The sequence below is a fragment of the Mesoplodon bidens genome (genome assembly GCF_964165515.1).
Source record: "Mesoplodon bidens genome assembly, chromosome: 15".
Lineage (NCBI taxonomy): Eukaryota > Metazoa > Chordata > Mammalia > Artiodactyla > Ziphiidae > Mesoplodon > Mesoplodon bidens.
This window is the reverse complement of record NC_138171.1, coordinates 64,594,005-64,662,883: the sequence shown is the minus strand read 5'-3', so window position 1 is coordinate 64,662,883 and position 68,879 is coordinate 64,594,005. Positions and strand designations below refer to the sequence as shown.

General features: G+C 52.6%; 5 protein-coding genes across 5 annotated transcripts; 3 read left to right on the top strand and 2 right to left on the bottom strand.

The window, feature by feature from the left end:
- Positions 1-15,812: 15,812 nt before the first annotated feature.
- On the top strand, positions 15,813-28,420 carry LOC308628354 (testisin-like; the record flags this gene model as incomplete). Its single annotated transcript, XM_081255178.1, is given in 8 exon segments — positions 15,813-16,151; positions 16,367-16,532; positions 17,265-17,364; positions 17,368-17,548; positions 25,905-26,059; positions 26,418-26,591; positions 27,326-27,392; positions 28,350-28,420. Coding segments are annotated over 8 exon segments (1,224 nt in total). The 5' UTR covers positions 15,813-15,841.
- A 223-nt stretch (positions 28,421-28,643) lies between these two features.
- On the top strand, positions 28,644-33,528 carry PRSS33 (serine protease 33; the record flags this gene model as incomplete). Its single annotated transcript, XM_081255177.1, is given in 10 exon segments — positions 28,644-28,723; positions 31,586-31,689; positions 32,128-32,162; positions 32,164-32,199; positions 32,203-32,291; positions 32,519-32,693; positions 32,697-32,765; positions 32,769-32,787; positions 32,979-33,148; positions 33,370-33,528. Coding segments are annotated over 10 exon segments (936 nt in total).
- Positions 33,529-39,378: 5,850 nt separating this feature from the next.
- ELOB (elongin B) lies at positions 39,379-43,689 on the top strand. The gene is made up of 4 exons (XM_081257676.1): positions 39,379-39,440; positions 39,562-39,696; positions 40,991-41,096; positions 43,529-43,689. Exons 1-4 carry the CDS (start codon positions 39,438-39,440, stop codon positions 43,639-43,641), a joined length of 357 nt encoding a protein of 118 aa, XP_081113802.1. The 5' UTR covers positions 39,379-39,437; the 3' UTR covers positions 43,642-43,689.
- A 463-nt stretch (positions 43,690-44,152) lies between these two features.
- Positions 44,153-47,415, bottom strand: LOC308629622 (serine/arginine repetitive matrix protein 2-like). The gene is made up of 6 exons (XM_081257675.1): positions 47,283-47,415; positions 46,947-47,041; positions 46,250-46,534; positions 45,059-45,172; positions 44,813-44,923; positions 44,153-44,720 (listed from the first exon to the last, which is right to left on the bottom strand). The coding sequence occupies exons 2-6, from the start codon at positions 47,021-47,023 to the stop codon at positions 44,711-44,713; spliced, it is 597 nt and encodes a 198-aa protein (XP_081113801.1). The 5' UTR covers positions 47,024-47,041; positions 47,283-47,415; the 3' UTR covers positions 44,153-44,710.
- A 7,741-nt stretch (positions 47,416-55,156) lies between these two features.
- SRRM2 (serine/arginine repetitive matrix 2) lies at positions 55,157-62,734 on the bottom strand (the record flags this gene model as incomplete). The annotated part of the gene is made up of 13 exons (XM_081255172.1): positions 55,157-55,238; positions 55,538-55,814; positions 55,900-55,992; positions 56,156-56,206; positions 56,427-56,459; positions 56,552-56,614; positions 57,060-57,137; positions 57,314-57,478; positions 57,652-57,759; positions 58,655-58,928; positions 62,140-62,399; positions 62,455-62,541; positions 62,709-62,734. The coding sequence occupies 12 exons, from the start codon at positions 62,732-62,734 to the stop codon at positions 55,772-55,774; spliced, it is 1,281 nt and encodes a 426-aa protein (XP_081111298.1). The 3' UTR covers positions 55,157-55,238; positions 55,538-55,771.
- Positions 62,735-68,879: the final 6,145 nt, after the last annotated feature.

Genomic DNA, 68,879 nt, shown 5'->3' with positions numbered 1-68,879 from the left:
ACTGTCACTGGGTTGTGGTAGTGGTTGTGGCTGCCGTTGCAGACGAGTGAGGGCGGCCCCTCAGCCCTGCTGGGCGGCGGGCGCACCCGGAGCTCGGGGCTCCATGGAGGGCATCCCCCACTGCTACTTCCCTGCTGGTCTTGCAGAGTCTCCTGGAGGGCAGGGGCGGCCGAGGCCCACCCGGGGGACACAGACCCTGGTGCCGACATAGTGGGGACACTCACCAGCGCCATCATCCCCGGAAGCTGGCATGTGGGATCATCAGCGCCTCCTGGGTGTTCGGATCCCAGCTCTACTGTGTTGAGGCAGGTGGGTCGCTCCCTCCCTTTCCCATCCCAACTTGGCCTCCGTGTCTGTGAACAGTCCCCTTGTCCACCCTCGACCACGGGCAGGGGTGGCCCAGGGGACAGATTCCTGGTGCAGTTAGACTCCCTGAGCCTTCTCACCACAGGGACCCGCATAGGACTTGGGGGCCTTGGGCCGGTGTCCTGGATTCTGCCCGTGGCGGAGCCAATGCAGTTGAGGCTGAGAGGCTGGGAGATTAGTAGGGCCCTCAGTTCCCAGGCAGATGCCTGGGGCTTGAACTTACTGCCCCAGCCCCTGCCTCCTGGCTCTGGGAGGCGGGAGGAGCTGGGTGGGCAGAGGGGCAGGAGATCCAGTCCTAGCGTGGGTCCTCCCGGCGGTGGCTGGGCCCATCTGGGTTTGGGAGACATACTAGCAGGTGAGCACCTAGGATAGCCCAGCCTCCCCAGGAAGGGCCTCATCCAGGACGACATGTTCTGTGCCTCTTTGTGATGGGAAAAAAGACTCCTGCCAGGTGACGGCGGCTTCCACCCACCCTCCAGATTCTTCGTGTCCCCACTCGGTCCCCACCCCCACACCCCAGCGTCCACAGGAAGCAGCATCCTTGCCCAGCCCCTGTGGCCTCAGCAGAGGGTGCGCAGGCCCATGGGCCCTGGGAGGCCTCGTGCTCGGCTCCTGCCCTCCCTGTCCCTGGGGTGACTGGGGGGGCCACTGCTCTGTCCCATCTATGATGCTTGGATCCAGGTTGGGACCGTAAGCTGGGAATCAGGCTGCGCTGGGCCATACCAGCCTGGTGTCTACACCCATGTGCCAACCTATACAGACTGGATGGGGAACACTGGCAAAGTCTCCCTCAAGCACCTCTGGGTTCCACGCTGTGCCCCTGCTCGAGCCGGTGGCCTTACTCTTGCTTGGGGCCCTGTGAACCCTGAGTGATGCAGTCCAGACTCACCCTTCTGGTGGGATTTGCAGTTCAGGAGGCTTAAAGGTGACAGAAAAAATGGACCTCAAACTGGGGATTTGAAGGTGACAGCCCAGGCGCTTGAGGCCCCAGAGATCAAAGTGACTCCGGTGCATCGTGACTCCTGGAATAGCTGGTCCTTCACTTAAGCAAAACACCTCATGTGTATGTGCACATTTATGTTTCTGTGTGTGTATGTTTGTGAGTGTGTCTGTATTTGTGTATGTGTCTGTGTGTGTGTGTCTGTATATGTCTCTGTGCATCTATATGTTTGTGTACATGTATGTGTGAGTGTTTATGTGTCTGTGTACGTTCTGTACGTGTCTGTTTGGGTGTATCTGTGTGTGTGTCGTGTGTATGTGATCTGTCTGTGTGTGTGTGTTCCTCAGAGCACCCCACATTTGCTGGCAAAAGACAGCAGAAAGGGTTCAGTTCCCCCAGCCAGGGGTGCCTCCTCCCCCCACCCCACCTCCCACTTGTGCTGATGGTGAGTGAGGAGGAAGGAGCCTGAACCAAGAGCAAAACCCACGGAGATCTTGCAGCCTGACCTTGGTTGTGATATACACACCAGCCCCTTTGTCATCTGTTTCCCTGGCCACTTCCAGAGGGTGTTTGCAAAGGATCTGGAAGGCTGACACTTGTGCTTATAAAACTCCACCCCAACCCTGGCTTGGTGCAACAGATAGAGAGGGTTCTCTTGGGGCCTCTTGGGGGTGGGGTGGAGTGGAGGAGCTGCCCCACCTCCAGCAGCTCCTCTCAGCATCTGGCTGCCCAACCACCCTGGCTGCACAGCTGAATGTCTCTCAAGGGCCCCCTGATGGCTGGCCGGTGGTCCCTGCACCCTGGTGGGCCTCTGGTGGGCCTGGGACTAGTGACACTGTCCAGGGACAGGTTAGGGGCTGGGAGTTCAGTGCTGTGGAGAGGAAACAATTCACAGCCCCCAAACAAATGACCCTCCATGGCTCAGCCAGGATGTGGATAAGGAAGGGGTTAGAATGTACGCAGATGTTCCAAAGGCTGACAGGCTGACTTCTGACCAAAGGCCAGATGAAGTGCAGGATCCAAGCCCAGGATAAACCGTCCCTCTGTCAGCCTGGACCCCAGGGCTCAGGTTTGACACATGCCTGGTTTCTTAACTTTTGTAGAACCACTGAGAAGGAGATCACAGGGGCCAGGCCGACTCTGCCAAAGTCCGGGTAAGTTCTGGGCCCCGAGTTCCCAGAGCAGTGGAAGGAAACCTGCAGGGAGACTGCTTGCTGTGTGAGTTTTGAAGTGTGTGGGGACACTCAGGAAAGGACATCTCTCCCCCCAGATGGCACCCAGATGGGCACTGGATGGACATCTGAACAGGGGAGCAGGGGGCAGAGAGAGAGATAGTGGGTTTAAATTCCACAACCACTGGGTAAATTACATCAATTCTCTCAGCCTGGGTTCCCTCATCTGTAAAGATAGGATGTTAACACCCACCTGAGAGGTGTTGTGAGGATTAAATGAGAGAACAATTGTGAAACCACCTGGCATTAGGCCCGGCCCCACATGGGTGCAGGATGGATGGTAGTGCTCCTTCAGTCCATCCTTCCATCCTTCCATCCATCCACCCCCGTTGCAGGAATAAATCAAATCACAGGAGAATTACTCACACACGTACACAAAACATTGCAACAGAAAGCAGTTTTCACAAGCAGCAACCAGTTCCTTTCTGTTGCGTAATTAATTCCTTGCCCCTGACTTGCTAAAAGGGAAATGTTTCCAGTACTGAGGAGACTCGACCCCTTTTCTGGGGCCCACCTTTCCTGGGGCTGGCAGCTGGGAGGGGGTCGCCTCCCAGTGCCTCCTGGTTGGCAACAATGAGGGTCAGAATGGGACAGTGTTGAGGGGAAGAGTGACAGCACTGATCCCCACAGCAGTCACTGCCTTAGACTGGGGAAGGTATGAGAAGAGGAGCATTTGGAGGAGAGCAGGAAGAGGAGCGGGTGGGGGGAGGGGAGGGAGGGGGCGGAGCAGGCGTGGCGCCAGCTCAGGGGCTGTTGTGGGGACTAATTGCGAAGCACCGTCCTGGGCACAGTTCATCCTTATTTGGGAGCCGGTTCTTGGGAATTCCTTCATCGTTCCCACTGCAAACACTGAGGTGTCCTCCGGGCCCCACGGAGTCACGCGTGGTGGAGACAGCGTCCTGAGACGCTGTTCTCAGGACCTCCGGTCATCAGGATATAAGGCCCTCGTAGTGCGCGGGGCCAGGGAGCTTGGGGGCGCCTGGAGCCAATCCCCTTGGGGGCAAGAATCAGGCGGGCTCACGTGTGTGCAGAACCTTTCTTCAACACGGGCATTCAGCATCACTCTGGCCTTGCCGATTGGTACCAGCCCGGGGTCACCTGGCCTCTGGTCCTGACCACCTGGCCGCGAGGAAGCAGCGCGTGGTGGGACCCGAGACCGGCTCAGGACCGCACTGGGCCTCGCTGGGTCCTGCTTCCCCGCGCGGGTCGTCAGCTCTCTGGTCACCGCGGCGGGCCGACTAGGCGGACGGCTTCTCGGGGCCAAATCCCCACTTGAAGCCGATTCCCGAAAGGCAGTGGAGCAGGTGCTGGCCGTTGGCGGACGGGAGTGGCCGCCGGGAGGCGGGAGGGTGGGCGCTGAACCGCAGGCCCGCGCGGTACCCGATGGTGGCCTGGCGCCCCCTGCTGGTGACTCAGCGCAGGTGCCGGATGCAGGCCGCCCGGGTGACCCTCTAGCGCGTCTACCGCAGGGACTCCTTACCGCGGGCTCCAGTGCGCCCTAAACCTCAGCCAGATGCTGGGAGGGAGGCGGACTTTCCGGCCACACACTCCCCGCTCCAGCCCCCCACCCCCACCCCACTCCAGGACTGATGTTTGCTCTGAAACACCCAAGAGGCACAGAGCCCTGGGTACGTGAGGAGGAAGAAATCAGGCAGGTTCTGCCCTAGGTGACCCCCAAGGGGTTGGAGACACAGAAGCAACTGCACGGAACAGAAGGCCGGCTGCAGAGAAAATGGGAGACAGGGCCCCACCCTCCCTCATTTAGGTGGAGTTGCTTGTGCTCTTCTAAGTAAATTAAAAGTCTAATCCCACTGCCCCGTCCAAGGACTTGTGGGATAACACTGCTGGTGGAGCATCACTCGGATCAGGCCTCCAGACTAGTGTCCTGATCCTGGTGACATCACATCACTGCTTTATTCCCACTGTGTCTGAAGAAGCAGCCTCGAAGAGGTTCCGCACCTTGCCTGAGTTCACTAGGGGAGATGGTGGCCAAGGCCAGACGGGACCCCAGTGACAAGTCCTGAGCCAGGCAATCATTGCCACACCCCATTGCCCCTGATCCACGGAGACCCCTGCTGAGCTCCAGGCACCCCTGGCTCCTCGGCCTCTTCCCAGCCAGCGTTCAGCCCCCTTCCCTGTCCCTGGTTCTTGCAAACGTCCCCCAGCTAATGGGCACATGCAGAGCTCAGCACAACCCAACCCCCCTCCCCAGGGGGCCACACAGGAGGACAGGCTGTCACCTATTCGACCCCTTGTGACAAGTGGGGAGCCCACCTGGGGAGGAGGGAATGTAGAAGAGCTGCCAGCCTGCTAAGCCCTCAGCAAAGACCATACTCAGCACAGCGCAAAGAGCTGGAGATTCCCCTTAACCAAGCCTAAGACTGGAAAATCTCCATTGTGAGTTTTACTGCCCTTTCTGGTTCCTTCCTTCTGCCTTCCCCTGACACATTCTAGAAGAAAGGAACGTCCCGCAAAGCAGCTGCAGATACACCTGTTAACACGTACCTTACAAGTGTCCTATGAACACCTGTGCTTTTATTATTGATTCAGGAAAAGGCAAATCTGGGGGTTCCCTGGTGGCCTAGTGGTTAGGATTTGGTGCTTTTACTGAGGAGGACAGGGTTCGATCCCTGGGGTCGGGGAACCATCCTGCATTGCAAATGGGGCGTGACCAAAATTTTAAAAAAAAGGAAAAAGCAAAACACAAACACCCATAATTTGGAAGCAGTGCTGAGTGTGAATTTCAAGCTATCTGGGACAACTGTGATTGATATGACGAGGGCACAGGCGCTGTTAAAGAGGGGTCCCAGGTCCCTTCTACCGATGGAAACATGAAGTTTCCAGTAGAAGACAATGAAAATATCAGTGCTTTTTTCCTGATCCGAGTTCATGGCTTCCTGAATTCCCAGACTCCAGGTTAAGAACCACTAAGTGACTCTCAACCAGCATGTAAAATTAGAATTAGAGAAGAGGAACATGTCAGTGAGTATCACAAAGAGACATGAGGATCCGTTAGGAAACTTTTGCTGGGTCTGCGGTTCTGAGCCCAGACTTTGCAGCCAGACTTCCTCAACCTGAATTCCGACTCTGCCACTTAGTGCTATGTGACAGGCTGAGCCACTGTGCTCTCTGGGCCTCCGTTTCCTCCTTTTGCAAATGGGGACAATAGACGTCCTGTCCTTCTAGGGCTGCTGGGGCAGGGAGCTGAGGTGGGACAGGGCCTGGCGCTTTGCACCATGGCTGAGTGTTTGGCTGTTGCAGTTTGATGGATACATTTGATAGAATGTGAAAGGCCTGGGGTCTGCTTTAGTTTTCCTTTAAGCTATAACAAATGACCACTCTTCAAGGAGTGCTGTGCTTGACTACCCCTGGTTCTGGCCTTTGCCCATGTTGATCTCTTGGTCTGCAATGCCCACCCCCCCTTGTCCCCACCTGGCCAGTTCTCACTCAGCCTTTAGGACTTAGCTCAGATGTTGCCTCCTTCAGAAAGGCTTCCCTGAAGCCCTTTGCACACTCAGAGAAGCCTGGAATTGAGCCTGGGCAGCACAGGCCACCTGGATGAGGTTGCAGCAGGGAGTGGGGAATGGGGCATCCTTGGAGCCAGGAATCCTCATAGATTATGGGATCAGCCTGGGGTCTGCATGGGCAGACCTAGCATCCTGGGCAAAATCACCGAGGCCTGGGGTGTCAGACCCACCTCCTGCCTCGTCCTGCAGCTCTGCTCAGTGAGCTCCACCCTGGAGGCCTCATTCTCCACAAGCTCAGAAGGCTGTGTTCTATCCCAGACTCAAGGACCATGCCTGGATGCCCTGTTGCTTCAGAAGCTTGATTTATTGATGGATTCTGATTCAGGGTCTCAACTCAGACTCCCTTGTGCATGAAGCCCACCACAAGCCAGATGGCCTCAGCAGGGTAACCCAGGTCCCAGCCCTGGAGACCCAGGAGCGCTCATTTCTTTTAGGTTGTGGTCTATTTGGTGGAACAGAGTTCAAGGCTACTAGAGGATAATCCCACTCAAAGCCGATACTGGAAATGCCCAGGAGCCCGTAATGCCCAAAGAGTCCAGTGAGCACCTCCTTACTGTTACCCGGGGAGTCAAAAAAGGTCCTGCCACCTTCCTCTCCAAATGTGGAGAGTGCTTCCTCTCCAGCACTCAAAGTTGGTGTATATGACCAGGTGCTGGAGGAAAAGCTTATAGGAGCCATAGATTCCTATAATGTGTTAACCTGGCAGCGGGAGGCATTCCTGGGTCTTCGCACCTGAGACCCCATATTTTTCCCTCCAGGAGGATCCAAACCTCACCTGGATACTGGGAAGAAGGGGGAGCTTTGAAAGCCCGGGATCCAGGTGACTCACCACCCCCAGGTCCTCTATCCCCTGGTCACCAGCAAGAAGGACAGCCCTGTCACTGCAGCATAAGTCCCTGAGCACGTGACTTTGGGTGCCTGAAACAGCCTTCCTGATCTCAATCCCCTGCTTTGCCACTTTCAAGTTCTGTGATTTTGGGCTTGTTACCTAGCATCTCCAAGCCTCAGTGTGCTCATCTGCAAAGTGGGAGTGATTGGGGGAGCAGTCACTGAGACTTTCCATCAGGAGAGCTCCACAAGGTACCCAGTCACCATGACGCTCAGGAGGTGCCAGCTACTGTCATGACTCAGAGCAGGGAGCTGTCCCTGGACCCAGGTTTCGGAGCCCCAATCACTCCAACAAGTCCAGGTGGCAGGCCTGAGAAGTAGACGACTCTTATCTGTGACCTTCCCCGACCTTGGTGCCTGTCCCAGAGCCTCCCCTCCTCATCTGGCCCCACCCACATTCTGTCCCCTTTAGTGCCTGCAGCTCTGGCCCAGTCCCTCTCCCAGGTCCCTGGGACCCAGTAAATGCAGAGCAAAGATCCACCCCAGACCTTGAGCAATGCCCCCACCCCATCATTAGTGGAGGACCCTGGGCTTGCTGCCTCTATATACTTCTTGTATTCAATCAGTGGTCCACTCTGACCCTCACTTCATTTTCTCTTTGACCCTAAACTGGGCAGACCTTTCTCCTACTTTTCCCATCAGGTATTCTCAAACTGAGAGACCACTTATGGTTGAGTTGAGTTTGAGTTGAAAGGACGAAGTAGGGAGAAGCATCATCTACCCTTCCCTTTAGATCAACCCAGGAAGCAGAGGCCGGACCTGAAGGAGGAGAGAGAAGGGAGTAGAGCTGGTGTGCAGGAGAGGAAGCAGCGGAGGAAAAGGAACAAAAAAGAAAAGGTGATGGCTGGTGGCTCCAGGACTCCAAGGACTCAGCTGAACTCATAGAGTCATCAGGAACCCAGTGAGGGTGTTGGGAGAAGGGGCCCTAAGCCCCACTACCCCTGTTCCCAAGACTGGGACAGCAGTTGGGACACAGTGAGGGGCTCCATGGCCCTGCTCCTACTCACCTCTTAAATATGCCGAGAGCACCTATAAACACTCGAATCCCAGTGATTTCATTTTCATAGTCTTTAAAGGTACTGAAATGCCATCCTCCTCCGGGCCCGTACGTCTCTATTAGATGAAGAACCAGGTGGGATAAAAGAAAAAAAACTACACAGGGACATGGTTATTTCTGCCCAGAAGAGAGTGTACCCCCTCCAGACAATGGGACACGCCTGAGACTAGAGTTAGTCTGTGAGAAGGGCTGGGCCCAGACCCCAGGTCCTGGATGGAGGGAGGTGAGGGTGGCCTCCAGGGGGATGGGCTGGAGGGGGGAGACCCAGCCAGACTTACTCCCTGCCCAGCAGGTGGAGCTCCACAGGAGGGTGAGGGTCAGCCACAGCAGCATGGCTTCTGGCTGGCGAGTCAAGGGCTCCTGGAGAGAAGAGAACAGGCCATCTGACTCTCAGATAGGGGCCCCACTCGATCTCGTTGGCCCATCCATGGCAGGGGGCACCACCTTACGTGGCCTGGAGAGTCTTGTGGTCCAGTCCTGGCACTGGGGAGTCTTGTTGTGCCTGGGCGCCCTCCACCTGGCCCTTTATACCCTCCTGGGCCCTATGGGCCCCCCTCCAGAATGAAGAAACAAAGGGGCCACCAGGGGGACAGAAAGGAGCTGGGAAGTGGGGGCTCTTCCTGGAGGAATCCCCAGAGCCATCCAGGGGGAGGATCCCGGACGTGCTGTGTTTACTGTCTTGGCCCTGTGGCCTATACAAACAAAATGAAACAGTGACAAGCATTTTGCTGTCACCTATGGGTCTCTCTCCTGGGCACCTGCACTTGACCTTGACTTTGGAGGTGGGGGAGGTTTCCTGAGATCCCTTTCCAGCTTGACCAAACGGGGTTCAACCCCACAGGGGTGCTTCAGGGTAGCTGCCCCCCGTAGCTTCATGGGGCCCAGGACTCCTACCTCGTGCAGAACCCGGTCCAGGGCCTTATTCATGCTTGGGCAGAGCCCTGGGTACCCTGGCCTTTCCCCTCTGGCCCTCAGAGAGCCGGAGTGGACAGTCCAGTTCTGAGTGCCTGGTGCCAGCTGGTAGAGACACCCCAGGCGCTGACCCTCCATGGCCTGTCACTGGAAGATGTCTGAGATCTTTCCTTTGTGCTGGGTCTGGTGTAGCTGGGGATGAACTGGGCTGAATGGGCTATGGGATGACCAGCAGCAATGACACAGGACAGGAGGCGCTGTGGGTGGGGACAGGGTGATTCTCCAGGCCAGTTCTCCCCAGAGCTCCTGGGCAAGGCCGAGGGGTCAGACTTGATCTGGGAGGGAATGGGGTGTTTCTTGAGGGCAGGGGATCTGGGGACCCTCTTGGTACAGCAAGCCCAGGCTTTCTGTGACTGGATGGAGCTCAGGCTGTCTGCACGGCCTCCCTGACCTTTGGGAAGAGCCATAGGGTCACAGTCCTCAACATAGGGGTACTGTGGGCGTGGACTGGAGCCAGATCAGGTCTGAATCTCCACTTCCCTACTTCCTAGGCATGCCCTTTGGGGAGCTCATGTCACCCTCGTGTGCTTCAATTGTCCCCTCTGTTATATGCGGGTAGCAATAGACCCCCCTCACAGGTGTTTCGAGAATTCAGTGAGATCCTTCTCCATCCAGGGGCCTGAACACCAAAAGGTTTACACCTGTGGTCAGGTATGCAGGTTATTCTTTGAGCAGCCTTTGGAATCGCCCAAGATAATACACAACAGACCTGTCCGTCTAGGTGACAGTTTCCATGAATGGTGGTGTCCTCGCTGTGGCGGTAAACTACTCAGGCCTGGAGAAGAAATGGACCCCACAGCTGTGCTGACACGTTGCCACAGGAAACAGGCTGGGCGTAGACTACAGTGTCCTGAACCAACCCCCCCCAATGTGGTTACAAGGAGAAGGGGTGCAGAGCATGGTCTGGTGTGTTCACAGCCTCACTCGGAAGTGCTGGCTGCCAGGAACTGGGGACATTGGCTTCATTGAGATGGCTGTGCTGGGTGGCCTGGGGTCAGGGTGGAGGCCCTGTCTAGCTGTCACCTTCCTTACTTACATCCCTAGGCCAGGGGTCAGTACACTATGGTCCAAAGGCCAAATCCAGTCCTCCATTGGTTTTTGCACAATCTGTGAGGTAAGAATAATTTTTATATTTTTAAATGGTTAGAAAAAATTCAGAAGAAGAATGTGACTCGTGGCCAGCTCATGAAATGCCAATGCAATTGTCCACAAACAAGTGTTATTGCCCATTCATTTGCATATCGTCTGGGGCTGCATCCAGGCTGCAAAGGCAGAGCTGGTCAGGTATGACAGAGACTTTATGGCCCAGAAAACCTGAAACTCGTGGCCCTTCACCCACAAAGTCAGGATCCCTGTCTCTACCCTGCAAAAGATGCAGCCCTGCCCATGGTTGTGGCTGCAGGGGGCTTGGGGGCTTCATTTGACAGCCAGCCTTTAGTGGGCAGAAGGGAGCAGAGAGCAGCTTTGTCCAGAAAGTGGTACCCTTCCTTCTGGCCCTGTACTGGTCTCCCTGGACAGGCTCCTAGGGCCCAGGCTGCCACTGACCACTGGACCACCAGGGAAGTCCCAGTTTTATACACGCACATACACACACACACGTGTATATATATATTCTTTTTCAGATTCTTTTCCATTATAAGTTGTTACAAGATATTAAGTATAGTTCCCTGTGCTATACAGTAGTTCCTCATTGGTTGTCTATTTTATATACAGTAGTGTGTGTATTTTAATCCCAAAGTCCTAATTTTTCCCTCCCCCCCTTCCCTCTTTGGTAGCCATAAGTTTGTTTTCTATGTCTGTGACTCTATTTCTGCTTTGCAAATAAGTTCATCTGTACCATTTTTCTAGATTCCACATATAAGTGATATCATATGGTATTTGTCTTTCTCCTTCTGACTTACTTCACTTAGTATGATAATCTCCAGGTCCATCCATGTTGCTGCAAATGGCATTACTTCATTCTTTTTTATGGCTGAATAATAGGGATGTCTTTAAATCAGATTTACTATGTAATACACTGGCTCTTACATAATTCTGATAATCTAGGAGCTCTCAAACATAATTTCTGGGACAAAAAAAACCCAATCTCAAGCAGGCAGGATGTGCCTTTATCCCCATAAGGTGTCAGTAAATCATATGAAACTTATGTTTCTTTTGCAATAACAAAAATCCATAATACTGTTAGTGGAGGTACTTTACTATTTTACAAGGATTCCAGCAAGTCTGTTCCAATAAAGGCCAAGCATAAATAGGTTGAGAAATTTAACTTCTTGTAATTTCTTTATAAATGTATTCTTTTTTTTTTTTTTTTGCGGTACACGGGCCTCTCACTGTTGTGGCCTCTCCCGTTGCGGAGCACAGGCTCCGGACGCGCAGGCTCAGCGGTCATGGCTCACGGGCCCAGCCGCTCCGCGGCATGTGGGATCTTCCCGGACCGGGGCACGAACCCGTGTCCCCTGCATCAGCAGGCGGACTCTCAACCACTGCGCCACCAGGGAAGCCCATAAATGTATTCTTTTAATTTTGTTTTGATTTAAGAATATATATTGGTGGAAAAATTGCAAAAAAGATGAAAGTGGCTGTGGAGTATCACATAGCAGATAATTGCAGATAAAATAGAACCCAGGGCTTGAAGTCTTAAGAATGAGCTATAGGAATATTTTACATTGATAAAAGTTACAAGCCACTGAAAAGATGTAAGAGGCATGAGCCTTTATGCCCCGATAACAGAGCTTTGAAATACATAAAGCAAAAAATGTTCTAAATACTCAATAAACTAATAAATCCACACTTTTAAATCAGAAATCAAGAGATTAGGTAGAGGAAAAAAGCAATAATGCAGTACTGAGTATTCGCTGAGCATGATTTTGGTTTAAACCAACCATTTGGGGCTGCTCAGAGACCCAGCGAGCCCCTTCGAGGGGAGTTGCCTGCAGGCTAGGTTGATGCAAGGGTCAACTGAGAAGAATGGGTACTTAAAACAAATTTTTTTAATTGGAGTATAGTTGCTTTACAATGTTGTGTTAGTTTCTGCTGTACAGAAAAGTGAATCAGTTATACGTACACATATGTCCCCTCTTTTTTAGATTTCCTTCCCATTTAGGTCACCACAGAGCATTGAGTAGAGTTCCCCGTGCTATACAGTAGGTTCTCATTAGTTATCTACTTTATACACAGTAATGTATCTATGTCAATCCCAATCTCCCAATTCATCCCAACCCCACTTTCCCTCCTTGGTAACCATAAGTTTATTCTCTACATTTGTGACTCTATTTCTGCTTTGCAAATAAGTTCATCTGTACCATTTTTCTAGATTCCACATATAAGTGATATTATATGATATTTGTTTTTCTCTTTCTGACTTACTTCACTCTGTATGACAATCTCTATGTCCATCCTTGTCCCTGCAAATGGCGCTATTTCGTTCCTCTTTATGGCTGAGTAATATTCCATTATATATATGTACCACATCTTTATCCATTCCTCTGTCGCTGGACATTTAGGTTGCTTCCATTTCCTGGCTATTGTAAATATTGCTGCAATGGACATTGGGGTGCATGCATCCTTTTGAATTATGGTTTTCTCCAGATTTATGCCTAGGAGTGGGATTGCTGGGTCATATGTTAGCTTTTTGAGAAGTGGAAAAAATTTAGGAATCAGAAAAGTCTCCCACATTCCTTCTCCCTGCAGTGCCCAAGGCTGGTCAGCTCTCCTTTCTTGATCATACAGCTCCCTGTTCTGTGACACTGGTCATGTCTGTCACAGGGGTTGTGAGCTGGGGATCCCACTGCGGGCTCCCTAAGAGGCTGGGTGTTTCCACCAACGTCAGCGTCTACACCACATGGGTTGTCAGCACAACCTGGAACTCAGCTCGGGATGTCAGGAACTTCTCTCCAAGCCTTGCTAGGATCTTATCTTTGCCCTGTTGTTGCTTCTGGGACCGCTTGGGGGCACCCCCGTCTCCCTGTGGCTTGCCTTGCCTATCCGGGCAGTCAGCCCGGCAACCTCAGACCCTGCATCCCAAACTCATGCCCTCTCTCTCTGCTTCCTGCCAAGAGTGTAGCAGGTGGTTCCTGCAGGGACCTACTCCCCAAACCCTCCCCAATAGTCAGCTTCAACCATCCACCTATCCTCTGTCCTCCAGGGACCTTCTCTGGTTCCGCCCCCACACCCAGCCCCATGACAAGCCCCCTTCCCAATACCCACATCTATCCCTCTTCAGACCTCACAGCCCTGGGCCCAGCATCTGTGTCTCATGTGTCCCCAGGGGGCCCCAAGATGCCCTCTCTCCCTCCTTGCCACCCTGTGGACCCCCAGGGACAGAACCTGCTTCTCACCCACCATTCAAGGCTGAGTCTCAAGGAGCACCCACGTTCAAGGATTCCTTGGGTGGTTTCTGGGACTCTTGGAACTGGGGTTTCCAGCGCCCAGTGCTGGGCTGGTGCCTTTGCACACGTGTCTGTCTGAGAGGCAGTAAAGCCTAGCTGGCGGAAGGACATTCCTCTGCCTTGGTGATCCTCCCTGTGCCTTGCATCCCCAGAGGGATGCATGAGAAAGTATCTTCCATGTGTAGGAGCTTAACCACAGGGCGTCACCAGATGCTCACAGCAGCCCTGCAAGGTGCACATTACTATTACCTCCATTTTTCAGACTGGGAATCTGAGGGCTGCAAACCCCGGGGCTTGCCCGAGCCCACTCTCCCCAGAAGCCCTGTCCCTGGCTCAGTGGCCAGCAGAGCAGTAACATATCCTGGGGTTCCTGGCAGGGCTGAGGGGGAATCCACATCACCCTGATGTGGACGGTGAGGGCTCAGGGCCAGGCTGGGCTTGCTCTTTACCTCTTTCCCTCTTTCCCCAGCCCCGGTCTTTCCAGGGGAGCCCAGGAACTGGCTGGAGAAATGTAAGCCGGCAGCTGGAGGAGGGAGCACAGGGCTGGGACCCTGTGTGTGTGAGTGGGGACCCCTGCTGGCCGCTGCGCAGGGCAGAGGAGCAGGAGTGGGGCCCTTTGGGTCCTCCATCAGCCCTTCAATTCCACATTCACTGGGTGTGTCACATGCAGTCCCTGGAGGGAGCCGACAGCTACACACACAAAGAACCGAACAAGATCATTTTGGACATTGCTAAGTTCTAGGGAGGAAATACAACAGGTCAGTGAGAAGGACAGTCAGTGGGGGCATATGGGGTTGGCTTTAGATGGGAGGGGGACAGGGAAAGCCTAGCTGAGGAGGTGACATTAGCACTGAGACTTGAAGGCCCAGAAGAAGCCTGCTGCGTGACCATCTGGACGAGGGGTCTGCAGGGAGAGGCCGGCCCGAGGCTGGAGCAGGCATGGCATTCACCAGGAAAGGAGAGTAGGGGCAGGAGACAGGCAGGTGGTCAGAGGGAGGAGAGAGCTCTCAAGAGCCGTAGGCAGCCCCGAGGATTGCACAGGACTTGCGGCTTAAGCGATCCTTCAGGCTGCAGGGGAGGAGGAGTTCCTGGGCTGTCCCCACAGCACTGGAAGTTAGGTGCTGGCACTGTGTCTCATCTTGTGCAAGGAGCAAAACTTAGCCCTGATCCAGGGAGCTCACAGTGACTGGCCAGTCACAAGCGCTGCGGTGCCAAAGGCCACAGAGGGGGACCTTCTTAGGGGAAAACTCCAGCCCTTGCTGCACGCAGTCTGTCCCTGTGTCCACCAGCCAGAGCCCATGCCCACTGTTCCCTCTGCAGTGTGTGAAGTCCAGGAGGTTTGCTGACAGGCTGGCTTCATCCTCTGCAGAAGTTTCCGTTGTCCCCAAGCATCAGGCGTCTCCCCCTTGTCTCCACCAGTGTGCCCGGGTCAAGGACACCATCTGGGAACCCTCTTTCCCGCTTGGCCAGGCAGGGAACCTGCTCTGCCTGCTCCTGCCTCCAGCGGCTCATTCCCTCGGCAGTCACCACCCAGGCCCTGCTGAGGGTGCTGCCGGGCTGGGCCCAAGACCCAGGGCTCCCGAGGGGGATACACACCTGTGGATATTCCTTCAAGTCTAGACTGGCTCCCCTGCCTGGAGGGACCCCAAGAAGCCAATGCTGGGGGACTCATCACTCCGTGAACACCTCCACATCCCGGGTAGTGTTCAGGACACACAGAGGGGCACCAAGCAGGCACAGCCTTCCCAGGTTCCCAGTTTGTAGAGTCACCGGTCACAGGGACGCTGGGATGAACAACCCAGCGACGTCTCTCTCTCCCTTTCTTTGGCAATTTCCTTCCCCCCAGGACCCAGGGCAAGAAAGTTTGTGAAAGGAAGTTTCAACTTTCAAGACTGAATCCTGAGGAGGGTGATAAAAGGGGCCGGGGCCTGCCACCAGGGGGCAGCCTGGGCCGCACGTGGGGACGAGCCTGAGGCCGCACAGGGAGGGACAAGACCCAAGATCATCATTTCCCCAAGAAAGGCTTGTGAGGGGTCTTCTCTTCCTGGCTTAGCCCAACAGTGCGAGGCCCCCAATGGGGGTCTCAGTGAGGACTTGCTAATGTGCTTTCACGGGAGTCCTGGCTGTGGGGCAGGTCCTTGGTCCTTCCTAGCGGAAGGAATGGGTAGAAAAGAGGGCAGCATGGGGGGCAGCCAGGCCCCCAGGGTCGCAGACAAGAAAGGGATCGTCTGGGTACACTGACTCCTGGGCCATAACAAGGTACGTAGTTGGGGGACCGAGCCCCAGTAGAAGCTCAAAGCCGGGGCACTGTGACGTCCCAGGTTCCCAAACAGCCCTTGGACCAGAGAGGTCAAGCTGAGGGAAGGGGGTGGCCAGGGTTCCCGTGGCTCCCTCTCCCCGAGGGGGCGCCCCAACCGGGCCTTGGAGCTGGCGGAAGCAGAGGGGGCGCCAGGCGGCGGGAAGAAGAGGCCATGGGCGCGCTGGTCGGGGCGCTGCTGCTTGCGCAACTGTTGGTGCGGGTCGAAATCGAGAGGCAGGGAGAGCTGAGGCGGGGGCTGCCGGCGCAGCTAGGGGTGATGGGGGAAAGGTGGGGCGCGTGGAGACCAAGGGGAGCTCACTTTCTCTCCTACCCGCAGCGTTGCGGAATAGGGACCTGTTGCTTCCAGGTAAGACGTCCAGGGGGCGCGCTTCCCTGCGCAGGGCACCTGAGCCTGAGCGCGAAGGGCGACTCATCTTTTCCTCTCCCCGCCCCAGGTTTCGAGAACTCTTCTATGCTCGCATGTAACTGATGGGCACCCGCCCTGGGTATGGGGGAGGGGCGGGCGCCTGTGGACCACGTGGGGCAGGTCCCCAGCGTCCCCTTCTTCCTGGGCGGCAAGACCCCTGGACGCGCGTTTCCCCGGGGCGCCCTTTCCCTTCTCCCACCCGGTGGGTGAGGGTGGACGGGGTGGGCCTGCCTCCCGCAGCTCAGCCTGGTGTCTGTCTGTCCATCCCAGGGCCATGTGGCCAACGGACTGTCCCGACACGCATAGTGGGTGGAAAGGATGCAGAGCTTGGGCACTGGCCGTGGCAGGGCAGCCTGCGCCTATGGGGCTCCCACTACTGCAGGGCAAGCCTGCTGAACCGCCGCTGGGTGCTCTCGGCCGCGCACTGCTTCCAAAAGTGAGTCTGGGAGCAGGCAGCCCGCTGACCCCGGGCCCTGGGTCTGCACCAGGACCTGCGCGCATGCCCCACGTGGACACGGCCCTCGTGTGCTCCTGAGGCCCAGTCCAGGCTGCAGCCCGTTACGCACCCACGCGAGTCCCCCAGGGCGCTCCGGGAGGAAACCCTGTGCGGTTTCTACCAGAACGTTCTCCCAGAACATTCCCACGCACATTTGTTTGTCTTGTTCTTTTCTTTCTCGCTTCACTTGTCCCCAAATGGCACCACCAACCTCCACCTTCTTCACCCCACCTCCTAGCGGAGGTGACCCCCCCACTGCCGGGGGAGGAATGGGCTGAAGTAAGTGCTGGACACAGAGCCTGGCCTGTGGTGACAGTGGCCCCGGAAGCTGTTTTGAGCCCAGCCTGCTGTGACGCCCGTGCACCTGCTCGTTGCCTTTTGAGAAGGGCTCTTGGAGGTGACAGGTGGTTGACTGACTGGCCAGATGAGGTGGCAGGGGAGGCACCCTCCTGCCAACCCCCCCAAGTCCCCAGGTGTGGGACTTTGTTTGGGGCTGTCTGGGCTCTCCCCGTTTCTACCCTGGCCTCTTTGGTCGAAGAAAGACCTGCTAATGGTGTCTGGGGTGGGCCCCGCAGCAGCCCGGGGGTCTCAGCTCAGGGAGCAGCCCCAGGTGTGCTCAGGTGGCCCACCCTCCCTCTGAGGACCCCTGACGGCTTTCTCCTCCCCTGCCAGCAACAGAGATCCCTATGAATGGTCGGTCCAGTTTGGCAAGCTGTCTGCCACACCGTCCATTTGGAACCTGCAAGCCTACTACAACCGTTACAACGTGGAGTAGATCTTTTTGAACCCCAATTATCTGGGGGCTGCATCGTATGACATCGGCCTGCTGAAGCTGTCCTCCTCCGTTACCTACACCAAGTACATCCAGCCCATCTGTCTCATGGCTTCCTCCTCTGAGTTTGAGAACCAGACTGACTGCTGGGTGACCAGCTGGGGGGACATTGAAGAAGATCAGGGTGAGGCTGGGGACAGATGGGTCTGGGGCGGGGGAGGGCAGCAATGTCATGTCCACTCATTCTAGCTGCACCAGCCTCAGTGGCCCCCACCTTGGCAGCATCACCTCTTTGGCCTGCTCAGCATCCTCTCCACACTGGCTCTCCACTCTTTTTTTTAATATAAATTTAATTATTTTTGGCTGCGTTGGGTCTTGCACGGGTTTTCTTTGGTTGTGTCCAGCGGGGGCTACTCTTTGTTACAGTGCGCGGGCTTCTCATTGCGGTGGCTTCTCCTGTTGCGGAGCATGGGCTCTAGGCACGCGGGCTTCAGTAGTTGCAGCACGCGGGCTCAGTAGTTGTGGCTCACGGGCTCCAGAGTGCAGGCTCAATAGTTGTGGCGCACGGGCTTAGTTGCTCCGTGGCATGTGGGATCTTCCCGGACTAGGGCTCAAACCCGTGTCCTCTGCATTGGAAGGTGGATTCTTAACCACTGCGTCACCAGGGAAGTCCTCTTTTTTTTTTTTTTTTAAAGTTTAGATTTTTTTTGATGTGGACCATTTTTTAAAAGTCTTTATTGAATTTGGTTACAATATTGCTTCTGTTTTTTTACGTTTTGGTTTTTTTGGCCATGAGGCATGTGGGATGTTAGCTCCCGGACCAGGGATGGAACCCACACCCCCTGCACTGGAAGGCGAAGTCTTAACCACTGGACCACCAGGGAAGTCCGTGGCTCTCCACTCTTGCTCCCCCCTAAAGAGCAGTGCTTTCTGTATACACACTCAGCTCCCCCTCCCTTCCGGATACTGTGAGCCAGAAGCCAGAGAGGGTGGCTCGCCAGAAGCCAGAGAGGGTGGCTCGCCAGAAGCCAGAGAGGGTGGCTCGCCAGAAGCCAGAGAGGGTGGCTCGCTGGCCCAGGCCCGAAGCCCCAGCCTGCAGGGGTGGGGCTGGGGAGGGCTGTTTCAGGAAGGCCGCCTTTCCACCCCAGCAGGGTGCTCACCAACACCCCCACTGCCAGCCAGCCTTCCACTCTGGCTTCTTCATCCCTTCTGCACCTGCCAGAGTGGCCTCCTGTCCTGGAGTGCCAGCTCTTTTTCTCTCCTTGAAATGTCAAGCCATGCTCCAGCCTTGGCCCCCCCACTGAATCTCTGTGGGGCTCCTTGCGCTGTCATGAGCTGCCACCTGCTTCTCTCTCACCACAATCCTCTGAAACGGCTGGACACAGGCCCCCCAGAGGGGCTCCGGGGGCTCTAGCCTGATGGACTGGACGGCGCCTCATACTGCTCCCTGGTCCAGCGTGGCCCTGCCTCACCCTTAACCACAGCAACCATATAGATAAAGCTCCTCTCATGTGCTCTGTGTCCCTGGCACTGTTCTGTGTTCCAGGGACTATCTTCCTTCTGGAGCCTACCTGCCAATGAGGCTGGGAACATTTTTATACCTACTTTACAGATGAGCAAGCTTGGAGAGGTATGGAAATTGCCCAAGGCCCCAGGGCTCAATGGAGAAGCCAGGGCTCACTGGCCCGGAGAGGGTAGCGCACCTGGAATTGGCAGGGGGCAGATAGAGGAGTCGACAGGAGACCTGCCCTGTCCTTTCCCTTCACCTGAAGGGGCTGGAGAAAGTGCCCCTGAGCAGACTGCCTGGGCCCAAAGGGCTGAACGGGTGTGAGCCAAGGAGCCTAGCCAGGCAGACTCTGCTCCCTCCCCACGGCTGACAGGTGGTAACACCCAGCCCCAGCCTGAACCCTCACTCTCACAGGTAGAAGGTGACTTCTTGTCCCCCACCCCCCAGACCTGATATACTCTGTACTAGCTGGGAAACCTTGGGCAAGGCACTTCATCTCACTGTGCCTCAGCTTCCTCATCTGTAAAATGGCATAATAATAGCTCCCACCTGAGAGGGTAGTTCTGAGGCTTGAAAGCGTTCATACATGAGGGCTTAGCAGAGCGCCCAGCAGCCAGGAAGCTCTATTTACAGACCAGCTTTCAGTGTTACTGTGGTCACCATCCTCTGCAGGATAAGGAGGTGATTCGGACCCAGACTTAGGAATTGGACAGATCTGGGTTCATATCAGGCTCTGGCAGTTCCCTGATACTTTGTTGGGGGTGGGGGAGGGCAATCTTGCTCCTGAATCTTTCTTTACCTGAGAATGGGGCTTGATGGAACTGCATCCTGGGGGGCCGGGCATGCGCAAATGCATGGGGAGAGAGTGCACCAGGGCCGCCCCACCTCCTCAGGCACCTGGGCGCTGGACTGTGTTAATCCTAAACCATCTTAGCTGCACTAGCCCTGCCCTCAGGAGTGCTACGGTCTCCCCTGTCTCTCCCCGGGGCCTCAGCCAGGGCCTGTTATCTGCAGGCTACAGAGAGGGAAACCTATAACAGCTTGTCCATCCATTGGTTCTTTTTTTTTTTTTTTTTTTTTTTTTTTTTTTTTTTCAGTACGCAGGCCTCTCACTGTTGTGGCCCCTCCCGTTGCTGAGCACAGGCTCCAGACGCGCAGGCTCAGCAGCCATGGATCACGGGCCTAGCTGCTCCACGGCATGTGGGATCTTCCCGGACTGGGGCACGAACCCGAGTCCCCTGCATCGGCAGGCAGACTCTCAACCACTGCGCCATCAGGGAAGCCCCCCAACCCATTTTTAAACTGAGTTGTCTTTGTTGTGACGTTGTAATCGTTTTTATATATTCTGAATACTAGACCCTTTTTAGATATATGATTTGCAAATATTTTTTCCTATTCTGTGGGGTTTTTTTTTTTCCTTTTTTCTTCTTTTTTTTTTTTAAACTGGTTCCTGGGTCTCACTCCATGGATTTAATTGGTCTGGGATGTGGCACAGACATTGGGATATTTGAAAGCATCCCAGGTGAATCTAATATGTAGCTAAGGGTAAGACCAGTTGGCTTAATGGGGTTCATGATGCTTAGAGAACCAAGTGATGCCAGGAAAGAGGCAATAATCTCCAGGAAAAGGATAAGAGCTAAAGGTTTGAGAGTTGAAATGAAGACCTAGCTGAAGTTCTGCAGAACAGGTAGGCTTTAGTGTCAGAAGGTTGTGTTTTGAATCCTCTTACTTAAATCTTCAGTTTCTTCGAAAGAGGCATCATAGCTCCTTCCTTCCAGGTTGTTCCATGTTGTCAGTCCCTGGTGTTGATGGGGGAAGAGCACTTCAGATGCAGGGCTGAGCCAAGACTCGTGGACCACATCTCTTTTCACGTTCATGATAGTATCTATTGATGCACAGAATATTTTAATTTTGATGAAGTTCAGATTATTTTTTCTCTGGCGCTTTTGCTTTTGGTGTCATGTCGAAGAAATCATTGCCAAATTCGAGGTCATGAAGATTTACCCTCATGTTTTCTTGAAGAGTTTTATAGTTTTAGCTGTTATATGTATATCTTTGATTCTTTTTTTTTTTTTGCGGTACGCAGGCCTCTCACTGTTGTGGCCTCTCCCGTTGCGGAGCACAGGCTCTGGACGCGCAGGCTCAGCGGCCATGGCTCAGGGGCCCAGCTGCTCCGCGGCATGTGGGATCTTCCCGGACCGGGGCACGAACCCATGTCCCCTGCATCGGCAGGCGGACTCTCAACTACTGCGCCACCAGGGAAGCCCTCTTTGATTTATTTTGACTTGATCTTTGTTTATGGTGCGAAGTAGTGGGTCCAACTTCATTTTTTGCATTTGGATATCTAGTTGTCCCAGCACCATTTGTTAAAGAGACTATTCTCTACTCCACTGAATTATCTTGGCACCCTTGTCAAAAATCAGTTGACCAAAGAAGGATGGGTTTATTTTCTAGACTCACAATTCTATTCCGTTTGTCTGTATGTTTATCCATTTGCTAGGACCCCATTGTTTGATTCCTGTAGCTTCCAAGTATGTTTTGAAATTGGGAAGTGTGTATTCTCCAACTTTGTTTACTTTTTCAAATATTGGTTTTGTTATCTGGGGTCTCTTGATAGTCCCTCTAAATGTGAGGATGAGCTTGTCAATTTCCACTAAAAAGGCCATTGGAATTTGGATAGGGATTGCATTGAATCTGTGGATTGCTTTGGGGGAGTATTGTCATCTAAATAATATTGTCTCCAGTCCATAAACAGAAGATACGTTTCCATTTATTTATGTCTTCTTTAATTTCTTTCAGCAATGTTTTGTAGTTTTTTGTGTACAGGTCCTCAATTAAATCTAACTATTTTATTCTTTTTGATGCTATCGTAAAATGAAATTTCTTTTCTAATATCCTTTTGAAATTGTTCATTGGTAGTGTATAGAAATATAACTGACTTTTATGTCTTGATTTTAGATCCTGCAAATTTGCTGAATTCATTTATTAATTCTAGTCCTTCTTTGTATACTCTTCATTATTTTCTGTACGTAAGATCATGTCATCTGTGAATAGACCTAGTTTTACTTCTTCCTTTCCAACTTGGACGTGTTTTATTTCCTTTTCTTGCCTAATTGCTCTGACTAGAACTTCCGGTAAAATGTTAGATAGAAGTGACAAAAAACTGGCATCATTGTCTTTTTCCTGATCTTAGGGGGAAAGCTTTCAGTCTTTCACAATTCTGTAGCTGTGGGTTTTTCACATATGATCTCTATCATGTTAAGGAAGTTCTCTCTATCCTTAGTTTATTTAGTGTTTTTATAATGAAAGTGTTGGATTTTCCTGCATCAATTAGGATAACCATGTGGGTTTTTTTTTTTTCCTTCATTCTATTACTGTAGTCTGTAGTATGTTATATTGATTGATTTTCGTATGTTGAACCCACCTTGCACTCTGGATAAATCTCGCTCGGTCGTGGTGTAGAATTCTTTTAATATGCTGCTGGATTCAGTTTGCTGGTATTTTGTTGACTATTTTTGCCATATATGTTGGTCTGTAGTTTCTTTTTGTGTGTGATAACTTACTTGGGCTTTGGTGTCACAGTAATGCCAGTCTCATGGAATGAGTTAGGAAGTGTTCCTTCCTCTTCTGTTTTTTGGAAGAAGGATTGATGTTAATTTCTTCCTATGTTTGATGGAAGTCACCATTTAAGCCATCTGGCCCAAGGCTTTTCTTCATTGGGAGGTTTCTGACTAGTGACTAAATCTTTTTACTTGTTATGTGTCTGTTCAGCTTTTCTATTTCTTCTTGAGTCTGTTTTAGTATTTTGTGTGTTCCTAGGAATTTGTCCATTTCCTCTAGGTTATATAATTTGTTGGAATACAATTGTTCATAGTATTCACTTATAGTCCTTAATTTTTCTTTAAGGCCAGTAATAATGTCCCCACTTTCATTGTCAATTTTGTTGATCTTTCAAAGAACCAACTTTTGGTTTTGTTGATTTTTGCTATTGTTTTTCTGTTCCCTAGTTTGATTTTTTTCCATTCCTCTCTTTATTATTTCCTTCCTTCTACCCCTGGGTTTAATTTGCTCTTTTTTTTTCTAGTTCCTTAAGTTAGATTGTTGATTTGAGATTTTTCTCATTTATTAACATAGGCATTTCCAGCTATAAATTTCCTTGTGAGAATTGCTTTAGCTGCATCCCATAAGTTTTGGTATGTTGTGTTTTTATTTCCATTCATCTCAAAGTACTTTCTAATTTTCCTTGTGATTTCTTCTTTGACCCATTGGTTAGGAGTATGTTGTTTAATTTCCACATATTTGTGAATTTTTCAGTTTTCCTTCTGTTATTGATTTCTAGCCTCAATCCACTGTTTTCTATGATGTCAATCTTTTCTAATTTATTGCAACTTATTTTGTGGCCTGACATGTCATCTATCTTGGAGAATGTTTTGCATCCACTTGAAAGGAATGTGTATTCTGCTCTTTTTTGGGTGGATTGTTCTGTATATGTCTTTTAGGTCTAGCTGCTTTATAATGCTGTTCAAGTCCTCTGTTATCTTACTGATCTTCTCTCTGGTTGTTCTATCCATTAATAAAAGTGGGGCATTGAAGTTTCCAACTGTCCTTGTAGAACTGTCTATTTCTCCCACCAGTTACATCAATTTTGCTTCATGTATTTTGGGGCTCAGTTGTTAGATGTGTAGATATTTATAATTATTATATCTTGAGGACTTGCCACTTTTATCAACATATAATGTCCTTCTTTGACTCTTTTTAAAAATATTTATTTATTATTTATTTTGGCTGCGCTGGGTCTTAGTTGCGGCATGCAGGATCTTCATTGCGGCATGCGGGATACTTAGTTGCGGCATGTGGGATTTCTTAGTTGTGGCATGCAGACTTCTTAGTTGCAACATGCAGACTCTTAAGTTGCAGCATGCATGTGGGACCTAGTTCCCTGACCAGGGATCAAACCCAGGCCCCCTGTATTGGGAGCACAGAGTTTTACCTGCTGGACCACCAGGGAAGTCCCCCTCCTTTGACTCTTGTAACATGTTTTGACTGAAAATCCATTTTCTCTGACATTAGTATACCAACCTCAGCTCTTTTTGGTTACTATTTGCATGGAATCTCTTTTTCCAATCTTTCACTTTAAACCTATATTTACCTTTGGATCTAAAATTATTGTCGGGCTTCACTGGTGGTGCAGTGGTTAAGAATCTGCCTGCCAATGCACGGGACACAGGTTCGAGCCCCAGTCTGGGAAGATCCCACATGCCGCGGAGCAACTAAGCCCATGCGCCACGACTACTGAGCCTGCACTCTAGAGCCCACGAGCCACAACTGCTGAGCCCATGTGCCACAACTACTGAAGACCGCGCACCTAGAGCCTGTGCTCCGCAGCAAGAGAAAGCACCGCAGTGAGAAGCCTGTGCATCGCAATAGAGTGGCCCCTACTTGCCACAACTAGAGAAAGCTCGCATGCAACAAAGAAGACCCAATGCAGCCAAAAATAATAAATAAATAAATTTTAAAAAATAAAAAAATTTAAAAATAATAAAATTATTGTCTTGTAGACAGGATATAGTTGGATCTGTTTTTAATCCATTCTGCCAATCTCTGCCTTTTAATTGGAGTGTTTAATAGTTACATTAAAATTAATTACTGATAGGGAAGGATTTAATTCTACCATTATTCAATTTGTTTTCTATATTTTGTCAGATGTAGAAGATACAGATATCTTATATCTATATCATATCTATATCTATACCTAAGTCTTATATCTTTTTTGTTCCTTATTTCCTCCTTTTTGTGTTTGATTTTTATTAGTGTACTGTATTGATTTCCTTCTCATTTCCTGTTCTGTATATTTTTTAGTTATTTTCTCAGCAGTTTCCCTGGAGATTACAGTTAATAACTTAAACTTATAACAGTCTATTTTGAATTAATATCAACTTAGGTTCAATAGCATACAAAAGTTCTGTTCCTATACAACTCTATTCTTCTCAAGTTGTTATTGTCACAGTTTACATCTTTATATATTGTGTAACCATATCTTTATATATTGTGTAACCAATCTCTGTGTAACAGATTTACAATTATTGTCTTTTAAATTGCATTTGTCTTTTAAATTGTATAGCAAAAAAGGTATGAACCAAAACTATAATACTGGCTTGTATGTTTACCTGTGTAGTTACGTTTACCAGTGTTTTCTATTTCTTCCTATGGGTTTAAGTTACTGGCTACTGCCCTTTCATTTCATCCTGAAGGGCTCCCTTTTCCATTTCTTGTAGGGCAGGCCTACTAATGATGAGCACTCTCAGCATTTGCTTATCTGGGAATATCTTAATCTCACCTTCATTTTTTTTTGAAGGATAGTTTTGCCTGATCTAGAATTCTTGGTTGACTGTTTTAGTCTCTTAGCACTTTACATATGTCATTGCACTGCCTTTTGGCCTCCAGGGTGTCTGAAAAGGATGTGGCTGTCAATCTTGTTGAACGTCCTTATACTTGATGTGTAGCTTCTCTCTCACTGTTTACAAGATTCTCCCTTTGTCTTTGTGTTTTGATATTTTGATGAAAATGTATCTCAGTGTGGATCTCCTTGTGTTTATCCTACTTGGAATTTGTTCACCTTCTTGAATGTGTAGATTCATATCTTTCATCAAATTTAGGAAAACTTCAGCCTGGATCCTGCAGCTATACTAATTATAAACAAGGTCAGCTGCATCAGCCCCTCCCCCTGTGTATGCTTCAGCCATGGTCTCTCCCCACTGGCTCAGGCAGGGCCTGTCATCTGCAGGCTACAGGGAGGGAAACCAAGCCTCAGGGAGGTGCTGTGACAGCCTGTCCATCCATTGGGTCCTTCTGTGATATTGTTCATCACCCACCACATGCTGGGTGCTGGACTAGAACAGAGGAATCAAGGGCAATGTCCCAGGTACTGTGGGTACTCCAGGAAGTCCACTCCCCTTCATACCCCCTTTCCCCAGATGGCAGAGGAGAGGCTAAGGTTGTTGTCTTTCTCTCTCCCACCCTCAACCCCTGACAGACCTGCTACCTCCCTACAATCTTCAGGAAGTGCGAGTCTCCATCAAAAACAAATCCCGGTGTTCCTACCCGTTCCATCAGCCTGATTACCTCAGTCACAGCAGTAATAATATGATTTGTGCTGGCTCTGAGGATGGCAGCACTGACACCTGCAAAGTGAGTACCCCTGCCCCAATGAGGGCCATACTGAAACTGGGTACCACCCCTCCCAATCTTGGGCCTGAGAGCAACCACCTTGACCCCTACCAATCCACCCTTAGAGTTTATTCATGAGAAAATCATTGTAGACCTCATTTATCCAGCCTATAAAACAAGCTTCCCGTTTTACATTAAGTGTTCCTCCTTTGATCCTTATGTGAAATTGAGTGGATAGACTATTGCCCCCCTTTGCAGATGCAGAAACTGAGGTTTGTTTGCTTCCAGGGGAGGAGTGGGATTTGCAGCCAGTCTGCCCAGCTCCACAGCCCCTCCTGCTCTACCAGCCTCTCCACTGGCCCCTCCTGCCCCACCCCAGGTCTTGCTCACCCACACTGCTTCCCAGGGTGACCCAGGCGGACCTTTGGTCTGTGAAAAGAATGGGCTGTGGATTCCGATTGGAATCGTGAGAGGGGGAGTGGGCTGTGGTAGGCGCAACCGGGCCAGCATCTACACCAATGTCAGTAGTTACTTCAACTGGATTCAGATGCTCGTGGGCCGCAGCACACCCAGGCCAGAACTCTCTCAGTTGCTGCTGCCCCTCGCTCTGCTCTGGGCTCCCTGACTCCTATAGCTGGCCTGTGCACACATAAGCCCATGAGGGTGCAGTAGTTACTGCAGCTCCAGACACATTCGCCAAGGGCTGGGGGCACGCCAGTGGCAGGACTGCCTACTGGACCAGGCCCAGTCCCCTTCTGTCCCCTTTGCTAATAAACGTGTGCATGTTCACGTTGATGCCTTGCACCACGTTCTATGGCCCTGGGTGGATTCCTGGACACCCTCACTGTTACCCGTGTCCCATCTACCCTAAGACCACTCCTTAACTCCTAAACCATAGTCACCCATCTGTGCTATACAGGCTTTGGTTGCAAACAACAGAACCCTCTCAGGTTAGTTCAATCAGAAAGATAATTTACAGGGATTTCCCTGGTGGTCCGGTGGTTAAGACTCTGTGCTCCCAATGTAGGGGCCCAGGTTCAATCCCTGGTCAGGGAACTAGAACACTCATGCCGCAACTAAAGATATCCTGCAACAAAGATCCCATGTGCTGCAACTAAGACCCGGCGCAGCCAAAAAATAAATAAATATTTTTTAAAAAGAAGAGAATTTACAGGAGGACATAAGTAGCAACAGGGTCCCTGGGGGCTAGGAAGGCTGGAGTGGGGTGCAGTGGAGGAAACGCCCCCAAACACCCCCAGCACTCATGCCGTGTTCCCCACCACACAGACGCCAGATGCCCCTGGTCTCACCACGGTCCCCCAAAGGCTGACCCGGGACCAGGACAAGGGTGCAGGTAATTTATTTGGGAGGCGATACCAAGAAGCCTCAGTGAAGAGTGGGGAAACTGAGGCAGGAGGGGTGAGAGCCAATGACCTTTGCCCAGATGAGGTTACCCTTGTGGGCAGCTGAGGCACTGCCTGGCCGGGATCCCCTGAGGAATCACGGGGACACACCTCAGCATTGCCTGTGGGGGACAAGGACCTGGCATGGCCCCTTCTCTCCTGACTCCCTGTGGTTGAGGCTTGTCCTGGGGGCATGGGGGCTCCAAGATCCATAGGTGGCCTGGGTGGAGGGGCAGCATCAAGCGTGTCACCCCCCCGCCCCAGCGCTGGGGTCCCAGAACCCAGCCTCAGCATGGCCAAGGGACCAGGCCAGCGGGGCTGGCTTGGGCTGCTTGGAACTGCTCGGGCAGATCTTGTTTTCATGAGATCCAGAGGTGCTATGGGAGCAGAAGGTATGAGAAGTTCTGGTTGATTGAGAGCTGGTCTCTGTGAAGAGGCAGGTGGAGGAGTCTTGGGAGGGTGCCCTCCTCGCCTCTGCCCACCCGGACAGCCACACAGGCTGTAGGACACCACGCTCAGGCTTCATGCCCCTCGGCAGCCCTGCAAGGCTGGAGCTTCTCTTCCCCCTCATCACAGTGAGGAAACTGAGGCCCAGCAAGGTGAGAGAACCATTCAAGTCACTCAGCTCACAAGGGCCTGTGTCCACCTCTCATGAGCTGCATGGCCTGACTCAGGGGCCAGCAGGTACCAGGCGGGTGGGGTCTCCCAGGTCTCCTGTAAGACTCACCTGCATTGAGATTTCCACTCCCCCCATCTGCCCTCCCCAACAGCCAAAACCTGAGGGTGCCCCCACTCACCTCCCCCAAAGGCCCTCTGAGTTGACCCCAAGCAGAACACTCACTGTCCTGGTGTCCCATGTGTTACTGGAGGACGGTGTGATTTAATGCCTATTAAGCGCTTGGCCCCAGACCGGCCACACTGTGACGCTGCCCTGCAGGCCTGCCTGGACATTGCCCCTCCTCCAGCGCAGGCAGAGTAGCCTCTGGTGGCCCAGTGCCCATGTGACAGACTCATCCACAGAAATACCTTCAAGCCCGCCCAGGCGCACGTCCACCCATAGGGTCCTGTTCAGGGCCACCTACCCAGAGGCTCAAGAGGACTCCAGCCAGGTGCCACGGCATGCCCCTCCCCCTGGCCTGGCTCACCCCATACCTTTGTCCCCCTTCAGGCTGCTTTGGATGACCCCTGGTTGTTGGGTCAGCATGGTGTGGGGTCTGGCTGTGGCCGTCCCAAAGGGCCCAGCTTCTGCTGGGACATCAGTGAGCACACCACCTGGATCCTGGTAAGGCCACCCCCTCCCACCTCCTCCTGCTGCCAGGTCTACAGGGTGCCCCTGGGATCTGGCCAAGGGCAGGGCTGGGCACTCGTCAGAGATGAGTTCTGTGCTGCAGATGGTGGGCTGGGCACCGCCATACTGAAACACACTGACAGGGCAGCCAGCTCAGGGCGCACCTCCCCTCCACCTTTATTGAACTGTTATTTTGTCTTCATCTTTGGCATTTAAAGACTTTGGTTGTAAGCAAAAGAATCCCCTAGTACCAGCATGAGTGAAGGAGAGTTGCTTTAGAAGGGTAAAGGACAGCCCACCAAGGGCGAGGATGACTGGAATGAGGAGCTCCAGCTCCACAGGACACTCTTACTCAGCCTGGAAGGTTGCAGGCTCTCAGGCCAGCTGAGAGTCCTCACCAGTGGCTGCAGCTGTGGCTGCCCCCTGCCTGGGCCCCAAGGGGTCCTCTCTCCTTCCTCCAGGGTAAAAATCCAGGGAAGGATTCTGATTGGCTGGTCTGGGGTCATGTGTCACCTCTTGATCAATCACTGTGACCTGGAGGACATGGTGGGCTGATGCCCCCGTTTGGGTCATTTGCCCTCCCCTGGGAGTGGGGACAGGTCCAGCACCAGAAAAAGGTGGGGATGACTCAGCTGTGGCCCTGAGAAGGATAGTTGTGAGAAGGGCAAGTAGATGACATTTGTCGAGGGGCCATTTCTGCAGTGTGACTCAAGGGTGGGACTGAAGGGCATGTGGGCCCAGCAGGGGTCTGTGCCTCAGTTTCTCAATCTGAGACAGGGGCTGGGTTGGGGTGAGCCCCTGAAAAGAGGTTCCTTTCCTACTCCTCTCAGGTTTGATTGTCCAATATTCAATCAGTTCCAGATCCTCCCACCATAAACCAGTTTCTCAGTGGGAATTTGTTTCCTGGTCCCTGCACCCAGGTGTCTGTCCTCCAGGCTTCCCGCCTCACCTAAATTGCAACAGGCAGACACGCAGCTCCTTCCATCCCGCCTTCCAGTGAACTCCCCTCTCAAGGTTTGGCCCATATCCCCAGAGATAGATGTGTGTTCCCAGGGTCCCTGGTCACTCTTGCTCCCACCTGCCTCTCCAGCTGCCCCAACTCTGCACCAAGGGGAACACTGCCCACCTGGCTCCATTCCTGCCAAGCCCTCTAATGGCAGCTGAATCCAGGGTAACGAAAGGTCAGGAGCCTTGGGGAAGGTGCTTCTTTTATTCTTGTGGCACTTCTATAGCATTTACATCAGCCAGGCACTATTCCAAGCTCTGCGTGGGCTAACCCACTTAATCTTCACAACCACCTGGGAGGCGGGTTTTACAGAAGAGGAAGCTCTCCCAACGTCTCAGGGCTGGAGGGAGGGCGTTCCACAAGCTGACTCCAGAGTCCTTGAGCGTGGGCTTGAGCCTGCTCCTAGAGCGTGGACAGCAGAGGTCAGGCCTGAGGCTGCCCTCCCTCACTTCGAGTGGAGGGGCTGGGGCTGGGGCTGGTTCGCCTCTGGGTCCCCCCGTTCAAATCCTTCACCCTCACTCCCAGCATGTTGCCCTGCTGGCCCCTTTCACTTCCAAATACTCAGTGCCCACTCTGTGCTAGGCACTGTTCAGGCCATGGGGGACTGGTATGCACTGAATGTCTGTGTCCTCTCCAAAATTTATATGTTGAAGCCTTAACCCCCAATGTGACTGTTTGTGGAAGTAATTAAGGTTAAATGAAGTCATAAGGGTGGGCTCTGATCCGATAAGATTAATGTCCTTCTTCTAAAAACAGACACCAGCACCACCCCCATGCCCAGCAGACATAAAGAGGAGTCCGTGTGATCACACAGTGACATGCCAGCCACCTACAAGCCGAGAGAAGAGGCCTCAGAGGGAAACCCATCTTGCCAGTTCCTTGTTCTTGGACTTCCAGCCTCCAGAATGGTGAGAAATAAGCTGTGTTTAAGGCCCCCAGTCTGTGGTGTTCTGTTCTGGCAGCCTGAGCTAAGACAGGGACAGAGACCCAGACCCTGCCTCATGGAGGGAGGACAAACAAATCAAACCTCCTCTATCGCACATCAACTCCCACTGTGACGTGGCAGAGGAGGTGTGCTGGGCAGGGAGGCCCCCAGGAGGAAGAACCAAGTGGAGGGCTGCTGGCTGACTTGGTAGAAGGAGGTTCCAGAGCCTTCTGGGAGGTGGGCACAGTCCAGGCCCAGCCCGCCAACTGAGCCCTGTCCCTAGCATCTCCCAGCCTCACCCGAGACCGGCAGCCTTGCTGTCCTGGCCACCCCAAATTGAAGAGGAGACTGTTTCCCAAGGTCAAGTCTGCTCCTGCCTCTAGGGTTAAGCGAGGAGAGCTGCCAGGTTTAAACAAGATATTCATAAGACATTCATTACCCTCCCCCCACAAAAAAAACTGTGCAGAGCTGGGGCTGGGGGGGGGAGCTATGCAAGGCCTGGAGCCTGGGCTCTGTATGAGGCTGTCCCGGCCAGGATTTCTGGACAGAACAATGCCGCTCAGAAGCCCCAGGGACTGAGCACTGCAAGGAGCCAGGAGGTAGGATCAGGTTCAGAGATGAGCGGCCAAGGAGCCTCTGGAGCTTCATGGCCTGTCCGAAACAACCCCCGCCCCCGTTCATCCCCACCCCACATCGCCACCCCGCCGTGCCTGGCTGGGCACAGGCTCCCGCCCCCAGTTCTGTGCACCTCGGCCCAAGCCAGGTTTCCTTTGAGAAACCCAGGTGTCCCTTTCCTGCCACCTCAAAAGCACTGTTCAAAGCATCTTTGTTCAAGGCTGGGCTGATGAAGCCACAGCCCGGCCCTGAACTCCTTAATTACCTCCTGGCCAGGTCCCCACCCCCTCCTGGGTCTTTAAGCCCCCAGGTCATCCCCCAGCCCAGTTAGCAAGGACACCAGCTGCAAGAGTGAGAACAGAATCCAGGGGCTGCGGGGTCTAGGGGTGGGGGGCACGCAGGAGCAGCTGTCAGGCAATAGAAATACAAGATGGGGGAGGGGCTGGGCTCCAGGGCTTGTATGGAGACCTAAGGTGGCCAAATCTCACAGCGGGTGGGGGGCAGGGGTGGTCTCTGGGGCCTGGGCATAGGGCATAGAGCCTGGGCCACAGGGCTAGGTCTGGGACCAACCAGGGTCTAAAGGAAGACAAAAGGGCCTCTGGGGGGGCTAGATCGTCCTCCTCTCTCTGCAGGCTCCAACCAGAGGGCACCCTCATTCCTAATCTCTGACCTCCCTCCCCTCACCCTGTTATCTGACACCAAACCCATAATCCAGTCCCTTCCCTGCTTCCTCCTCCAGTGTGCCAACCCCCGCCCCCACCCGCAACCTTAGCCCTGTGTCTCCCTGCCCCCATCCTCCTCCCAGTTCCCCGCTCCTCTGCTCGCCCTTGAGTTCCCCTTGTCCTCTCACAGCCTGCGGGCAGCCTCACGTGTCAAGTCTCATCGTGGGGGGGCCGAGACACCCAGGACGGAGAGTGGCCGAGGTAGGCGAGCATCCAGCACCGCGGGGCACATGTGTGTGTGGGCTCGCTTACCGCCCCCCAGTGGGTGCTGATGGCAGCACACTGCTTCCTGAGGTGAGTAGGCAGCCCAGGCTTGGACAAGGAGCATTCCCCTACTCTGAGGGCTCAACGTCGAGGGGGGCAGGGGCGGGTGGAGCAAGACCCACGGAAGGGGGCGCTCCACTTGGCGGAAGCATGGTCCCCAGGCTCTGAGTGAGAGGGTGGCGGGGACGGGGGCCCTACTGGGGGTGGAGAAGGATCTGCTTTAACTAGACCCACCGCTGTCATGCCGGAGGGCGGAGGGCGCTGCCATCTGAGTACCGCGTACGCCTCGGGGCACTGCACCTGGGTCCCGCCTCGCCCCATGTTCTCTTGGTGCCCATGCGGAGGGTGCTGCTGCCCCCGGACTACTCAGAGGACAGGGCCCGAGGAGACCTGGCGTTGCTGCAGCTTTGCCGCCCAGTGCCCTTGAGCACATGAGTCCAGCCCATCTGCCTGCCTGAGCCTGGGCCTTGCCCACCACCAGGCACACCATGCTGGGTCACTGGCTAGGGCAGCCTCCACTCAGGAGGTGAGGCAGAGGGCGGGGCACTGGGGCATTGGGGTGGGACAGACGATCTCTCTCCACCTCTCTCTGACCAGGAATCCCAGCCCCTCACTGCCCCAATCCAGGACCCAGCGTGACCTCCAGGGACCCAAACATCCTCACAGTTTTTCCACCTCACTGTCTCCCAGCTCTTAGAAGTCCCCCTTCTTCTCCAGTGCCACTCCCAGAGTGGCGACCTCTGCAGGGAGTACAGGTGCCACTGCTGGATACTCGCACCTGTGACCTCCTCTACCACACGGGCACCAATGTTTCTCGTGCCGAGCACATCGTGCTGCCAGGGAACCTGTGCACCGGCTATGTCGAGGGCCAGAAGGATGCCTGCCAGGTGTGAGAAGCTGCCTGGAAACTCTGGAGTCCATGCTCCTATGGCCAGCACCCTACCTCCTTAGAACCCAGGACCTAAGAGGTACCACCTCCAGGGCTCAGTGTCCTGGACCACCACCAGGCACACCATGCACACAACCCAGAGGCACCACCTGGGGGACTGCAGCCCTGGGACCCAAAGTCCCTGGAGGGCTGGGACCTAAGCTCTTCTTTCTCCTGCAGTGTGACTCTGGAGGACCCCTGACCTGCATGAGGTCTGGGCGCTGGGTCCTAGTGGGTGTGGTGAGCTGGGGCAAGGGCTGTGCCCTGCCCAACCGTCCAGGTGTCTATACCAGTGTGGCCACATACAGCCCTTGGATTCAGGCTCGCCTCAGCCTCTGATGCAGTGAAACTGACCTGAAGCCAGACTCTGGGGTCCCTCAGCTGCCTGGTCTGTGTGGGGATCTACACATGCCCCCACCCTGCCCCTTCTGACTTAGGGCTTAGAGGCCTAATAAAGTTAAGGGGCCATCCACCCATCCATTCATCTGTCTTTCCCCTGCCTCCTCCTTGGGGCTCACCAAACCCAAGCTGCCAACCCTCCTCCAGGAGCCTCCCGAGTATCCCGGGGTCTCACACTCCCTTCCCTTCCTGCTCATATTTAACCCCCTGAGCTCCAGTTAGAGCACCCAAAGACAGGCAAGTGAGTCAGTGCTAGGTCTGGTCTGTGTGCCCTTCTTTTCTGGAAGAAGTCAGAGAAACTCAAATATGAGTGGGATTCAACGCCAAGGAAATGACTGTCCATTGCTAGCTTTGAAGATGGAGGGGCCACATGGCAAGGAGCTGAAGAAAGCCCCTGTCTGACAGCCAGCAGGGAAAGGGACACCTCAGCACTACAACTGCAAAGAACCGAATTTGGCTGATAACCTGAACAAGCTTGGAAGCCAACTCTTCCAGCCTCCAGATGAGAGCCCTGACAGGCCAAGCCCTTGATTTCAGCCCGGTGAGATCCTAAGCAGAGAACCCAGTTTAGCCCACCCGCAGAGTTGTGATTTAATAAATTAGTGTTTAAGCTGCTATGTTTGTAGTCATCTGCTACACAGCAATAGGAAACTCATATAGATTTTGCCCCACTGCAGTGAAAGTGCCCCAGGAGGCAGATGGCCAGCCACCAGGCCTGGCCTTCCCATGAATTCTAAGGTCTTAGGAGTTTGGGGCACCTGACATCATGCCCTCTGCCAAGAGGAGACAGGAGCCCCCAGATAGGCCTGTCCATAGCTTCTGATATCCTTGTTTTTGCTGCCACTGCCCCCATCCATTCCCTGGATGAGTCTGAGGCTGTGTCCTAGCCTTGGCCAGGCCCCCAGGCCCAGGACCGCCCCCTTCCCCCACCTGCATCTGGAGACCGGCCTAGGCCCTTCCAGCTCCCTGACCACCCTCATGTGCTGGGACCTGGTGTCCTATCCCCTCTCTGCCGTCTCCTCATCCCCAGGCCAAGGATCATCCATCCCTATAGACAGAGCTCAGTTTCTAGAACAGCAGAAAGAACAAGAACCGGAACAAAACCTGGAAACTCCGAAGCCCCCCTTTGGAGCTGACGGGGCAGTGGTGAAGGAGGGACAGGGGAGGCTATCACCGAAGGGGCAGCCTGGCTGGGCAGGACCAAGTGCAGCTGCTGCCACACAGGCCTGAGCCTCGTCTCCCTCCCTTCTTTCCTCCCAGGGGAAATAGTGGCTGCAGCACGTGGTCACTGCTGGGCCAAGCCAGGCTGGGAGGGTGGGGCTGTGGACTGGGCAGTGAGGGAGCTCCGGGCTGCTGTCTGCCCTAGGCTGAGGGCCGTCTACTGGCTGCCCCTGGTGGGGTCACTGGGGACCAGGGTACCCAGAACAGGGCATGGCTATGGCAGGCCAGGCAAAAGGCTGTGGGCACATCTGCGGTGGGACCCTCGCTGCCCCTGCTGGGTGATGCTGGCCATCCTTCCATCCCGCCCTCAGCCGGGGGCCAGCCCAGAGAACTTCCTCAAGATGCCTCCCAATGTACTGAGACCAGAACAAGCCACGGACTGAAAGCCAGGATGCCTCAGTCTTGGACCTGCCGTGATTAGAGTAATGGTTCCCCTTCAGAGCCCAGTGTTTCTTTTCTTTCTTTCTTTGGCTGCGCTGGTTCTTAGTTAAGGCTCACGGGATATTCTTTGCAGCATACGGGATCTTTAGTTGCAGCATGCAGGATCTAGTTCCCTGACCGGGGATTGAACCCGGGCCCTCTGCATTGGGAGTGTGGAGTCTTAACTGCTGGACCACCAGAGAAGTCCCAGAGCCAAGTGTTTCTGAAGCGTAAGGTGAGAGCTAAGCAGGGGTGTCCTAGAAGTGGAGGGGGTGGGCTGCCCACGGAAGGGAATGAGCAGAAATCCGCTGCTCCTTGTTAAACCCTCACCAGACACGGTGCAGAGCTCTACTGCACCATCTCGTGAGATTCTCACTAGACACTCTGTGAGGGGGGTTTCCCCATTTGTCAGATGGGAAAACAGACCCAAAGGCATACAGCTGGTAGACGGTAGACTGGGATTTGAACCCAGGTGGTCTGATTCTGGAGGCAGCTGGGGGTGGTAAAGAGGGTATTACCGCCTTGGTTCTCTCCACTTCCTCCCACTCCAACAGTGTGGCCTCCAGGCCCACCTCCTCTCTGCTCGTTCCTGTTGTGGCAGCCTCACAGAGCTGGACAAGCTACAGCTCTTCTCTGTCCAGCAGGCTCAGTGGCACGGCACCCTGTGCTGCTGCATCCCGCCTGTCAGCAAGGTCTTTGGGCCTGGAGCTGGGGCGGGGTATGGACCCGGCCCTGCATCAGTAGCATCCTGCCCCTGGCCTCACAACGGCTGCCTGACCTGCCAGGAGGGAGCCCCTGGGGCGGCGAGGATAGTCCTCAGAACCCACCGGGGACAGGACGTCAGGCTCCTGTCCAAGCAAGCATTCTCTAGCTGCCCACCTGCTCCAGTTGGTAGAGCTGCACCCAGATGGCCCAGCCTCTCCCAGGAGTACTGACTCAACCTCAGTTTCCCCATCTACAATCTGAACTGGTAACACCAACCCTATCATGGCTGTTGGGAGAGTCAAAATGACTCAGTTCTGCCCAGTGAGCACGCAGACTGTGCCAGGCACACTGGTGGGCTCTCAGCTGATCTCTGAATACCCGAGAGGTGTTCCCATTTCACGAGTGGGGAAACAGGCCCAGAAAGGCTAGGTAATATGCCCTAAGACCCACAGCGGCCAAGAGGTGGAACCAGATTTGAATCTGGGCGACTGACTCTAATTCCACACTGAATTGTCACTTCTCTCATAGAAATGAAACCAGTTGTATGACCCAACTAGAGGCACACTAGTAACGAGTGATGATTGACAATTACTGTTTATTAATCAACACTTTAAAAAGTTTAAGTAGACCAAAGGAGAAGGCCCACCAGGCTGATACCCTACAGGCTTAGTTTGGAGGCCAGGGAGGGTCTCTATTGTGAGCGCTGGGTGGTTGAGGCCACAGGGGCAGAAAGGGCCCAGGAGGACTTCCTGTGCAGAGAAGCAAGAGCAGCTGGCCAGCTGGCTCACCCACCATCTTGAGACTCCCATTTTGTCTGTCATGGCCCCCAGGAAGGAGGGCCTGCACCCAGCTAGACCACAGAACTGGGGGGCTGGGGGCTCAGCCCCTGCTCCTCCCTCAAACTTCTCCTGACCCCATTCCCACTGCAGGAGGTGTCACTGTACTCACTGACACGAGGACTGCAGTTACCTCCTGCAACCGACCCACCCACCATAGCACAATGTGGTGCACAGAGATCCCATCTGAGGGAAAGGGCTGCCTTGAGGCACAGGTGTGGAGGAGTCCCAGGAAGGAAAGGGACTTCAGAGGACTCCTGAGGAGCCAGAGGCCAGAAGTCAAAAGTGATAACTATAGCTATAGTTTAGGAAACATCTACTGAGTGCTAACTCTTGGTGATGTTACCTGCAAACTGGGTTTGCCTCTTGGTGAGTGCCAAGCAAAAAGACACAACCAAGACAAAGATCGGGAGAAGGAAGGATTTATTATTACTTGCAGCAAGTGAAGAGAACACCAGGGATCTTTCCCAAAGCAGTGTCTCCCCGAACAGCAAAACTGGGGGAATTTTAGGCTAAGGGTACATGCATATTCATAAAAGGGCTTGCAATGAGGCCAGGCTTAGATCACAAAGTGGCTTAGGCCAGAAATGGCTTCTCTTCTGTCAAAACCATCCTGGGTTCTCTCTCCAGGGACCCCCACCACCACCCTATCTGCTTACAGCAAGGCTCCTCAAACTTTACAAACAGTTATTCTCCAATCTCTGAGAGAGGGAAACTGGGCCTTGGTGAGGTTAACTGCCCAAGGCTGCACACTCAGTGCCAGAGCAAGGATATGAATCCCAGCAGGTCTGAGCCCAGAGCCTGCGTGGCTAGCCACCAGCTTGATTCAGGGCCAAGGCAGCAGCATCTTCAGATTCCACCCACTCCAAAGAATCCTCAAATTGTGGCCTCAACAACTGCTGAGCTGTTCAGCATCCAGGGTCACCACTGGTTCATCTCTCATTGGGTGCCACGGCATGCCTTCTCTGGCACATGCCAGCAATGACTCAGCTGAGGTTCTCCCTCTCCCTGGGAGAGCTTGAAAGAAAAGCCTCCTTCTCTTGCTCTAGTATAACTGCAATTTGGGGCAACACAGGAGAGCATCCAACTACCAAGGAGGGAGGCCTAGGCTGTCACTAGGTACGAAGGGCAGCCAGAGAGGGAAACCAAGTCCATAGGCCCTTCTGGAGCCTGAGTGGACCTGGGCAGAAAGGCGGGCAGTTGCCCAGGGCACCCTCCTCCTGGGAAGCGTGAACACCAACTTTGGCCATGCATGCTGCTTCTTCCGAGGATGTTTGCCAGGCCTTGTTATCAAATGGGGGTCCTGCTGCTTGCTGCTCACAATCAATTGCATACTCACAAATGTTGGTGGGAAAGGAAAGGTGCTCTTAATCAGAATGCCAACAATCTGGGGAGATGGTGGACTCAGCGTCCCCCAAAAACCACCTCCACAGATTGTGCTCGGCCATGAAACTTTTAAAGGGCAGAAGGGAAATAATCTCAGTTAATTTTTGAGATAGTGGGTCAGAATTATTGCCATCCCTCCACTGAATGCAGGCTCGTCAACTTCTTGGGCTCTTCCTCTAGATGTTACCTTGTTCACACAGTTTGGTCACACAGTTTGTTCAGGTTACTGAAGGGAAAGCTAGGGAAGAGAACTGGTCATCTGTTAAATACTTGCTCACTTCTCTAAAGAACCAACTAGTTTGGCAAGGTATTGTGTAATTAAAAGATCTGAAAGGTGTGCTTGGGCCAGAGATGGGTAGAACATGGGGTGGGTGGGGGGCAGTGCCTGGTTTAAAAGTTAGTTACAGGGACTTCCCTGGTGGGCCAGTGGTTAAGAATCCACCTTCCAACGCAGGGGGGCAGGGGATTGGATCCCTAGTCAGGGGAATTAAAGTTCCACGTGGTGAGCAGTATGCCCCCCCAACCCCCAAAAAAAGTTAGTTACAATATAGCTTTGCTAAAGTGACAAGAAAAGGGGCTTCCTGCTGAGGGCGGTTTCCTGCAAAGAACTGCTTACATACTCCCTAACCCCAAAAGCAGCTTCCAAGGATCCTTACAGGCCCTAAAGCCTCGGTAAACTGGTTTAAATAATCCTTACAACCAAGGCTAGAGCAGGGACATGGGGCTGTTTCCTGATACGGCGGCCGAAAGATCCAGAATTTAACATCTCCTCAAAAGAGATGCCAGGAAGCCCCATAATCATGAGTCACACTCCCAAACCTGGCAGCCCAGGTCTCGCTGAGATGTGAATGTCCTGCCGCCCTGATGACCGAGACATATCATTCATTCACTCTCATTAGGCTGTGAGGCACCCTAGGCTTGCGAAGTTAGTCCCTGACATTCCCCACAAGAAGGACGAGAGTCCCCTAAGCTGCATCAACATGGGGAACTCGGTTTGCCACACCCAAGATGGCGCCACCGCGCCCTGCGTCCCTCCCATGCTCGGTCCCTGTCGGCCTCCCACTACCTCCGCCACTCCGCCAACCGGCCCCGCCCCGCGCCACGGCGCCCAGTCCGCAGTCGGAGGCTCCGCCGTAGCGCCCCCTTTGCGGATTACTTAAAATGGCGGCCATGGGGCGGGGCCGCGGGGCGCGGGGCACGCTGGGGCCAGCGCGCGGGCTGCCGGGAACGGGGCGGAGCGCGGCCGCGCCGGCGCGTCGAGGGGGAGAGGCAGCCGCCGCGATGGTGAGCGGGCGCTGGGGGAGGGGCGCTTGGCCGGGGCCGGGGCCGGGGCCGGGGGCGGCGAGGGCGGTGGGCCGTGCGGGGGGGCCCGGGCTCCGCGCTCACCCCGGCCCGCCGCCCCCAGGACGTGTTCCTCATGATCCGGCGCCACAAGACCACCATCTTCACGGACGCCAAGGAGTCGAGCACTGTGTTCGAGCTAAAGCGCATCGTCGAGGGCATCCTCAAGCGGCCGCCGGATGAGCAGCGGCTGTACAAGGTGCGGTCCCGTCGGTTCCGGGCGGCCGGGGGCTGGGGGAGCGTGCTGCTCGGAACCGCCGCCCGAGCCTGGCCGTGGGCGCAAGGCGGCCCCGTCGTTGATGTAAACATCAGCGACCGGCTGCCGCGGGCCGGAACTCTCCCGCGTGGGGCCGTTGCTCGAACTCGGGGAGATGAAGCCCCGATAGTGCTCGCTACACCGGGGGTCTCCGTTCGGATGGCTTGAAAGTCGCGCGCCAGGCCCTATGCTGAGCGCCGAGGGTCAGCGTCACATCTGATCCCTACAGCGGTCCCACCCGCGACGTGCTGGCCCTTGACTTCCCTGCTCTGCGGTTAAGGAAACTGAGGCTCGGAGGTGGCCACTTAACGAGGCCAAGGTTGTTGGCAGAGTCAGGATTTGAACCCCGATGCTCAATCGTGTGCAGGCCTCTCACACGCCCCCCGCCCCAGACACGCCTTAATACAAAAAAATGGAGAAATGGAGGGTGTTGAGATGAGTCAGGTCCCACCAGTTCTTCACCCAACAACTGTTTATTACTCCCCAACTTACTGCTGATGTTCCAAAAGCCCCCGCCCCTTTCCCCCTTACAAACCAATTGCAGTTATCCAGCAAGGATGTCGTGGGATTTGGGGTTTTCATTGGGGAGTTCTGTTTGTTGGCCCCTCATTTCAAGTTTCTGGCACGTGAGGCCCCTCACCTAAGTTCCTTGATCTGATTCTGGGTGGAAACTGGGAAACTGATCTTTTGCTCCAGGCTGAGCCTTCACCCACTTTGTCTCTAAAGGCCTTTTCTTCTTGTTACCTGCTGGGGCTTCTGTAATAAGGACCCTTCCTACTGCCTGAGCTTGTTTCACTTGCTGTGCTCTGTGCTTTCTGTGTGTCCTTTGCTCATTGAAGCCTCTGGCTGCCCTATGAGTTGGGAATTCCAATAACTCCCATTTTACAGATAAGGAAACTTCATATCAAAAAGATCAGCCACCTTGTGCAAGGTGGTAGAGCTGGGATTCAACCAGGTCTGCCTGTGGCCAGATGGGGTCACTGACACTTGAAATTAGATTCACCTGGAGTTGCAGGGGTGTAGATTCCAGATCCCTACCCTACCCTGGGAGGTTCTGATTTGGAAAGTCTTGGGTGTAGTCCTGGAAACTGTTTGATATACTCGGGTGGTTCTGGGCCCTACTTGGGGCTGTTTCTTTTCCATCTTCTGACTTTCAGTGTAGTTGCTGACCAGAGAAGTCTTTGGGACTTGCCCCTCCTGGGGCCTCTTCTGAGACCCTGCCTGCCTCTCTCCTCAGGACGACCAGCTTCTGGACGACGGAAAGACATTGGGCGAGTGTGGCTTCACCAGCCAGACAGCACGGCCTCAGGCCCCAGCCACTGTGGGGCTAGCCTTCAGGGCAGGTGAGAGGGGCAGCGACAGGGTGGAAATGGCCAAAGAAAGGGGGTTGGTCAGGGAGCCTGCAGTTGTTCCTCCAAGCCTCCTGGACCATGCCTCCCAGTTCACCAAATGCAGGCAATATCCTATAATAGTGTGTTTGCTTCCCCATTAAAAACAATGAGAAGCACATGAGATACTTGTAGAAACTGAAGCCCATTTCATGAAGGATTCAAAGATTCTTAGTCACAGTACCAGCTTACATTTACAGAGAACTCACTGTGCACCTGGCCCTGCACTCTGCATTTTATTTCTGTTGTCCCGTCTAATCCTCTTGATAGCCCTGAGGGGTAAGCACTGCCATCCCCATTTGGGAGACATGGACGCCGAGGCTTGCTGGCAGTCATGTGGGAGGCCACAGTTCAGATGCAGGCTGCCAGGACCTTGTCTGAGCTGGGCACCATGCCAGCCAGTGTCTCCGTGGTACATCGCTTACTCCCCCAGCATCTCTGTACAGGCCAGAGTTGTATTGTGATCATTTTAAGGATGAGTAAACTAAGCCTGGGGAGGTTAGATCGGGTTCAGCCCTTTCTTGCCCCAAAGCCTGTACTCTCCTTAACCATATTCCACCCTGACCAAAGTTTAGAAACCTGAGGGGTGGGGGTGGTTTATGTTGCTCCTTTTGCCAAGAAAAGGATTTAAATTTTATCCTTTGTCTCTGGAAATTTAAACAGGGGTTATAGGGTGTTTTCACAGCTGTAGACAGACCCAGGGGCTGTGTGAATGACTGGGTAAATCTGGATGAAGCTACAGGGAGTTATTTTTCTAGCTTCTTGTAAGAAAATGTAGCAAGGGCCCAGGAGGGAGCATATAGCCTTAGCTGCACTTCTCAGTTTCATAAGGATAAACTATGTGAGGCCTCAGCAGCTGTGTCTTCGGGCAGCTACTTCACGCCCCACCCCTCCCAGCCTGGAGTTTGTCTCCATAAAGGAGTATGACACTGGGACCAGCCTCACAGCAAGGCAGTGTGAGCCCCCGTGCACCCCAGGCCCTGCAAGTGCTCAGGAACAGGCAGTCTTACAGGCCTTTGTGTGGGTTCCCTCAACTCTCACAGTGACAGTGAGACAGGTGAGGGGCTGGTGCAGACTTTGTACAGGGTGGGTACTATACAAGGCTGTTCCCTGAGGCAGTTAAGGGAGGGCTGAAAGCACATCTGTTCTTCCTAAGCCAGGGCCAGGCTGCATTCTTCCAGAAAAAGTATCTCTTCCTCTAATTTGAACAAAGGCATGCTGTAGACTTGCAGCTACTCAACCATCTTGCAGGTGAAAAAAATCACAGCACAGTGAGGTGATGTTTTTCCCCATGACCCCCACTTATGGCATAGATTGTGGACCCTTGGTGGCATCACCTCAGGTGTGTCATTGCTGTTTTAATAGGGGCTGTGGTGTGGACTGTAGTCCGTCTGCTTCCACTTGCAAAGACGCACTTATGGGTGGGTAGTTGTTTCCTTGTGCAGAGAGACGAGTCTCTCCCCACCCCCAAAGTGGTTTGCTTAGTTAGGGAGATATGATAGTGTCTGGTGTTAAATAGCATCTTCCAGAGTTTATTTCCAAAGAATGGGGAGAGGTGATGAAGGCAAAAATTGTCACTCAGATTTGTGACTTGGAAGATGAATTCGTTATTAACCTGGGCCATGTGTCTTCACCTCACCGCTGTTGACATTTGGGGCTGGATGATTCTGGGTGAGGTTGTCTTGTGCATTGCAGGATGTTTAGCATCTCTGGCTTTTACGAAAGATGGCCTCTCCCCACTAGAGGCCAGTTGCAGCCCCTCAACCCCCAAAGTTAAAACTTTTCAGACGTGACTGACTTCCCCTGGGGAGCCTACTTGGTTGAGATGAGTCAGGTGGAGAGAAGTTTCCCACGTAGAAGAAAAAGTTGTGTTCATTTGATCTGTGCTGTAGTAACAGCAGGAATGAGACAGGGAAAATCTTCCTGAGGCTGCTGTTCTAGTAGGAAAGCAGCTGGTCAAGAGAAAAACAGGGCATTCGCACTAGCGGTTAAATGTTCCCAGGGCAATGCACAGGGCATTGGGCATGTACAGTGGGTGGTTGTACAGGGCAGACAGCCATTCTAAGTGTCAAGCTAGGGAGTGGCAAATGCAGAGACCTTGAGGCAAGAAAGAGGTTGACCTGGGAACATGGGGACCACAAGGAGACATGTGGAGAGACATAGTGACACGATGAGATTTTATTCAAAGTATGATGAGAAGCAAGAGGAGGTATGAAGGGAACAAGGCGATGGGGGAGATTGTAGGTGGATGCAATCCCAGAGGCTGAGGGATGCAGAGGGTGAGGAAAAGGGCCCTAGCATGGCCAGGCTGGGGGAGGGGAGCAGGGTCAGGTTGGTTCTCTAAGGGTGGGAGACTCACTTTGCAGTGGCCACCCCCTCCCCACCAGATGAGGCCTTTGAGGCCCTGCGCATCGAGCCCTTCTCCAGCCCACCTGAGCTGCCGGATGTGATGAAGCCACAGGACTCAGGAAGCAGCGCCAATGAACAAGCTGTGCAGTGAGAGGCCCCCCAACCGCCCTACCCCCCCAATAAAAGATTTGGGTGTCCACCTGGTTGCTGCCTCTTTCTACACACCTTCTCCTGACTCAGGCATCACCTCACTGGTGCGCCCCACCTCGGCCCACCCTCAGCCTCTTCCAGGCCAGCCTGCTGCATCCCAAGCTCTCTGAGTCCAGCTACCAACCCCCAGCCCAGCCTACCCCTCAAAAAGCCGTAATGGGGAGAGGAACCCAGGGCCCCCAGGCCAGCCTTCTGCTCAGCCTGGGGACAAAAGATTTAGAGGCTTTGTTTCTTCAGAGTGGCCGGCCCCCTCCTAGCATGAGCATGCTGGCTCCCAGCTGGAATGAGCATGTTGGTTTGAGAGTGGGTTTTGGGGGGGATCCACAGCCTAGAGCCACCCCATGAGGCTCCTCCAAGGTATGCCCCTTGCAAGGGGGATGCAGCCACAGAGTAAGGGCAGCTCCTCTCCTAAGTAACTCTTCCCACCCATAATAAACAATCTATAGACCCAATTCCTGCATTTCTCATTTTTATTTGACAGAAAAAGTTGCTCTTGCTGTACAGATTTTAAAAAACCAAAATGCCTTTAAGAAACGTGAAGAAAAGTTGGGGGGGAGGGGGCCACAACCTCACTGGGAGGCCAGGAGGAGCCAACTAATTTCAACTGCCCCTTTTTTCCGGGTATACCTCACACAGGTCCACAAGTACCAAACCACCATCCCCCCAAGAACTCGGGGCTAAAAGGGGGGCAGTGCCTCCCAGATCCTTGCTGAGTCAAGACCTGGGAGTACCAAACTGTATGCTCCCCTCCCGCAACTCCCATTCTCATTCCCACCCACCCCAAACCCCCCAAAACACGTGAACCAGGAAAAACTCACAGAGATTAACATTTTACAGAAGAAAAAAAAAAAAGGAAGAGGGAGGGAAAGAAGGGAGCCCTCCCCCCAGGATGCTGCCAGGGTTGGGGGGGAGGGCAGACGAAGACCCCCTCCCAAGGCTCTGTTGGGGAGAAAGGGGGCACGTCCTGTGGCTCCAGAACTTGGGGTATGGTGGAATTCCCCAAAAAAGATTCACGGAGACCTGAAATGGAAGAGAATAATCAATGCAGAGGCCCCAGCCAGCCCTGGAGCTCTCAGAAGTGAGCCCAGCCCTAGAGTGTGACAAAGACACACCTGGAGGAACGGTGCCGCACGGAGCGGGGGCTGGGTGTTTCCCTCCTGCGCTTGTGGCCCGGGGAGTGGCTGTCCCCACGCTGGCTTCTCCGGGAACCTCGTTCACTGCTGCTACAATGAAGGACAGGCGTGAGACCACACACAGGACACCACCAACCCTTGGTGCCTTGGAGCCTTAGAACTTATTTTGCAGAAATCGGTGGCGGCCAGACTGGGCTACTGGCAGGACAGCACTGGCAACCCTACCTCTGCTGGTCCCGCGGTGAGGGCTGGGGTGAGGGGCGGCGGCGCTCCGCAGGCGAGTAGCTGAGGGACCGGGAGTCCCGGAGGGAGTCTATTGGCTTCCGGGGGCTGCGGGACCTGGGGATCAGAGTAGGTCCCCATAGTGCCACACTCTTTCAAACCCACAAACCAGCACTCAGGACCACCCCCGCCCCGCCCCAGGTCCTGACCACCAAACCTCATACCACGCAGGGCCAACCTCAGACCCACCTTCATCCGCTCACTCACCCATCCGCCCGCACACCATCCACCGAGTACCCCAACAGGCGGGGCACGGGGTGCAGCGGGGGAGGCAAAGATAAAGACAGTCCCTGCCCTTGGAGGGGCTCAGTCTGATGGTGAAGGAAGGCCAAGGGAGGCTCGCTTGGCCCCACGTGTGGGACGCAGCCCCGCAGGACGGATGTACATGGGGTCTGGGGACCCAGGGGAGGGAGACATGGGGCAGGGCAGGGAAGGGGCAGGGTAGTCTTCTTGAAGGTGCTGTTTGAGCGGAGTCTTGCAGAACGAGGAGTTCACCAGGCGGACAAGGGAATTCCAGGCAGGAGGAACAGCATGTCCAAAGGCATGGGGTTCTCCTTAGACTGCAAGGCGCTGCTGAGTGTGGCTGGAGCACAGGGCATGTGTGGGGGCGGGCAGGAGAGGAGAACACAGGGCAGGCAAGGCCAGTTGGTGAAGAGCCTCACACGCCATTCCCGCAGAGGTGGGGCTTTATCCTGCAGGCCACAGGGCGTCCCGGAAGGATTTGTGGAGTGAAGGGAGTAACCAGATGTGCGTTTTAGAAAGATCCCTCTGGCTACGTGTGGAAGAGAATGGCGTGGAGGCAGGGAGACAGGGAAGAGGCTGTGGATAGAGTCGGGAGAAGATGACGGTGGCCAGACCCTGGCAGTAGCAACGGGGAGACTTAAAGGCTAGAATCCCTGGAACCTGGGACCAGGCTGCATGTCAGGGGCAAGGAGAGGAAGGAACCTAGGACTCCCCAATTCTGGCTTGAGCACCCACTTGGATGACAGCCCTCTGCCAGAACAGGGCACAACAGAGTAAGCAGGGAGAGGAGAGCCCAACTCCTACTGTACAAGCAGACACCACAGTCCAGCAGGGATCTCACAACCCAGGGTCACACCCCACCCCTTTCTTCTCAAGCAAGGCAGCACTCACCTCCGCTCGCCAGCGGGTGGCTTCTTGGGGCTTGCAGGTTTGGGCAAGGCCTGAGGGCCAGGCTTAGCAGGGGAGGGGGAGGAAGAAGTAGAGGAAGAAGAGGAAGACGAAGAAGAGGAAGAAGAGGAGGAGGAGGAAGAAGAGGAGGAAGAAGAGGACGATGAAGAAGAGGAGGAGCTGCTGGAACTGGAGCTGCTAGAACGCCTCTTCCGCTTGGCTGGGGTCAGTTCCTGAGGACGGCCCTCTCGAACAGCCTCCTTTGGGGCTGGGGCGGGGCTGGGGACCCTGTGGGAGAAGAGGGCGTCACAAGGAGACAAGCTGCCCCAGCCCCAACCCTACCTTCCTTGGCCTGGAGGAATGGCAGTGGGGGAGGGGTGCCTGAGAAAGGTCCTGGGAGCTCTCCAAGCCGAGAGCCAGTGAGTGCATTCTCTGGAGAGCAGTGGCCCCAACTGACCCAACCTCTGCTAACACAAGAAACAGGCTGGGGCCCGCAGCAAAAGGGATCAAGGTTAAACCTCAAGAATGTCCCTGACGGAGGAATAAGGTCCCTGGGCTCAGGTGTGGAAGCCAGGCTGGGTGGTCTCCGTCCTCTCCGTCCTCAGAGAGGAGAGCCACAGCGTGGGGAGGCCTCTGTGTGTGTGGGTTGGCTGGGGGGAGGGGCCGTCCTGCCTGGAGGCAGGGAGAGGGATAGGATGACCTCTGAAGATCCTTCCAGCCCAGGGAGTTCCTCTTGAGGTCTAACTGCCATCCCTCCTGCTGTAAAATTAAGTCCATTTCCTCTAGTTCTGTCCTCTGTAGAGACGGAAAACTTATCATTATCCTCTAGAGAATTAACCTTCGGAGACTTTTACCTGTCCCATTCCTCCCCGCAGTTAACCCCCACCCCGGCATTCTCTTCTACCCCCAGCTTAAGGATCATGGTCCCCATACCTCCTCAAAGAGCCAAGAACCTCTGGATAGGGCTTCTCCCTCCCCACCCCCACCAACCATCCCCAAAACCTTCCCCGTAGAAGAGTTCTAAAAGTCCCCTCACCTCTTCAGTGCTACCTCAGGTTGAGTGGGAAGGCTAGAGCCCTCCGAGTCGCTAGAACTGGAGCCAGAGGAGGAGGACGACGACGACGATGACGACGACGATGAAGAGGAGGAGCTAGAGGAGGACGAGGACGACGAACTCCGCCGCTCCTTTGCTGGCTGCAGGGCAGCCAAAGCAGAAGGCTGCTGGGCCTCCATAGAGGCAGTTGGTTCCCCACCCTCTGGGTGGAACACCCCAGGGACGGGGCCAGAGAGCATGCCATCGTGGTCACCAGCAGAGGATGTGGTCTTTGCCACCGTTCCAGAGGAAAGGGACTGAGACCCTGCTACAGGGGTGGTCTGGGCAAGCAAAGATCGGGACTGGTCAGAAAAAGCAGATGGCACAGGGGACCTAGGCCGATCCTGAGCTGGAGGAAGAACTGACTGTGAAGGAGCCTGTACCATTCTAGAGGCAGGAGAGGGAGCCCGCTCAGATGTCATTCTAGACTGGCTTGGGGCAGATGGTGGGGTTCTGGAGCCTGGGCCTCCTGGTGGGGTTCTGGACCTGGCTCGGTCAAGGAGCGGTGGTGAGGTTCTGCCACTAACACGCTCATAGGCAGAGAGGGGCACCCTAGGGCTGGTGAGGTTTGCACCAGACAAGGCTGGAGCCATTCTAGCACTAGTGAGATTTGCAGGGGCCAAGGCTGGAGGAGTTCTTGAGCTGGCAATATTCACAGGAGCTGTGGCATGTGTAGATCTAGGACCCACCAGGTTTGCAGGGGCTGGAGCCTGGGGTGTTCTGGAGCTGGACGGATAGTTTGCAGCGGTCGGGGCTGTGCCAGAACCCGTGAGACTCAAAGCTGCCAAAGCAGCTGGGGTTCTGGCTCCTGCCAGGTTCACAGCTGGTGCTGTGGGGGTACGAGGGTCAGCAAGGTTCACGGCCGAAGGTGCCACTGCTGTTCTGGGGCTGGCCAAGTTCATGGCTGCTGCTGCAGCTGGCGTTCTTGAGTCAGCCAGGTTTACTGCTGTTGGGATGGCAGGTGTCCTGGCGCTGGCCAGGTTCATGGCTGCTGCAGAGGCTGCAGGAATCCTGCTGGCAAGGCTGGCAGCTGGGGCTGTTCTGAGACTCATGAGAGGCACTGGAGCTGGAACCTGGGACATTCTTGCAGCAAGGCCAGCTGCAGACATGGACGGAGGAGGCCGAGCGGTGCCAAGACTGATAGCCGTCAGGGCAAGTGCAATTCTGGACTGAGCATGGTTTTCTGGCACAGACGTTCTCGGATGATCAGGAATTCGGGGACCTGGACCATCCATCATGGAACCACCAGCTTGCTGCAGGACAGACATGGGTGTTCTAGAGCTGCCAAGGGGCTCAAGCATTCCAGGTGATCTACAGCGGTCAAGAGGAGTTGGTGACATGCTAGGACGACTGAAGCAGCTCATTCTGGAGCTATTGAGCGCTACCGGAGGTGTCCGAGAACCGGAATGATTTCTTGTTGCTGGAGGAGTAGCAGAACGTGAACGATCAGAACTGCTTCCGGATGCAGAACGCCTGCGGATAGCTGGAGGAGATCTTGTTAAGGACCGTTTGCCCCGAGTTGTTCGTGGAGTACGGGACCTAGAACGGCGGCGAATAGCAAGTGGTGAGCGACTTCGAGAACGCTTCCGTGCTAACAATGGGGTCCGAGACCTAGAGCGGCGCCGAATAGCTAGAGGAGTTCGGGACCTAGATCGGCGGCGTGTCATTGGAGAGGTTCGAGAGCGAGACCTCCTTCGAGTTACCGGAGACGTGCGAGATCTTGACCTCCTTCGGGTGACTGGGGATGTTCTGGATCTTGATCTTCTGCGAGTGATAGGGGAGGTTCTGCTTCGAGATCGCCTTCTGGTTACTGGTGGGGTCCTAGATCTGGACCTTCTCCGAGTCACTGGTGGAGTCCTAGAACGGGAGCGTCGGCGAGTCGGTGTTCTGGACCTTGAACGACGGCGGGTTACTGGTGGTGTTCTGGACCTAGATCGCCTTCGACTCACTGGGGAAGCTCTTGATCGAGATCTTCGTCTAGTCACTGAAGTCCTGGACCTTGATCGCCTCCGGCTGACTGGTGAAGTTCGAGACCTGGACCTCCGTCGGCTAACCAGGGGTGTTCTGGACCTGGATCGCCGGTGAGTGGCTGGAGAGGCCCGAGACCTGGAGCGTTTCCACGGGGCTGGTGATGTGCGTGAGCGGGAACGCTTCCGACTGGTTGGGGGTGTCCGAGAGCGGCCTCTTCGGCGTCTAGAGGAGGTTCTGGAACTCTCCTGCCGGGCAGGAGACCTTGAACGGTAACCGGAGCCTCCCCTGCGACGCCGAGTAACCCGAGACCTTGACCGGCTCCGCTGTCTTCTCCGAGAGGTTGACTGAGAAGATCCAGACCTATCTCGACGACGGGTTGTTCTGGTTTTCTCTCTCCTCGAGCGGGAACGGGACCTCTGCAGCCCACGAGGCTTTGGTGAAGGAGAACGGCCTCTCCTTGAAGTTGTCTTAGTACGTGGAGATGAAGGTGAACGCCGCCGGCGTGAGGATCTTGACTTTTCGGCTGGCTCTGGGGAAGATACTGAGGGACTTCTTCGGCGTCTTAGGGGAGTTCTAGAGCGGGTCTCTGGTGAGGATGATGCAGAACGGCTTCTACGTGAGAGCCTAGCCTTCCTAGTCAGCTCAGGAGATGATCGAGAGCTGCGACGGCGAGGCGGAGTACGAGACTTGGTCTTGGGCTCTGGTGATGACCTAGAACTTCTTCTAGTAGTTCTGGATTTGGGTGGGTGTTCTGGAGAGGACTCAGAACTGCTGCTTCCTTCAGGCGAAGGGCCTCTGCCTTTGCTTGATGAACCTGATCTGCTTCGTCTTGGAAGGACCCGAGGGACAGGAGCCTTGGGTTCAGGAGAGGAATCAGAACCACTCTGTGCCCTGGGTACTGCTCTTGGCTTATCTTTAACTTCAGGGGATGAGCCAGACCTACTACGCCGAGGAGAAGGCCGGGATTTGCTGTCAACCTCTGGAGATGATCCAGAGTGACTCCTTTGTCTAAGTGGCATTCGTGTCTTAGCTTTAGAATCTGGAGAAGAGTCTGACTCACTTCTCTCCTGAGGCGATGAACTGGGTTTCCCATCAAGCTCTTGAGAAGATCCAGACCGACGTCTCTGCCCGAGAGGAGTCCTAGTCACGGTCTTCTGCTCAACTGATGACTCTGACCCACTTCTTTCTCTCTGGGGGGTAAGACACTTATTGTTGAGCTCCGGGGATGATGGAGAATGACTCCTTGGCCTAGGAGTCTGAGGCAAAACTTTTGCTTCTGGAGAGGAATCACATTCACTCCTTCCCCTGGATGGTGTTCTAGGTATATCTTTCATTCCAGGAGACGACCCAGATAGGCTGTGCCTTGAGGGAGTCCCAGACCCATCTCTAAGTCCTGGGGAAGACCCAGACCTGCTTCTCCTTGAGGGGGTTCTGGGTAAACCATCTTTCATTTCAGAAGATGCAGAACTACTTCTTTCCCTTGAGGGTGTTCTAGGTATAGCATCAAGTACTGGCGAAGAGACACTCTGATTTGAAGACATTCCTGCTTTTTCCACCGCATCTGGGGATAACTCAGAACTGCTGTGTCTGGAGGACCTTGTTGATTGTTCTTTCACATCTAGAGATGGATCTGTCTCCAGCTGATTAGGAAAAGGGCCATTCAAATCTTTAACCTCAGGAGAAAATCCAGTATTCATTTCTGCAAGAGAGCCAGAGTTTCTAAATTCTAAAGGTGATCCAAAGCTATTCTCTCTGGGAGGAGAGTCAGACAGTTCTTTACATTCTGGAGAAAAGTGTGGCCCACTCCAAGCTGAGGCCACTGCAGGGACTTCTTCCAAAGAAGCCTGTGACTGGCTTTGGTCAAGAGTCAAAGACATGGCAGGTCTTTCTTCTATTTCAGGAGATGATTCAAAGGTACTTCCAGCCATTTCTTTAAGTTCTGGAGACAAATGGGGCAGGACCTGGTTTAAGGGTTCTTCAGATTTCTCTACCACCTCCATTAATTCCTCATTTTGGCTTGGCTTAGCTAATGCACTACTTCGGTCTTTTGTATCTGGGGATGACTCAACACCACCTCTTTCCCTTGATGGAGTTCTAGGGGTGTCTCTGAGTACTGGTGAGGACTCAGGCCTATCCTGCACAGGAGGAGGACTCAATTTGTCTCTTGGTCTTGGAGATGATGCAGTAACATCCTCCTGAAGGAGTAAGCCCTTTTTTTCTTTTGATTCAGAAGGCTCCAGTCTACTCTGCCCCAGAAGAGGTTTAGAGTCCATTGCAGGATACAGGGAAGAGTCAGACTGGGACCCGCTCTGCTCAGGAGACATTCCAGATTTCAGCCTAGGACCTGCTGACAATTCACTTCTATCTTGTCTGGTTGGAGATCTGGGTGCCAGCTCAGTGATTGGAGATGAGGACCTGGACTGGCCACCCTTGGGAGGTGTCTGAGATTTGGTCTGCAGATATGGAGAGTCAGAATGACTCTGTCTCATTTCTGGACTTGAAGTACCAGATGTGGAGTCTGGTGAAGTTGGAGATTGTCCTTTCTGTTGCAGAGATGAGGGTGGTGTGCAGGACTTTACTCCTGGACAGAGGGAGAAAGATCCAGAGCAACTTTGTGCTGATGAATCTTTAGATTTCTCTTGGGAACATGGTGACTTTGATTCAGGAAGATTATGCCCTGGTGGAGTTTGGGGCTTTGCTTTGGGGCATGGCGAAGTAGACCCTGAGTGACTCTGTCTTAGTGGTGTTCCAGGTTTCACTTTGGTTTCTGGAGAAGAGGATCTAGAATGGCTGCGTCTTTGCAACAATCTAGATTCTGTCTTGGAGCATGGAGACTCTGATCTGCTTTGCCTTGAAGGTGTTTTAGATGTCACTCTACTAGGACTTGGAGAAGAGAAGCCAGAATGGCTTTGGATTGGTGACGTTACTGCTTTCATTTTGGGTTGTGGAGATGACGACCCAGATCGGCTCTGTCTTGGAGGTGTGCTAGATTTCACTCTAGAAGGAGAAGACCCAGAGCAGCTATGTCTCGAAGGGGTCCTAGACTTCACCTCAGGGTCAGGTGATGATTCAGAACGGCTCTGTCTTTGTGGTGTTGCAGATTGTTCATTTACCTGGGGACTTGTTACAGACTCTTGCCTTGGCGTTCCAGATTTCATGTTAGGTTGAGGAGATGAACTGGAATGACTTTGTCTTGATGGTGTTTTAGATTTCTGATTAGGAGGTGGAAAAGAACCAGAGCGACTTCGCCTTAGTGGTGTTCTAGATTTAGCTTTAGGTTGGGATGATCCAGAGCGACTGCGCCTTGGTGGTGTCTGAGACTTTTGTTTAGGGCGTGGAGAGGACCCCGAAAGGCTTCGCCTCAAAGACAAGCGGGATTTTACTTTGGACCTTGGTGAAGAGGGAGACCTGCTCCGCCTCGAAGAAACTCGACATTTCTTCATTTCTGGGCTTGAGTTGGACCTGCTCCTTCTCTGTGATGTTCTGGATTTGTTCTTCCGTTCTGATGATGAGCCAGACCTGCCCCTTCTTTGTGGTGTTCTAGAGTGAGATCTTCCCCGTCTAACTAGACTTCTACTACGAGATCTTCCTCGTCTTGCTGGTGTCCTAGACTGAGATCTCCCTCTCCTGGTTGGTGTTCTAGAGCGTGACCGGCCACTTCGTCTAGCTGGGGTTCTGGAGCGTGACCGCCCACGCCTGGCTGGGGTTCTGGAACGTGACCGCCCACGCCTGGCTGGGGTTCTAGAGCGTGACCTGCCACTTCTCCTGGCTAGTGATCTACTATGAGACCTCCGTCGTACTGGTGATCGGGTCCTAGATCTGCGCCTAGCAGGTGTTCTAGACCGAGACCTGCCCCTCCGGGCTGGTGTTCTAGACCGAGACCTGCGCCTAGTGGGTGTTCTAGATCGTGACCTCCGCCTGGCAGGTGTCCTAGACCGAGATCTGCCCCTCCGGGCGGGTGTTCGCGAACGAGATCTGCCCCTAGTTGCAGGGGATCTAGAGTGTGACCTGCCTCGTCTTGCTGACCTAGACCTGCCTCTTCTCTGTGTATTTCTGCTCCTGGACCAGCCTGGTCGCTGAGGAGACCTAGAGCGGCCACGTCGCTGGGGGCTCCTAGATCGTCCCCACCTCTGTGCAGACCGGGACCTACGCCACTGAGGTGACCGGGACCGAGAATGACCTCTCTTGGTAGGGGTTCGAGACCGAGACCGCCCCCTCTTAGTGATAGGACTACGGGACCTCCCCACTCTACGAGAAGGAGTATGAGAATGTGACTTATCCCGTTTTGCTCGGCCATGTGAGCGACTTTTGGAAGCAGGAGAAGAAGAAATATCTCGGCGGGACCCAGGAGCTGGTGTAGGTTTAGGACTTTCAGGGGAAGAGCTGGCATGCCGAGAAACTTTGGTAGGTTGAGGGGAGGGCGGGCAGCTCTCTGAAGAAGATTGGGGAGGTTTCTCAGGAGACTTAGGTGGTGAATGGCCCTGGGCTGGAGAAGCCTCAGAAGGGGGGTTCACTGGCTCCTGACTTAAGGGGGTTGTTGCAAGGGGTTGTGGGGAGCCGCCATATTGCTCAGCAAGGAGCGGAGTGGGAGCAGGTAGTTCTGGCCCTGTGCTGCTCCTTTCCGGAGAGGGGCTAGGTTGAACTGCAGATTTCTAAGAGTGGAAAAGAGAGTAAGGATACAGGTATGTAAGCACAAAAACTTCCTATCACCTGTAAGATCCCAACACCCTTTCCTATGAAACTTTTCCTCTATGCACCCCATTATACCAACTGGTCCTTTTCCTCACCACAGGCAGTCACATTCATTCAATAACAAGAAATCACATCATATAAAACACAGTGAGAAACATACGAAAACAGATTCTACAATCGAGTCTTCTATCTAGAGAAAAAACACAATGCAAACTAATGTACTATATTTCACAACAGACAACCATCACAAATGCTGAATGCAGAAAAAAAGGTATTTTTAAATGGAAAGATAAAGCAGTTTCCCAAAATGACTGACTTCACCTTTAAAAAATAACTATATTAAAGTAATAGAAAAAAAGACAAAGATTTGAATACATGACTTATGAATAAAAAACACCAGGGTGAAGTACAGGGAAATACAGAAAGAGACCAAGTTATAAAAGCTTTAAACATTAAAGTCAAAAGCAATAGGAAGTAAATTAAGTTTCTGAGATGATCCAACTTGCAGTTTGGAAAAGCAACTCTGGGTACCATGGAAAACAAACAGGAGAGCTACAAATTTAGCAAAGAGCAACTAAAATTATACTGTGATTGTTGAAGAAAACATTATTAGCGCTTGAATTTTAACAGCAAGTATAAAAGAACAGGTACTGAAAAGATCTTTCCAAAGTAGTGTTTTCAGACTGCAAGCAGCAACCCAGTGGGTTGAAAAGTTTTAATGAGCCACAACCAGCATTTAATGAAACTGATACTAGAGACACTGTTTAGTAAGGTTAGGTGTAGTTCAAAAAAATTTTTTTGTTCCAGTTCTATTGACTTGTAAGTACAAAGAAAACAGTCATGTAAAACCTATTAACACCCAGTAAAGTTTGAAGGCCACAATTCTAAAGGATTTGCAAATGCAGAAGAGAACTTTATGAATAACTGAGAGGAATGCAGAAAACAAAACCGGACCTTACTTCTCCCTTAACTTCACACACCTATCCTGAATCCACAGCCCTGCAAACCAAAGAATATCCATTAACTCAGGAACATACCTCCTTCTTGTCTTTATCTTTGTCTTCATAAGGGCTGCTAGGCTGCTTTGTAGAAGGCTCCGGGCTACTAGGCTGCCCTATGTTGGTGATACCTGGTTCCCTGGATGGTGCATTTCCCTCCCCTCGACGCCCCGAAGCAGGGGAAGGACTTCGCCTAGTCAAGGTAGTTGTATGGGTTTTAGCTGCAGCACTTCGAGACCTGAAGGAGGTAATTAAGGATGGGAAAAGAAGAAGAAAATCAGTTCAGGGGAGAACAGAAAACCCCCTCCCCAGCTCCCATCCACCTTTCTTCAATATAACCCTCTTCCAAAGAACCTTCTCTTACTCACAAGATTCAAGTAACTCATATTGAAATTCAAGTCCAGTTCACTTTGCTCCTTCTCTTCTCAACATCAATCCCCAAAAATGTTCTCCCTCTACCCCTTTATATTTACCTCCCCCAAACCTCCCGAAACCCTCCACCCAGTCCATTCCCTACCCGCTTCATTCACAACTCACCTCTGAGCCCACCTCCTTCAGGAAGCCTTCCCCGATTAAGGAAGCCAGGGTAAGGATTCCTTCCTCCCCCAGACACCACGAACAAACCACCACCCTCCCTATTCTGGCAGTCCATATATATCAGAACAAAACAAAAAATCACAAACAAAAGAAAACAAAAAATAAAAAACAAAAAAAAAAAGAGAAGGGGAAATGTATATGTCTGTCCATCCTGTTGCTTTAGCCTGTCAGCTCCTAGAGGGCAGGGACCGTGTCTTCCGAATGGTCTGTGCAGCGCCTAGCACACCGTGGGCGCTCAATAAATATTAAATTGATTAACCCACAAGTCCCTCTCCCTCCCTTCCTCCTGGACCACCCCTTACCGACTGCGGGAAGTATCTGAAGAGGAAGCAGAGTCTGCAGAAGTTGAACGGTGCACCCGTCGGCTCTTGGGGGCTGGTGTTGTACTTCGAGACCTGAAGGAAGACCACCACCACAGCTCAGGGTGCTGTCACACCTGCACTGGGTTCCCCTTATCCACCCTTCAACCTTTTACCAGTCAGGGACGTGACCGATTCTGCCCTATCCCCAAGTGGCACTCATCTACTCGCTAAGCAAATTCCCCTCTAGTTCACTCACCGCTTCCGCTTCTTGTCCTTAGATTTACGTTTGCTCTTTGGAGTAGGAGACCTGAGAAATAAGGCAAAATTATTTAAAATAAAAATCACTTTTAAAGAAACAAATAAAATGAAAAGTAAAATGGAAAGAACTGAGTTACTGACAGTAGGAGATCAAGGAACTGAGCTTTACTCCAAGGAAAAAAAACACCCCAAAGAGCCAGCAAGGCCATCAAGCAACAGCTCACCGCTCCATGTGCCACTATGTTCCCTATGCCACAAAGAGCTCTTACCTATGCTTCCTTTTCTTGGATTCAGATTCTGACCTGTTGGTAAAAAGTAAGTAAAACTATTATTTTTTATCTAGGCCTGGACTCACCAAACCTCCCCAATTATTCCATATATTCCCACCTCGTACCTGTGCTTCTTCTTCTTAGAGCTCTTCTTCCTCTCTCGTCGAGGAGAGCTGCTCTCTGACCTGCTAAACATGGGTTCAGAAACAGGTCATTCAGCCTGCCTCCTTCCCTGGCCCACCCACTTATAATCCATCCCCAAAAAGGCTTCTAAAGCACAGAACAACTCCAATAGCACCAATGTGCCGATCTAAGCCCAGAACTTATTTACTCTCCAAAAAGCGTAGGTACCTCCCTATTATATAGCAACAAACCCCAAAATGGAAAAAACAACGTAACTCCAAAATGCTGCTGATTGGTTCTGCAGAGGTGCAGAATCAACCCTTCCCCACTGAAGCAGCACACATTATTTCTTCTACCAGCTGAGACCTGAATGGTAACTCCCTCTTCCCTGACTTCTCTGGCAACTCTCTCCTACTTCCTAGAAATAAGAATACTCTATTTCCAGAGAGAGAGAAAAAACATGACAGGTTTGGTCCTCTGGCTACTAGAATAGCTTTCCAACTAACTTACCGTCCTCTATCTTTCTTCTTTTTCTTCTTCTTTTGCTTTGGGGTTGGTGAGCGAGAACTGCTAGACTCCCGGACAAGGCTGAGGAAAGATGAAAAACGGCAGAGATGGGTGCTAAGACAAACTTTCTTAGACATTTCAACTTCAGAAGAACAAAATCTCAAGAATTTGAAAAGACATAGTCCACACACAAAAAATGGAGCAGAGTGCTTAGAATTAGGAAGAGAAACTGACACTGGCTTCTTGGTCTTGTGTACCTGTAAGGTTTGGGTGGCTCAGGAACTGGTTGTTTAGCTTCTCGAGCACGACGCTGAGGATCAAAAGAGCTGCCATCCACATAGGAATCACTGATGCCAAAGGCAGCTCGGAGTCGCTCATTCTTCTTCTCATTCAATTCTGCCAACTGGTGAGTCTCAGTTACCCTAGAGGAGAAAAGGTCAAAGGTCTAAAGGAGATAGAGAACAAAATGCAGAGTCATATTCACACAAACAGCCATGAGAAAATGAAGACAAGAGCAGGAAGAAAGTCCAAACTAAACAGAGAGAACAGCAAAAGCAGAATAGGGTCCAGAGAAAATCGAGAGGGAAACACTCACGCTGGCCTCTGCCCTGGGGTCTCCTCCTTGCCCCCAGGGTTCACATCCTTCTCCAGCAACATGAGTCGAAAGGTCGCCACTTTTTCCTGAATTTGCTGTTCCTCGTACCTGGAGAACAAAAGCCTTCAGGGTTAGAGCTTGACTAGACACTCTCCCCAGTCCCAGGTTTACAGTTCCCTCGTTCCCAGCAGGATCCCTTCCCTTTCCATGCACACAAACAATTTTTCACTCACTGTCACCCAAAGGGCCCTTCTATTAAATCCTGCTCTTTTCCTGTCATCTTTCTTCCCCCTACTGACTACACCCTCTAGAACAGTGGATTTTAAACATGCTACACTCCAGGGGCCAAGAGAGGAAAGTTAAGCAGGCAGAGTTCCAGGTGTTCCTCCCCAAATCCAATCAACAAGAACAGGTCTTTCATTTCCTGGGATTCCAAAGTTAACATGCATTATATGAAACGGGCGCCACTGCTGAAGTTTGAAAACCACTGCTCTAAAAGGTTTTCTGCCTTAATATGTTCCTTTTCCAAAATCTCAATTCCCTATCCAACCCATGATCCCTTTTATCTGGGTATTTTTCCAATTCCTGTTTTCCTGCCTTTGCTACTGTCCAAGGCCTCAATCCTTAAATCCATTTACCTTCCTTTTCTCTACCAATGACAACACATATCAGCTTACCTAGCTAGCTCTTGTCTCTTCCCTGGTCTGCTTCCCCACCTCTCCCTTAAAGCACGTATTTGCTTCTCAATGGCCCCCCTCTTTCCCCATGTGCCTCCATCTAAATAACTCATAAAAGCCTCCCTTTTATACCCCAGACACAGGTTCCTCATCTCTCACTTTGAACTGTCCCTTAACTCCTTTCAATCCACTAGCTCCTTTACCTCCTCCCCTCCTACAAGTCCTCTCCAGGCCTCTTTCAACCAGCCCTAAGCTCCCTACATCCCACCTAACTCCCCCAGCTCTGCACTCACTCAGTGCTTGGCTCTCCCCCAGCCCTCCCTCACCCCTGCTCTTCCATCATCTCCTCCAGCTCGAGGCATCGCAGCTCCACGCGCCGCTTGCGCTCGTGGTCCAGGATGTCAGGATTAGGCCGCTTCACCAGGGCAGCCTCCAGGCGCCGCAGTTCCTCCTCTCCCTTGTAGTCAGGCCGCTCACCCCGGCGGCCCCGCACCAGGGACAGGTTGCGCTGGACGTAGCCGTTGGTGCCGCTGCCCCGGGGCGTCGGCAGCCCGATCCCGTTGTACATGGCCCCGTGCCCGGCGTGGGGCACCACCGCTCCTGAAGGGGAGCGGGGAGACACGGGTCAGGCCCCTGGCCCCAAACTAGCCACTTACCACCACCCAAATCCCTGCTCTTCTTCAACCCTACTTCAACATGTCTCTCCACACTAAACCTCCTTTAGCTACATAATCCTCCTGGTTTCCTAAAAAAACCTGTTCTTCATCCTTCCAACACTGCTTTCTTTCCACCAAATCACAGCCCAGCTCTTACAGCCTTTCCCCACAATGTGCAAGAGCCACTCTTGTTTTCACCTAGCTTTCCTGTTTCCACCCAAAACAAAGATCCCATTTCTCCCAAATTTCTCCACACTATCTCTTTATTCTCCTTTAGCCCCAATATACACAACTGGTATCTTCACCAACTACTCTAATTCCTAACCCCTGGCAACTGACTAAGGCCTCCAAACAGGGCACAACAAACACCAAAGGAAGATCTGTGGCACCCAAAGGCCTGCAGTCCAAGTCTAGTTCTCTTCAAGAACTGACCTAAGCATTTCAGGCTACCCTGAAAGTAGCCAGAAATTATGAATACAATCTGACTGAACAGCCCCTAGATATCCAAAAGGTGGCCCAGGCTAAAGGCCAGCATGCATATCAGAAACACATGAACTTTGGATATGTAATCCTCTTATACTTCACCTCTCAAGTAAGGGGCCATTTCCAATCAACTATCCTGACTGATAATATATTCCTTCAATTTCCTTCCCAATAGAATTTCTCACATGGTTTGTGGCTCACCGAACTCTCACTAGCTCCTGTAAAATATTACATTTTCAACTCAGTGCTCTAAATACACCAAACCAGCCTTCTCTGTTCCAACTGTCCCCACAGCTTCTCTACACTCCTTCCCCTACACTTACAAAACCCCCACTCTTCATACCTCACTTTCATTAATGTCAAACTGTCAGCTTTCCCTAACAGTCCCGTTATCTCATTTCCAGGTTTTTCTCTTCCAGCCCATCCTTAACCCTCTCACGTGTTATCACGTGCCTCCTACCAGGTTCTATCCTCTCAATCTGTCCCAACCCCAGCATGACTCTGAAGAGCCCTCTAACGCTAGTTTTACTGATTAGATTTCTTGGCTACGTACACAGTTATTCCTTTCTCCAGCTATATGTACTCTGTTTTTTTCTCCAACTCATCCTGTCCGAGATAGTTTCACATGGGGAAATGTGTGAGGGAAAATGATCCCAGGAAAGAACCCAAGGAACAAAGCGGAGAGATTAGTGAAAGTAAAGGGGAAAAACATAGAACTGGATAAAAGAAAAGGCTTCATTTTAAAAATTCTGAAAGAAACATCATACAAATACCTGGAAGAATGTACTAAAGCCCCCCCCCACCCCATACAGGGAGATGTTGAATGAAAGGGAGCTAGGCCAACTCTAGAACAGTTTGGAGCCCCTTACCCCCCCCAACTCTAAGGCTGGGTCCCTGCCCAATCCCAGTTGCAGACTCTAGAGATCTGAAAGCAAAGCAAAACGAAATAACAATACTGGGTTAAAGGAGTGACAAATGATGCTAAATCTATGAAAGGCAAGTGGAACTGTGCAAAGAAATGAAAAATTTCTTTACAGCACAAGAAATCTTCCAACCCTCACTTTTATTTTCTCAAATTTTCTCCTCCCTATTCTAAAGCTAGGCCTCCTTTGGCTCTCTATACCCTACCCAGTTTCTGCTTCCCTTGCAGAATGCTTCTGACCTGCAATCAATTCTTCAGCTTAACCATTCACCCACACTTCCATACCACCTCACACAATAATCCTCCCACTCCCTGGAAAAGGATAACCAGCAGCTGCTAAGCAAAGGATATTAAATCACAACAGACTGGAGAACTTTTACGGAATGAGCCAAAAAAGAAGGAAAAAAAAAAAACCTCAAACAAACAGAAATACCACAGCATCTAAGACAGTGCTCAAAACACTAAAAAGATGGATGGACCAAGGAGTGTATTAACACCACAAACACAAATCACCAAAACCTAAATAAGGACACTTAAACTGGGGTCCACGGACTGTGGGTATGCAAAAATCACCCAAGCTAAAGGCTGACAGTAAAAGCTGCAAAAAAAAAAAAAAAAAAAAAAGAGAAAAAGGAGTTTTTTCTGTTGGAAAATTATCACGATGCCCAACTAACCAGGCAGAAGGGGGTCTTGAAATTCAGTAGTATGGTATTCAAGAAAAAAAACGCACCAAAAAGGGAGGAGAGTGTGCAAGAAAATGGACAAAAATAGTAAGCACAACAAGCTCAGCACTGGGGCACTGTAGTAGCTAAGGGGACACTATGAAACCCCAGAAGCTAAACTAGCTCAGGAAGAGACCTAGACTCACACTCAAGAGAAAACACAACACTTATTCAATTTTTGACCCAGAAGATATCTTAGAAAAGCGTCTGAGTGAAAACCAAGGCCTAGAAAAGTTGTGTGCCAAATAATGACAAAGTCCAGCGCTTTCTCCTCAAGGAAGGAAGGGCTGGCAGTCTCCTCCCCAGCCGTAACACAACTTTGGGGAAGACGATGGAAAAGTGCAAGAAAAAAAGGAGCATGTGATCTGCCTTTACATACCTAGACCAAATACGTAAAATTTTTTAAAACGTTTAGAATGCTTCTCTTCCTAATACCTCATGACAGACAGTAACGAATCCAAACTGCCTAACTCTCCCGGGCATCTAGTTCAAGGCCTTCTCTGCACTGGCTGAGCGGCCAAGGCCTATTTTCAGCCTTGAGAAATAGGGGAGGGGGCTGCGCGGCGCCCCATAGTATGGGAGGCTCCGGGCCCGACCCCAGGCCCCCGGGAGGGACTGGTAGGCCGGGCGCCGGAGAAGAGCGGGGGAAAGGAGCCGGCAGCGGGCCCCGGCCGCCGCAGCCCCCTCCTCGCCGAGAAAATGTCGGCAAAGACAGCTGCAGGAGGGCCTCCTCGCCGCACGCGTCGGGGAGGCGAGAAGCCGAGTCGCGCGCTCCCCCCTCGAGAGCGCGCGCGAGCCCGAGTGCAGTCGGCGGCGCGCGCCGTTGCCATGGGGGAGGGGAGAATAAAAGCCCGCGCGCGACAGGAACCGCGAGAAGGGGGGAGGGGAGGAAGACAAGCAAGGACGTCCGCGCGCGAGCTAGGGGCGGCGAGCGCGCGTGCGCGCGGCGGCCTGAGCGGTTCTCCGCGCGCTTTGGCCTTGCGCCGGGGCCGCCGCCCCTCCCCCACCCGGCTCGCGCGCTCTCTCACCGGCCGCCTCCGCCTCCGCCCGCCGCCTCCGAGGGGGAGAGGTGCTGCCGCGGCCGCTGCTCGAGCTCCTGAGTCCCTCGGGGCCTGGAGCCGCCGCCTTGCCTCGCCGGTCCGCCCGCCTCAGACGACACCGCCGACTCCTCGCTTCCTCCGGGGCCGCAGCGGACTCCGACTGCGCCACTCGCACCCCGCCTGGGCCGCGCTGCACGTCAGCACGACAAATTATGTGCGTCAGCACGCAGCTGCGCGTGTCGCAGGGCCTGCCGGGAACCGTAGTACGCCCCGCGGCCTTGTGCGCAGGCGCCGAAACCGCACCGGGTAGTGTAGTCTTGTAAGGCCCGAAGGAGGTTCAACTCTGTCGTCGAAGAACTACCATTCCCGTCGGCCAGTTGCGAGGAAGGTCTGGGGGGCGGACCGGAGCAAACGACCCATTCCAGAGACTTTCCACTAGGGGGCGGGAGGACACAGGGCCTAGCGACGATAGCGCTCTCCTCGGCCTCCCGCCTTCGACCCAGACCATCCTGGGAGTTGTAGTTCTAGCGTGGCATGGAACCCGTACGTATCTTCACCCTCCCTGCCCCCACACGACCGCCATTTTGTCTCCCCGTGTTGGGAGGCGATGAGCCCGAGCCCACTGATACCGCTGCTTGCAAGTGATCGCAGGCTTCCTGGGGCGAGCCCGGGGCCGCGCCGCACCCGTCCTTCTGCACCCAGGAGGACCCGCCCCCCAGGCCCGGCCAGCGGACACCCCCGGAACCCCAGAGCCCAGCTACAGGCCCAGGGCCTGAGCCAAAGGCTGAGCCAGGAGGCCGTGGTGTTTGCAGCTTCTAGCAGCTGAACCCGGCCGGCTGCCCCTGGGGAATGATTTTTTTTATGATCTCCGAGTAAGGCGGCCAGGCAGCGATGTGATTTTCTCCTACAGAACCTGGGACATGTTATATACGTCGTGGCCGGGCAAAAACGTTACAAACACCCTTAAGTTTTTCACCCTTCTGCAGAATGTCTTAGGTTAATGGTTTTAAGTCCGTTTTCTTTGAGCCTGAGAACCAGCCAGTCTCCCTCAGAGCAGACTTGGAAGAAGCTGGGCTTCGCAGGCAGGCCAACATTTTAACCTGAGCTTGGGCTCGCGCTCATCCGTCCCGGTTATCTCGAGGGTCTTGCATCCTCAACAGGACCCAGCACGTGGCAGACACATAATGAACTGTGGTCCGTTTGAGTTTGATTGTGTTTAATGTTAGTTTTCTTTGTAACCAGAGAAGGATAAAGTCATCTCAGACGCTGTAACTGGGCCACCCACCACTTGGCATAGGAACTGTAGCTTCGGTGTATGGTGCTCCGGATGTTGTAATCTTGCCTCCTTGAACTGGGGCAAGTGCTTCCATGAGCTGGATGCACCTTTGGAGTAATTTATGGCAAAGTGGCAAAGCCTGTGTCTTTTCTGGGCCTAAGCTGGTGTTTCTGAGGTTGAGGGTGAAGGTGGTGGTTTCTTAAAACCCACCACCTTCAGTGAGACCCTTCCCTGTAATCAAATTCCCAATGATATTATTTCCTGTATTTACTGAATATTTTGTGCTAAATTCTGTACATGAATCACTGCAGTTAATGCTCGTGACAATCTCCTTTTCCTATGGGGAGAACTATGAATTCCTCTACATATCCACAGCACAGTTTTCAAAATATGAAAAGCAACATGGAAATAATACTATAGTCTACAAACCTTATATAGAGGTGTTATCAATTGTTCTGATAATATCCTTAATAGCAAAAGAAAATTCAAAATCATGCATGTTGCATTCTTAGACGCCTTTAACATACTATAGATACTCTTTTGCACTTTACTTTTTTCACTTAGCAATATATCCTGGAAATCATTGCATATCAGTTCATAGAGATGTATGGATGGACTTTTATTTAACCACTCTTTTATATATGAGCATCTAAATTGTTTCCAATATTTTCTAATTACAAACCATGCTGCAATGAGTAACCAGGAGCTTATGTATTTTCATATTGTTGGGGGGTATATCTTCAAGATAAATTCCTAGAAGTGGGATTGCTAGGGTAAAAGGTAAAGACAAATGTAGTTTTGTTAGTAAGGACAGAGTCCTCTCAGTAAGGGTTATACCAGTTTGCATTGGCAAAATATGGGAGGGCCTGCTTTCCCACCACCTCACCAACAGAGTACATTTCTGTGCTTTTCCATTTTTGCTAACCTGATAGGTGAGAAATGGTATTCTAGTGCAGTTGTTTTGTGTATGGTAAAATGCACATAAACATAAAATTTACCATTTAAACTATTTCTGAGTGTACAATTCAGTGGCATTAAATACATTCACAGGGACTTCCCTGGTGGTCCAGTGGCTAAGACTCCTCGCTCACATTGCAGGGGGCCTGGGTTCAATCCCTGGTCTGGAAACTAGATTCTGCATGCATACCACAGCTAAGAGTTCACATGCTGCAACTAAAGATCTGGCTCAGCCAGAATAAATAAATAAATAAATATTAAAAAATAAATAAATATTTAAATACATTCACAATGTTGTGCAACCATCACCACCATCCATTTCCAGAAGTTTTTCATCCCCCAAACTGAAACTCTGGACTCATTAAAGACCAGCTCCTCACTCCCCGCTCCCCCCAGCCCCTGGTAACCTCTATTCTATCTTCTATCTCTATGAATTTGCCTATTCTAGGTACCTCATTGTATGGTCAGGCCACTCGAGATGGCTGTTCTCTTCCTCTCTGTATATTCCCCTGCCCGACCAGTGCCTGCTTCACCTATATCTTAAGCACATGACTGACCTTCCTACGTACTTGCCCCAGGCCCCAGCTAGTGATTGTTCTTATCAAAGGGGCAGTGAGGGGCGTGCCCCTATAACTGGTAATCAAAAACCCCCCACCCCTCCCCACAGAGAAGACTGCCATTATGTCCTGCCCACCGTCAGCTGCACACAGTGGGGAGCTGCTCCGGGACCTTGCTTCAGACATGTAAGATCCTCCCTATCCATTATTATTATTATTTGTGTGTGTGTGTGTGTGTGTGTGTGTGTGTGTGTGTAAGCCAGCTTTGTTTTTTGAATTTTATTTAATTTTTTATACAGCAGGTTCTTATTAGTTGGTGGTGTGATGAATTAGGAGATTGGGATTGACATATATACACTAATATGTATAAAATGGATAACTATAAGAACACCCTATCCATTAAACCATTGATGTCTGTGTTGATGACTCCGGGCTCTTTCTTCGTTCTTAAAGCTAGGCAAGTGCAGGCCTTGTAGGCCTGTTGTATGCAGCCCAACACTCATAGGGTGGAATCATAAAATATCTGTCCTTTGGTATCTGGCTTATTGTACTTAGCATAATGTCTTTAAGGTTTATATTGTAGCATGTATACCACTGAATGTATATATACCACATTTTGTTTACCCATGCATTCACTGACGGACATTTGAGTTGTTTCCACGTTTTGGCTATTGTGAACAGTGCTGCTATGAACGTTACTATGCAAGTTTCTGTGTGGACAAATGTTTTCATTTCTAGACTCTAAAGATGGACTCTTCTCCAGGCTCCCAGCCTCTGGGCTTCCCCTCCAACCTTCATGGGACCTCCAAAAAGATTTTCTAATTTTCCTTTGAAACTTTATTTGTATCCTACAGTGTAGTAGGTTGACTAGTGGCCCCCCAAACTTCATGTCCATCCAGAACCTCAGAATGTGACCTTACTTGGAATAAAGGGCTTTGCATAGGGAACCAGTTAAGGATCTCCAGAAGAAATCACCATAAGTTTGGAGTGGGTCTGCAATCCAGTGACTGATGTCCTTAAAGGAAGAGGAGACGCAGAGATGCACAGGAGAGAAGGCCATGGGAAGATGGAGGCAGAGATTAGAGTGGTGCAGCCACAAACCTAGGAATGCCAGCAGCTACCAGAAGTTGGAGGGTGGGAGGCTCTGCAACACCTCAATTTAGGACTTCTGGCCTCCAGATTGTGACAGACAAATTCCTATTGTTTTGTGCCATGCCGTTTGTGACATTTGTTATGGCAGCCCCATGAAACCTCATCCATATAGGTAAGCCATAGTCATTGTAGAAAACGAGAAAATACACATAAGCGAAAAGTCAAACCGCACAGAGGCAATTCCCTGCCCCCAGAAACAACCACAGTTAACACTTTAGCGTCTATCTCATCAGAGTAAGATTTCTAAAATGCAACCTTCTGAAATGCTTAAAGTTCTCCCAAATGCCTTCAGGATAAACTCTCAAACTCCTTAATAGGGCCTCAGAACCAGGCCTTTTTGTAGCCTCTTTTCCTTCTACTTGAAGAAGAATCAACATGCACACCTGCCTCTGCTTGTTCCCCCACGCGGACAGACCTTGCCAGTGCCTTCAACCTCTGATTCCCTGGCCTCCTCGCAACACCCTAGTGGAAGCACTCCTCCTTCTGGAACTTAAGCTGCTGGACCATGGGAGCCTGAGGTGCTGGTGACCCCTGGGGCAGGGGTGAGTGGAGCCTCTCCCACCTCCACCTCTTGATTTCTGGACCCAGGAATCCTGGAGCTGCCGTTCCACCCAAGGCAATACAGACCATAAACAAACAAATAATAGGCAATTACCAATCATGGGGACAGCAAGGAGGGTGTAAATGGGGTGGGAGGGCAGGAGGTCTAGAAAAGGATCTCACCCTCCCTTCCAGAGGGAGACCAGGCCCTGGCAGTAGGGCAGCTCCCAGGGCTGATGTTGAGGCACACTGGGCCACCTGTGAGGGTTTCCAACATGGTCTTTTGATCTGGAGGCCCCCAGCCCCAGCTCGCCCCCTCCCACAGGCCTGTAAGCATGGTCCTGGCCAGGCCTGGTAGCTTCCAGGCCCTGTGTGGGCTCGATGGCCTGGCTGGGACCAGGTAGCCTCAGCTCAGGTTGAGGGGGGCACACACCAGTCACAGTGTCTGCCTGAGCAGCCTCCCAGCAGCACTTGGCCCCCGAAGAAACTTCGGATCTGAGGCGCTGTAAGATGCCCCTGATCTTGTGCCCAGGACAGGACCCTGATAAGGGAAGCCCTTCCATGGACAACAAGGGTGGTCCTGGTCCCGAACCTTCACAGACACTGCCTCCTTCCCTGTGGCCGGCAGTCCTTGTGCAACGCACCCTGGCCCAGGGCAGCACCGTGCTCCCCATCCCTTCCTTCTCGGGGTGGATGCTCTCCGTAATTTGGGGGTTTCTAGAGCTTTTAAAGCACTAACTTTATTTTCTTAGGACTGCATATTTAGTCTCTTTGGAGAGGTTAGCAGTTGAGGCTTTATGAAAATTCAGATGAATTATGACTGCCAGACATGGCACTTTTTTTTTTTTTTTCTGATTTTTGGCCATGCTGCATGGCATGTGGGATCTTAGTTCCCCAACCAAGGGTCAAACTGACATCCCCTACAGTGGAAGCATGGAGTCTTAACCATTGGACCACCAGGGAATTCCCCGCCACTTTTTTATTTTAAAAAATACTGAGAAAAAAACCCCAAACACTGAAAAGTAAAAGATCAACCAACCAAAATCCCATCACTTAAAAATTATAAAATATAAACATATTTTATAAAAATATAAAGTGGTACTCCCCCAACTGGTACCCTCACACTGCAGAGCCCCCAGAGCCTTGGTGGGAGCCGCTCCCTGGAGGGGTCACAGAGTGCCGTGCTGGCTGAAGGTCAGAAGGCGACGTCCATGCATGCATAGTGTTGGCACAAGTTCATAATATGAAAAAAAATGGGAAAAAGCTAAATACCCATCTATAGGATATTAGTTAAAGTAACTGTGAAACAACCTCATGTTAAGAGAGGGACTCTATTCTCCTGGTTGTCAAGGCACACGTATCAGGCAGGCTGCATTCTCCACAAAGGTAGGTAGTTAGATGCAGAGATACAGGGATGGTGGGTGGTGGACGGCAGATGGTAAGATGAGCGGCATTTTGTATGTGTCAGGGACCCTGGGCCTCCCCCTGCAGGACCTGTCCCCAGGAAGCCTCAGTCTCCCTCCTGCTAGCCCTCCCCAGGACACCCCTTGGTCACTGCCCTCCCAAGCCCAAGTATCACCTCCTCCAGAAGTCTCCCAGGACTGAAGGCTCCCAGCTGCGAGCTCCCAGGGTAAGCATCTCCTGCCAAAAATGTTGGCTCCAGGGATTCTGATGAATATGAGCTGGGGGCTACATACTGAGAGGGCAGGGATTGGACATAGGGGCTGCACTTAAAGCTGTGCTTACACAAGGAGCTCAACCTCCTCTCCAAAGGGCTCAGAACAGTGGAGTCTTTGGCCCCACTTCCTGCAGCTAGTGGCCCAGTGCCTCTACATTCCTCCTCTACCAGCCACATGGGAAGCCTGCCCAGGCGCTGGGCACTCCCTCTCCCCCTTACCTGCACCCACAGTGCCCTTAGTTGTCCCACAACTAGGTACATCTTAAATGCTTTTATTGTAGAGCAGGTGAAAGAGAAAATGAAATGAACCATGATAGCCTCAGAAAAATGTCACATGGTTTCAGTGAAGCCACTGTTTTTCTAAGAAGCCATGATGGGGGCACAGGAGGGAAGAGCGAGGAAATAGCACACCCAAGTCCATTTCCTGTCCTGGCCTAGCTAGAGGCTAAGAGCCAGAGAGGAGAGAGCTTGGCTCCCTTCAGAGGGTGAGGACCCGGTGCCGGGCAGGGGACCAGGGTGGGAGAGCTGCTCCACCAGCATGTGGGGGTAACTTTGAACTGGCTAGGGG

What these genes read in the sequence shown, in the direction of transcription:
- ELOB (XM_081257676.1), top strand. An exon ending in ATGAGCAGCGGCTGTACAAG is followed by an intron (nt 39,697 to 40,990) that starts GTGCGGTCCCGT and finishes CTCTCTCCTCAG; the next exon opens with GACGACCAGCTTCTGGACGA. An exon ending in GGGGCTAGCCTTCAGGGCAG is followed by an intron (nt 41,097 to 43,528) that starts GTGAGAGGGGCA and finishes CCTCCCCACCAG; the next exon opens with ATGAGGCCTTTGAGGCCCTG.
- LOC308629622 (XM_081257675.1), bottom strand. Translation starts at nt 47,023, where the DNA reads ATGGACTTAATTTTACAGCAGGAGGGATGGCAGTTAGACCTCAAGAGG. An exon ending in GGCTGGAAGGATCTTCAGAG is followed by an intron (nt 46,535 to 46,946) that starts GTCATCCTATCC and finishes CTTCTCCCACAG; the next exon opens with GGTCCCCAGCCCCGCCCCAG. An exon ending in CCACCCGCTGGCGAGCGGAG is followed by an intron (nt 45,173 to 46,249) that starts GTGAGTGCTGCC and finishes TCTGATCCCCAG; the next exon opens with GTCCCGCAGCCCCCGGAAGC.